Source organism: Marmota flaviventris, chromosome 5, assembly GCF_047511675.1.
Source record: "Marmota flaviventris isolate mMarFla1 chromosome 5, mMarFla1.hap1, whole genome shotgun sequence".
NCBI classification, from domain to species: Eukaryota; Metazoa; Chordata; class Mammalia; order Rodentia; family Sciuridae; genus Marmota; species Marmota flaviventris.
In genome coordinates this window covers 49767864-49839952 of record NC_092502.1, presented here as the reverse complement: position 1 = coordinate 49839952, position 72089 = coordinate 49767864, and the positions used below count along the sequence as shown (strand labels likewise).

The 72089-nt window shown below is 36.0% G+C and overlaps 1 long non-coding RNA gene and 1 pseudogene across 1 annotated transcript; both read right to left on the bottom strand.

Moving 5' to 3' along the window:
- Positions 1-29413: 29413 nt before the first annotated feature.
- LOC139705759 (uncharacterized) lies at positions 29414-37389 on the bottom strand. The gene is made up of 3 exons (XR_011707568.1): positions 37336-37389; positions 31372-31507; positions 29414-30014 (listed from the first exon to the last, which is right to left on the bottom strand). It is a non-coding gene; the product is annotated as an uncharacterized lncRNA (long non-coding RNA).
- A 21629-nt stretch (positions 37390-59018) lies between these two features.
- LOC114097187 (dnaJ homolog subfamily B member 6-like) lies at positions 59019-59784 on the bottom strand (annotated as a pseudogene).
- Between the last annotated feature and the right edge of the window lie 12305 nt (positions 59785-72089).

The window sequence follows — 72089 nt, the reverse complement described above, 5'->3', positions numbered from 1 at the left end:
TAGTGGTAAGAAATAGTGTTTTATATAAGGAAGTATATGCCATGACTATCTGATTCTTCTTTTAAAAGATTAGTTGTAGGTGATATGAAAATGGATTGTGGTAGTGGCAAAAGTGGAGGCAGGAGACTTGCCAGGAATTTCCTGTAGGAGGTGGTATTTCTTCTGATGGTCTAAGTGATGAATGAGATAGAGAATTGGGTCCACAGAGGGCATGTTTAAGAGAAGTATTACCCTAGTCACTGAAATACAGAGATAAAACATACAGTCATGGCCCTAAAAATTTTTCAAGCTGGTTGGGGTGGGGGTGGTGAATGACAGGGCTAAGGAAAATAGATGAAACTAGAGCAGCTGGAAGATAGAGGGAATAATGAAGGAGAACAGATTCAGTAGTCTTACCTAAGACACCTCCAGACTCTAACATTACCATGTTATTGAAATGGTTCTGGTAAATGCCACTAATAATATTTTAATCTGAAATCCAATTAAGAATTCTGAATCTTTCCTCTCTGGACCCCTAGACAGTTTTAGCACATGAAATCATTCCCTTTTTGTTTTATATCTCTAACATTTCTCTCAACTTCCTGTAGATGCTGCATATCCCTTAAATGTTGGGATTCTCTTCCTCAGACTCTTGTCTTTTTATTCTTTCCTTCAAACTTAAATATATTTTGGGTAAGTGCTTTCTGACTCATCTACTATTCTCACGTGGATGAGGACACCTTATTGGGGAGATCTGGTGTGTTGGGTGTGCATTCATACCAGTGATGGCCTCCAGCTTAAAAGAATAATGGGTCAGTTGCTATTTGTTCCTTGAATTTTGCTCAAATGAATCTTCTTCATTTTACTGACTTGCTTCCTTTCTTGTCTTCTAACCAGCTTATACATTTTTTAGAGCCATGATTGTATCTTTTATCTCTGTACTTTTAGCGACTAGTACAACATCTCAATCTTTATAAATGAAATTGTGTTGTAAATGAATGAAAAGGAGAATTCTTAGAAGATAAAACTAAGCCCCAGAAGTTTTAGTCAATTTTATCACTGTTAGTCATCAAATAAGTGAAGGGAAGGAAAGGTATGATTCCTTGGATGATCCTTGCCTAGTTTTCTAACTAGTACTTTATAATTTTACCATGTTGATTACTCAGTAAACATTTCTAAAAATGGCACTCCCAATGAGGGAAAAGAAAAACTCAAAATAAGTATTACTAGCTGGGCACAGTGGCACTTGCCTATAATCCTAGCAGCTTGGAAAGCTGAAACAGAAGGATGGAGAGTTCAAACCCAGCCTCAGCAACTTATTGAGACCCTAAGCAACTTAGCAAGACCCTGTCTCTAATAAAATATTTTTTTTTTAAAAAAAGGGGATGTGGCTCAGTGGTTAAGCACTCCTAGGTTCAATCCCCAGTACCAAAAAAAAAAAAAAAAGACAAAAAAATTACTAGAAATAATTACAAGTTTTTTTTATAAAGGTTTTTTTTTTTTTTCAAATCATAGGCTAGAGCAAAATATTTATGTTGAACACAAACAGACATTATCTTGAAGGTCCATATCTATTGGACTTTGTGCAGATGATTTTAGAACTTGTAAAAACAAGTAATGATTAAACAAGTTATAATAATGTCATTATAATACACATAATTGCATCTATATTACCTTTGCATATTGAATATAATCAATCGATCAAACCCAATTAACTTCAAACATCCATCTCTACCCCATCGCTCCTTGAGTCATCTTTCCTCGTGTAAGTTTTTATGGACCTACTCTACTTATTTTAAACAACTGAGTGGAACTTATTCCTTTCTGCATGCCTGAGTCTTCAGTATTTTTAATATAACTTCAATATATCATCACTGTCCAAATAATGTCCTTAGAGCCTCTTATTCCATCTTGTAATTATGCATGTGTGTGTGAGAGAGAGAGAGACAGAGAGACAGACAGAGAGACAGACAAAGAAAATGTCTTCAGGTGTTTATGTGATGAATCTGTGGACCCTAATATTTTTAAATTCCTTTAAAGTAGAAATTGTGCATTCCTTTTTGTAACTCTCTGGTGTTTCTACATCAGGTTTCATACACATGGATTTTTCTCAGCCATTAACTGAGATCCCTAGAAGTGTTAAACATTGAAAATGTGGTAAAGTGCTGAGAGCCATTGCCAAGTAGGAATGACACATGGCAATTTCTTTGTCAGCCTACCCAGTGTTGCTTAGAGGAAGGACTCTCCATATTGACCCAGGTCATTTGCAGTGACATTGCATGTAAGGTGACCTTGCTCAAGGACCAGGGCGGATCGGGTTTAGGGTGGATCTGGGTTTAGGGCTCTCCTTGGGTTTAGGGCAGTTCCAGGTTTAAGGTGTACCCTGCTGGGAATAGGGCGTATCCTGCTGCCTCAGGCTCGCCCGCTCCTTGAGTTCCCGTTAAGTTCTCATGTGATTCAGAGAGTATTTGGGATCCAGAACGTGGATTTGGCCCAGAATGTGGATTTCCCCAGAACGTGTGTAGAGTGCTGGTGTGAGTTCCGGAATAAAGAACTACTGTTTGAATCTACAAGGCTGTGAGTGGCTCATGATTTTGGGCCCAGCCAGACTGCGGCAGTAAAGTTTTCATTTTATATTTTATATTGGCTCATTATGCATTAACCGAAGTCTTGACCAATAAAAATCAAATGAATTTATTGGTGAAAAGATGGAACTAGAGTTTAGACTCTTATGTCATAGTGTGGTTCTGGTACTCCTACAGCACACAGTCTCCTCTATTAATTAGCTGAAGAAATAGCTGCTGTAGTCTCTGAAGTAGCCTAGAATTATAAAATCATATTAGTTTGAAATTGTAGGCATTTCTCTTAAAGTTATTCCAAGACCTCTTTAGAAATGATTAAATAACAATGATTCATGAGGTCATATTCTGAAAAAGAACATATTAGTACGTCTGGTTGGAACTTCAGTTATCTTTGAATTTTTGTAATATGGTTTGCTTCTATAAAAGAAGTAATGAGAAAATAGTGTATATTTGACTAGGTATTGAGTTATAACAATGAATTAAGGCATAATCCCAGATTTTAAGAATTTGGTGGTATAGCAGAAGAGTCAGTACAGAATAAGGAATAATAATGTGATGAGACATTATTTCAGGATTAAGGGATCAAATAAAAGTTCATGGAAAAGGCAGCTTTGGAATTGGACCCTGAAAGTCTAAGGTTGATATGGAGATGGCATGATGTTGGGGTGCCAATATCATGGAATTTGTTCCTCTTGAACTTAACTTCCTTTGATATTTTCCCAAGTAAATCAACCAATATATGTTCTATTTAATTATTACCAAAGGTCTCATGTTTTAACTTTTTCTTATAAAAAAAGTTGTCATTTCTTCTTCTAAGAGAATGTTTTGGATATTGATCACGTTTTTGGTTTGTTTATTGTTATTACTATTTTTTTAGATAGAAAACTGTCCTTGGGGGAAATATTGATATAAAATTGAATAAAACTTTATCCTTTTCTTTTTGAAGACTTGCTAAGTCAACATAAAATAGGGTTGTACTATTCCATGTTTACCTCTTTACCTAAGTATAGTCATCTGGAGAAGAATACCCAAGGATCAGTGATATTTCTGTCTCTGTTCTTACCTATTTTATTCTGGCACTCTATTTACCGTTCCCCTAGAATATATCAGACTCCTTTGAAGATATTTTGTTATCCATTCCCCTGATCCTATACTCACTACTATTGATTGTTCCCTTTCAAAATACTCAGTATCAACATAACTCCAGGCCCAAAGATTGCAATAGTTATTCAGTTTAGGCTGAGTTGACTGTGGCTTTGGTGTGCATGTCTGTCTGTGAGAGAGATGTTTGTTCATCTCTTTGGTTTGGCTGTTTGGGTTGCTTCTAAAGTCTTACATATAAGTGTTCTAATATTTGGATATAAAATATATAAATGCTAAAGACTATGCACAGTTGTGATTGAGGTATTTTTTATATACATTCTTTAGTTGTTTTTATATTATGCTAGTCAAATAGAAAAGAAATTCTTTTAGGTCACAGTTTTGCAGGCTAACAGTTGAAATAGAATGGCATAGGCTCTGTCCAGTGCCCTCACTTGCTGTGTCACTATATGGAGGATGACCTTCCTGCTGGCAGGGTCCTGAGAAGGCACATGATATTACATGGCAAGAGAAGGGTAGCATGTGTGTCTATATCTGTGTCTGGTCTATCTTTTATTATGAAGCCACCAGGATTCACTCAAATTTCCACTCTAATGACCTTCTCTAAACATAATCTCTTTTCAAAGACCCCCATCTCTAAACACCATAGTCAAAGAAGCTTCCCACCCTCTTCATACCATTATAAATGACTATATTCCTGCGTAAGTTTGGGGGAAGAAACAGTATTCAAATCATAGTAGCTTCATATCAAATATCTAGAAGAAACTGAATAGTCTGTTTGCTATTTTTCTCAAAAGGATAATAACATGGTAAAAACTTTGGCATTTCAGCTGCAAAATTTCATTTAGAAAATGGGATTCCTAACCAGGCTAATCTAATCTTGACATTATCTGAAGAATGAATGTTTTAGACTGGGCTGCTTAAGGAAAATGTTTCCACTGGGTCTATTTATTGTACTTCATTGACTTTCTGCCTTACCAAGTCATTTGAAATCTAAATATCCAGAAGATCATTCTCTTCCCTAGAGGAAATATATATCATATCATAGTCCCTCTTTCATAATAACTTATTTGCTTACAGTTGTCAAGGCTGAGCTATCTGGGCACTGAAACTACAATATTAACAAGTTTGTTACCTACCAAATATGAAAAGACAACAAAATTTAAACTATTCTTTTAAGTGTGGGATTTCCACATTCTTTAAAACAATATATGTTCTGAAATTTGGCTTTGAGAAACAAATCAAATTATATGAATCAGAGTGATTTTGCTCTGTGGTCTTAAGTAACTAGAAATCATTATTTCTATTTAGTCACTTCAAAAGCTCATTTATAAGAAAGTTTTGTAATGGAAACTTGCAGCCTACTTATGATGCAAAATACTTTAGCATCATATAAACTTGGGCTTGAAACCTAGCTCTGCCATTTATTGTCTCTTCAATCTTTTGGGGGGAAGGGAGCAGTACCAGGGATTGAATTCAGGGGCATGTGACCACAGAGCCATATCCCCAGCCCTATTTTTTTTGTATTTTATTTAGAGACAAGGTCTCACTGAGTTGCTTAGTGCCTTGCTGTTGCAAAGGCTCGCTTTGAACTTGTGATCCCCCTGTCTTCGGCTCCTGAGCCGCTGGGATTAGAGGTGTGCACCACCACACTCTGCTCTGCAATCTTATTCAAGGTATTTAAACCATTTGAATTTTGGTTTCTTTGATCATAAAAAAATAACTATTCCTAATTCACAAGGCTTTCATCTATGGAAGAAAGTCCATGCCTTCAATGTTGGAGTCTTGTGATAATTACTTTCCATATTCTGTTTTTTAACTATAGTTGAGAAGGATATTTCTCTGTATTCTCTGGGGAAAACTCACATTGAGATTTTAGAGCCATGTTTCAGAAGGAAAATATAAGGTGAGCTTACTTTTTTTTTTAGAGAGAGAGAATTTTTTAATATTTATTTTTTAGTTTTCGGTGGACACAACATCTTTATTTTTATTTTTATGTGATGCTGAGGATCAAACCCGGTGCCCTGCGCATGCCAGGTGAGCGTGCTACCGCTTAAGCCACATACCCAGCCCGAACTTACATTTTTTAATGAACTCTTTTCAACTACATCTTCTTGAGCTTTTGTACTCTGTGTCCTACTCCATCCCCAGATGCTGTGGTCACTTGATGCTAACTATTCACAATCTGTCCCCTCCCTGACAAACCACAGTCAAGTATTAACTGATATGGGGTTATAAAAGTTCAGGCCCGTGCCCTAGGGTGGAACCAACTCTGGAAGGCTTCATACTCCAGTAGTGTCCATGGAATTAGGCTGCAGCTAGAGCCCGGCTAAGAATACATCCTTATGTAGCTCCTTCTCTTGTCCCATCCTGCCTCCATCAATATTTTTCTCTGGAGAACCCCCTCAGTAAATTCACTCACTGAAATCACTGTCTTGGGTTCTACTTAGGCATCCTTTTTTAAAAAATATGAAAATATTATATGTGAGCAGTGTGCTTCATTAGAAAATACAGACAGATCTGGCTTTGAATTCTAGTTTTATAACTTGGTGAATATATAATCTTGGGTAGATATATTAATCTCTCTGAGTTCCAGTTTACTTAGCTTAAAAGAGGTAAAATATAGTCTACTGGATTGTATGGAAATGAATGAAATTATACATGTATATAATATATGTTTATGTATGTAAAATAATGCATGAATGTATGGATCTGTGTGTATGCTATATATGCTCATATATATTATGTATGCATGTATTTTATACACACGCGTGTGCACACACACACACACACACACACATAGCATTCACCACTGATTTGGGCAGTATAAGACCCCACAAATATAAATTACTTTTCTTTGTATCTAATGCTTTCTATCTTCACTGCCTTGATCTCTGCCCTGATCCAGTTTTCATTGTTCTTTACTTTGTTTTCTTTAGCTTCTTATCAGAGTCTTTTTCTAGATACCTTTTTTTTCTGCTTCATGAGCCAAGAAGCCTGTCATAAGAGCAGATTATGTAAACATATTATTTCTCTATAATAAGAGACTACACAATGTAGAATGTTAAAAGTTGAGGACAATGAAGAAATAGCTATTACTGACTCATGAAATATAAACACCATATATGTCAAACATAAAGTCATGAAATTGAGATTAAGAAAGTTTTGGGTCATGCAGGCAACTGGGAAACTTTTGAAGCACAGACCAAAAAAGAATGCTTCTCTCTACTGGAGCCTACCTGCTCTGGGAGCCTTCTCAGTAGAACCTGGACTCTCTTCAATGGCTCAGATACAATAGGGACACAAAGTTCTCTGATAGTGAAAAATGGAAAAAACAATTGCTTGTGGACCAACTTTTTCTGACATTAAGAAAGATAAAAATGACCCAACAAGAATTTCATTTAGAATGTGAATACAAAAAGGATGATATTAACAGCAAATAGAGTTCCAGGCCTTGATATCAAAAACAGCAAAGATATGGCATGCCCTGAAAAATTCAGGAATTAAATTCTTACAGGAAACCAGAAACGCATGTTTTCTCAAGTAATTATTTTTTGATTTGTAAGCATTTTCAACTAATTTTCCAGTGTTCCTGAGTGTCATTCTTGAAGAGCAGCAGAACTCTCAGCATCCTATACCATGTCATGTCAGTTCCTGGAGAAGCTTACTGGAGTCAGATTTCATCTTATCATGAGTAATTTCTCTAAGGAAACACAAAAGAATGCAGCATTAATTGAAAATGTCAGCAATTTTTAAATTATAGAATTTTATTTTTGTTTTATATGAATTTGAAAAACCACATTCATCTCCTCCAGTGGGTACGATTGTAATTTGTAACATTTTTCTCTAAAAATCATAGAATATAACATTAAGGAAACTTGGGACTGAACTCTCTGCCTCTATATTCTCAGAAGATGATGTATAATCAATCAACAAATATATTAAAAAATGTTCATCATCACTAGCAATTAGAGAAATACAAATCAAAACCACGCTAAGATTTCATCTCACTCCAGTCAGAATGACAACTATTATGCATACAAACAACAATAAGTGTTGGCAAGGATATGGGGGGGAAAGGTACACTCATACACTACTGCTGGGACTGCAAATTGGTGCAGCCAATATGGAAAGCAGTATGGAGATTTCTTGGAAAATTGCGAATGGAACCACCATTTGACCCAGCTATCTCCTTGGTCTATACCCAAAGGACTTAAAAACAGCATACTAGAGGGATACATTGTGAAAACTGCCTATTTCACCTTGTGAGAGGCTAAAAGGGCACAAATGCAAACTCTAAAAATTTTTCTTATAAAACCCAACTACTATGCTAATACATGTATGTTCAATATATAACAAAATCTTGCATTAGACTGGATTTAACTCTAGTGTTAGATAAAGAAACTGTGTTTCACAGAGTTTTTAGTAATCTTCCCATTATTATATGAAATTATCAGGTGACAACATTTCAAACCTAAATCAGTCTAATTCCAGATCTCAGGGTAGTGATGCACCAGGTGGTAGTTTAAGGATTCTTATAACAACCTCACAATATTCACTTCCCTCCACAAAGTCAGGTGAATTGAGATTTTTCTCAACCATATCTATATAAAATAAAAACAAAGCAATATTCCAAACTTTGTTATTTTTATGACTTTGTAGCATATAATGTCTATAAAAATATTAACTCAGTCTGAAAATGTCTCAAGACCTGTCCACTAGCTTCCTCTCTGAGAACCTGGGTTATGGACCCCTCAGCTCTCCGCATTCAAAACCTTGGAAGACACCCTTCAATTATGCTTTTTATCCAAGTAAATTTGGGGTGAACAAAGAGAACTTCTGCACATAGTGAAAAACATGAAAATTTGTGATTAATATGTTTCACTGACTCACTTTCATTATTTATGGTTGATATTTCTTTATTTTTTTTTTAAGAATTATGTCTGCTCTGGATATTACAGTTATATCTTCTGGGCTTACCGTTGGATTTTTCCTATTTTACACAAGAGTGTCAGTTCCAGTGTTCCTGAGTGTCATTCTTGGTCTTTAAAAAAGGACTATTGAATTTCCAAACTAGGTCGACTTTAGAACCAGTTTGAAATAACAGGTAAAAAAATATAAATTTACAAAACAAATTATAATAAAGTTTTTAATTTCTTCCATTCTATTCCTAGGAACTGACACCACAACTCATAAATATTTAAAGTCAGGGGTCCACAAAATCAACTGTCCACAGAAGCCATCAGATAAAAATGTATACAGAGGGGAAAAAAAAACTGGAAAATCCTAAGATTATGTAAGGGAGAAAGATATTGCATGCTCTGAAAAATTCAGGACTTAAATTCTTATATGAAACCAGAAATTCTTGTTTTCTCAAGTAATTTTTTTGATTTGTAAGCATTTTAAACTAATTTTATAAAATTTAAAACACAGCCTTTGCCAACACATCATTGAGCCAATTTTGCCTATATTCTACCAATTTTTGACTTCTCTTTATTAATCCAGTATAATATTCAGTGATGGGCCTCAAAATTATTTGTGCTGATGACCTGAAGTGCAGCTCTCAGCTAAGTCTAATGTGTGACTATCATTTATGTACAGGGTCAAGAAGGTCTTCCTACCAAACCTCACTAACTCAGCTTCTTTCCTACAACATCAAGAAGCATACAAGAATCCTAATGAACTACTATCTATTAGGTTTTCGAAGAGGGAATGACATAATGTGGCCTGCAGAACAGGCCCAGCGGACCGTGGGCGTGGTAGGAGGGGCAGAGCAGAGCCACCGCCCGTGCCTGCAAGGTAGGCAGACCTGCGACCAACCAGCGGATCAGGCCCAGCGCCCTGCCGGCATGATACACACGTCACACCAATTGGAGTAGGGGCAGAGCAGAGCCGCCACCTGCGCCTGGAACAGGCCCAGCGGCCCACTGGCGTGGTAGTCACATCACCCCAATTGGAGTAGGGGCAGAGCAGAGCCGCCACCCACGCCCGCAAGGTGGGCAGACCTGCGACCGACCGGGAAAACCGGCCCAGAGGTCCGCGGGTGTGGTAGACACGTCACACCAATTGGAGGAAGGGCAGAGCAGAGCCACCGTCCACACCCAGAACAGACCCAGTGACCTGCCGGCGTGGTAGTTACAACACCCCAATTGGAGTAGGGGCAGTGCAGAGCTGCCACCCACGCCCGCAAGGTAGGCAGACCTGCGACCAACCGGAGGAACAGGCCCAGCGGCCTGCCGGCATGGTAGTCACGTCACCCCAATTGGAGTAGGGGCAGAGCAGAGCCGCCTCCCATGCCCGGAATAAGCCCAGCGACCCGCCGACGTGTTAGACACATCACCCCAATTGGAGTAAGGGCAGAGCAGGGCCGCCGCCTGTGCCTGCAAGGTAGGCAGACCTGCGACCGACCAGCACAACAGGCCCAGGGGTCCGCGGGCATGGTAGACACGTCACAACAATTGGAGGAGGGGCAGAGCAGAGCCGCCGCCCGCGCCTGCAAGGTAGGCAGACCTGCGACTGACCGGCATGACAGGCCCAGCGGCCCGTCAGCGTGGTAGACAGATTACCCCAATTGGAGGAGGAGCACAGCCGCCGCCCGACCCTGCAAGGGAGACATTTCAACTATACAAGAGCAATATAAATAAATATAGGGGGAAAATTTCAAAAACACAACAGTTTCACCAAGCAGAAAGAAATGCGAGCAGTATGAAAAGACAAGGAAAGAAAGGACCACAAGCAATGCAGGTCAACTCAACTTTAGAAGAGGTAACAGCTGCAGCAGATGGAATGTCAGATAAAGAATTCAGGATATACAAGCTTCAGATGATCTCGAGTCTCAAGGAAGACATTAGACAGCAAAATCAGACAATGAAAGATCACAGTGACAATGAATTACATAAACAAATCCAGGAAGCAAAAGATCAACTATACAGGGAGATAGAGGTTATAAAAAACAAACAAACAGAAATCCTAGAAATGCAGGAAGCAATAAACCAACTTAAAAACTTAATGGAGAATACTACCAGCAGAGTAGAACACTTAGAAGATAGAACATCAGACAATGAAGACAAAGTATTTCAACTTGAAAAGAACATAGACAGCTCAGCAAAACTGTTAAGAAACCATGAGCAGAACATCCAAGAAATATGGGTTAACATAAAGAGACCAAACTTAAGAGTCATTGGGATACAGGAAGGTATAGAGGTCCAAACCAAAGGAATGAGCAATCTATTCAATGAAATAATATGAGAAAACTTCCTAGACTTGAACAATGAGACAGAATCCCAAATCCTAGAAGCCTACAGGATGCCGAATGTGCAAAATCATAAGAGACCACACCTAGACACATTATAATGAAGATGCACAACATACAGAATAAGGAGAGAATTTTAAAAGCTACAAGAGAAAGGAAGCAGATTCCATTTAGGGGTAAACCAATCAGGATAACAGTTGATCTTTCAAAACAGACTGAAAGCTAGAAGATCCTGGAATAACATATTTCAAACACTGAAAGAAAATGGGTTCCAACCAAGAATTGTGTTTCCAGCGAAATTAAGCTTCAGGATGGAAGATGAAATTAAAACCTTCCACGATAAACAAAAGTTAAAAGAATTTGCAGCTAGAAAACCATCTCTTCAAAACATCCTCGGCAAAACATTACAGGAAGAGGAAATGGAAAATAACAATGAAAACCACAGTGGGAGGTAGGACACTAAAGGGGGGAAAAATAATCAAAGAGGAAAACAAACCATGTTTAGTAACAGAAATAAACAAATATGGCTGGAAGAACAACCCACATCTCAATAATAACCCTAAATGTTCATGGCTTAAACTCACCAATTAAGAGACACAGGCTAGTAGAATGGATCACAAAACAAGACCCAACAATATGCTGCCTACAGGAGACGCATTTGATAGGAAAAGACATACATAGGCTGAAGGTGAAAGGTTGGGAAAAATCATATCACTCATATGGACTTCAGAAACAAGCAGGAGTGTCCATACTCATATCAAATAAAATAGATTTCAAGCCAAAGTTAATCAAAAGGGATAAAGAGGGACACTACATACTGCTCAAGGGAACCATACACCAACAAGACATAACAATCATAAATATATATGCCGCAAACAATGGTGCAGCTATGTTCATCAAACAAACTCTTCTCAAGTTCAAAAGTCTAATAGACCACCATACAATAATCATGGGATACTTCAACACACCTCTCTCACCAATGGACAGATCTTCCAAACAAAAGTTGAATAAGGAAACCATAGAACTCAATAACACAATTAATAACCTAGACTTAATTAACATATATAGAATATACCACCCAACATCAAGTAGTTACATTTTTTTCTCAGCAGCACATGGATCCTTCTCAAAAATAGATCATATATTATGTCACAGGGCAACTCTTAGACAATATAAAGGAGTAGAGATAATACCATGCATCTTATCTGATCATAATGGAATGAAACTGAAAATCAACGATAAAAGAAGGAAGGAAAAAGCATACATCACTTGGAGAATGAACAATAGGTTACTGAATGATCAATGGGTTATAGAAGACATCAAGGAGGAAATTAAAAAATTCTTAGAGATAAATGAAAACACAGACACAACATATCGGAATCTATGGGACACATTGAAAGCAGTTCTAAGAGGAAAATTCATTGCTTGGATTTCATTCCTTAAAAAAAGAAAAAAAACAAATAAATGATCTCAAACTTCATCTCAAAATCCTAGAAAAAGAAGAGCAAAACAACAGCAAAAGAAGTAGAAGGCAAGAAATAATTAAAATCAGAGCTGAAATTAATGAAATCGAAACAAAAGAAACAATTGAAAAAATTGACAAAACTAAAAGTTGGTTCTTTGAAAAAATAAATAAAATCAACAGACCCTTAGCCATGCTAACGAAGAGAAGAAGAAAGAGAACTCAAATAACTACCATACGGGATGAAAAAGGCAATATCACAACAGACACTTCAGAAATACAGAAGATAATCAGTAATTATTTTGAATCCTTATACTCCAATAAAATAGAAGATAGTGAAGGCATCGATAAATTTCTTAAGTCATATGATCTGCCCAGATTGAGTCAGGAGGATATAGACAACCTAAACAGACCAATATCAATTGAGGAAATAGAAGAAACCATCAAAAGATTACCAACTAAGAAAAGCCCAGGACCGGATGGGTATACAGCAGAGTTTTACAAAACCTTTAAAGAGGAGCTAATACCAATACATTTCAAGCTATTTCAGGAAATAGAAAAAGAGGGAGAACTTCCAAATTCATTCTATGAGGCCAACATCACCCTGATACCTAAACCAGACAAAGACACTTCAAAGAAAGAAAACTACAGACCAATATCTCTAATGAACCTAGATGCAAAAATCCTCAATAAAATTCTGGCGAATCGGATACAAAAACATATCAAAAAAATTGTGCACCATGATCAAGTAGGATTCATCCCTGGGATGCAAGGCTGGTTCAATATACGGAAATCAGTAAATGTTATTCACCACATCAATAGACTTAAAAATAAGAACCATATGATCATCTCGATAGATGCAGAAAAAGCATTCGACAAAGTACGGCATCCCTTTATGTTCAAAACTCTAGAAAAACTAGGGATAACAGGAACATACCTCAATATTGTAAAAGCAATCTATGCTAAGCCTCAGGCTAGCATCATTCTGAATGGAGAAAAATTGAAGGCATTCCCTCTAAAATCTGGAACAAGACAGGGATGCCCTCTCTCACCACTTCTGTTCAACACAGTTCTGGAAACACTGGCCAGAGCAATTAGACAGATGAAAGAAATTAAAGGCATAAAAATAGGAAAGAAGAACTTAAATTATCACTATTTGCAGGTGACATGATTCTATACCTAGCAGACCCAAAAGGGTCTACAAAGAAACTATTAGAGCTAATAAATGAATTCAGCAAAGTGGCAGGATATAAAATCAACACGCATAAATCAAAGGCATTCCTGTATATCAGCAACAAATCCTCTGAAATGGAAATGAGGACAACCACTCCATTCACAATATCCTCAAAAAAAATAAAATACTTGGGAATCAACCTAACAAAAGAGGTGAAAGACTTATACAATGAAAACTACAGAACCCTAAAGAGAGAAATAGAAGAAGATCTTAGAAGATGGAAAAATATACCCTGTTCATGGATAGGCAGAACTAACATCATCAAAATGGCAATATTACCAAAAGTTCTCTATAGGTTTAATGCAATGCCAATCAAAATCCCAACGGCATTTCTTGTAGAAATAGAGAAAGCAATCATGAAATTCATATGGAAAAATAAACGACCCAGAATAGCAAAAACAATGCTAAGCAGGAAGTGTGAATCAGGCAGTATAGCGATACCAGACTTCAAACTATACTACAGAGCAATAGTAACAAAAACAGCATGGTACTGGTACCAAAACAGGCGGGTGGACCAATGGTACAGAATAGAGGACACAGAAACCAATCCACAAAACTACAACTATCTTATATTTGATAAAGGGGCTAAAAGCATGCAATGGAGGAAGGATAGCATCTTCAACAAATGGTGCTGGGAAAACTGGAAATCCATATGCAACAAAATGAAACTGAATCCCTTTCTCTCGCCATGCACAAAAGTTAACTCAAAATGGATCAAGGAGCTTGATATCAAATCAGAGACACGGCGTCTGATAGAAGAAAAAGTTGGCTATGATCTACATACTGTGGGGTCGGGCTCCAAATTCCTCAATAGGACACCCATAGCACAAGAGTTAATAACTAGAATCAACAAATGGGACTTACTCAAACTCAAAAGTTTTTTCTCAGCAAAAGAAACAATAAGAGAGGTAAATAGGGAGCCTATATCCTGGGAACAAATCTTTACTCCTCACACTTCAGATAGAGCCCTAATATCTAGAGTATACAAAGAACTCAAAAAATTAGACAATAAGATAACAAATAACCCAATCAACAAATGGGCCAAGGACCTGAACAGACACTTCTCAGAGGAGGACATACAATCATTCAACAAGTACATGAAAAAATGCTCACCATCTCTAGCTGTCAGAGAAATGCAAATCAAAACCACCCTAAGATACCATCTCACTCCAGTAAGATTGGCAGCCACTATGAAGTCAAACAACAACAAGTGCTGGCGAGGATGTGGGGAAAAGGGTACACTTGTACATTGCTGGTGGGACTGCAAATTGGTGCAGCCAATTTGGAAAGCAGTATGGAGATTTCTTGGAAAGCTGGGAATGGAACCACCATTTGACCCAGCTATTCCCCTTCTTGGTCTATTCCCTAAAGACCTAAAAAAGCATGCTACAGGGACACTGCTACATCGATGTTCATAGCAGCACAATTCACAATAGCAAGACTGTGGAACCAACCTAGATGCCCTTCAATAGACGAATGGATAAAAAAAATGTGGCATTTATACACAATGGAGTATTACTCTGCATTAAAAAATGACAAAATCATAGAATTTGCAGGGAAATGGATGGCATTAGAGCAGATTATGCTAAGTGAAGCTAGCCAATCCCTAAAAAACAAATGCCAAATGTCTTCTTTGATATAAGGAGAGTAACTAAGAACAGAGTAGGGGCGAAGAGCATGAGAAGAAGATTAACATTAAACAGGGATGTGAGGTGGGAGGGAAAGGGAGAGAGAAGGGAAATTGCATGGAAATGGAAGGAGACCCTCAGGGTCATACAAAATTACATACAAGAGGAAGTGAGGGTAAAGGGAAAAATAATACAAGGGGGAGAAATGAATGACAGTAGAGGGGGTAGAGAGAGAAGAGGGAAGGGGAGGGGAGGGGAGGGGGGATAGTAAAGGATAGGAAAGGCAGCAGAATACAACTTATTTTGGTTAGCTTCCACATATCAGAGAAAATATTCAACCTGTGGTTTTCAAATTTTATTTTTAAAATGGATCTCCCCTTCATTATAGCATTCTGAAGATTTAAAAAACTTGACAAAGGGATAATTAGTGTGTGTATATGTGGATATATTTTCCCTTCTGAAAGTTTTGATTGACACATAATAACTGTATTTTATAGGGCACAGTGTGCTGTTTTACTATATCAATATACTGTGTAATGAGCAAATTGAGGTCACAAGCACATCCACAACAGGATAACTAGAATTAAAAATAATGTAGATGTGTTATTTAATTAATCTATCCTAAATTATAATTGCGGTAGCTAGTGTCACTCTGCTTTGAACCTTGTCTTTTCTGCAGACTTAACTTCTATATTTAAATTCCCAAGCAAGTTTAAAATTCTTTTGAGTGGAGATTGTTTTGGTTTAGTTTGGGCTTTGGGCTTTGGCTTTAAAAGAGCCTGAACTTGATATATGCATGTCAGATGCCTATCAAGTATCTTTTCTCTTTTGCAATTTTTATACTTGTTTTTGATTAAACCCTGTCTATTCCTGCTTATTATTACCATTTTGGATATAATTCATAACATAGGAAACAAAGGACTATAAGATCAATTCTTTATTTTGCAACGTTTATCTTTTTCTTCTACCTACTAGACTATGCAGTTTTTACAAAAGCATGCAATTTAGAATAATTAGTTTAATGGTTAATTACAAGTCTGACTTGGGCAGTCTGCTCTATTTCTGATGTTTTTTGACCCTGGAAAAGTTCAGATCACTACTGAATGCCAACAGAGATTCAGCCTCTAAGTGGCATTGGTAACAATAATAAAAGAGTTGTCAAAAACTTCTAAAAAGGATTATTTGAGTGAAGTTGTCTTCTTTATAAAATAATTAAATTCTTTAATGAATTAATGTCTCCTTTGAGAATCTATTTGAGCTCACCAGAAAACTCTCCCTTATCTATTTTTTATAAAATAACTTAATTTTCCAGTGCTATCATTTTTTTCTCAGAACATTCTTTTTTTATTCTTTAATTTCTAAATATGTGATTTTATAATATCATTTTATTTTTCTAAATGACCCTGTAGGGGTTTGTTTTGCTTTCTTTTCTTTCTTTCTTTCTTTCTTTTTTTGTTGCAGTTGAGTTGAAAATGATTGCTTCCTTTCTTTCTTCTTTCTTCACATTAACTTTCTTATTAATCCTAAAAGGATTCACTGCCACCACCTACCCAAATCAATGGCCAGGCAAGTGGTTTCTGTTTCATAAGCCAAGTGCTATCCTTTTTAACTCTATCTTCTATATTATGATTGGCTTTCCTACTTTTCCTTTTAGTTTTTGCCTAGTGACTTTATTAAGTTCATGATTCTATGGTTGAGCTACTTAATTTGTCAGCTTAAGTTATGCATAGGTGCCATGATAGTCTTCCCAAGTACTAAGAAAAGCAGAAATTCGGGTACATAAGAGCCTGAAGAAAAAGAAAATTGACAGACTGACAACAGTTAAATTGGTTCTGGCAATACTTGAGATAGTATTTTTTATTACTATCATCTTTACGTATTTCCATTCTTAGAGAATAATTTTGGAGATAATTATAATTTTATACAGTTAGCATCATATGTTGTCACTTTCTAAAAAATCACATATATCTAAGTAAACTAAAACAAAGCTTTATTTAATTAATTGGTAAATGAATTTTAAAGAGAAAATTATTTTATTGCTGTCTACTTCTGCCATATTGCCATGTTTCAAATGCATCCTTATATTCTCTCACACGTATATGAGTGTGCACACACATATCGTATTTCATGTCATATGTGCATATGTATATATAATCCATCCTTATTTACTTATGTATTTTATTTTTGTAAATAAGACCACTTGTTCAAATTCTGTGACCCTCAATACTTGTAATCATTTTGTGGTCATTCATGAATAAATATGCACAGAGGGAGGAAATTTTTTAATTGGCCCATGCAAGATTCCCACATTTGAAATCATCAATGTGCTTTAACTCTCCTATTTTCAGTGTGTTAGTGGTACGTTTTTCTCATTGTTGCATTTTTTTGTTGTTGGTTCTTTCTCTGTTTCGATGTCCTCCAAACATAGTGCTAAAATGCTGTCTAGAATTCCGAGGTACAAGAAAGTTGGGCTGTGCCTTATAAAGAAAATAATTATGTTAGATACACTTCATTCAGATATGAGTTATAGTGATATTTATTGTGAATTTAATGATAATGAATTAACAATATGTTAGTTGAGGTATCAATAATCAGAAACACATAAAATCAAGTTATGCCTGATCTTTTGACAAAAATATGGCCATAGGCTTGCTGGAAACTGACCCTGTTTTTCCCCTAAGAGCAATAATTCATTATTCATTAATTCATTGTTTATGGTGGCTTTATAAAACATCACAAATAAGGAAAGTAGACTATATATACCTTATTGAGTTTTGAATATTTACTCTTCATTTTTTAATTACATATATACTTGCCTCCCCCCCACACACACACATTTACCATTATTTAGTTCTTCATGTATTCTACCAAAGTTAGAGGAAAACAGCTTATTGGGATATACAGTTTAAAAAAATAAAACTTCACAGTTTTGATTCAATCAGCTAACAAAGGTTGCCAGGCATCATTTGTGAAAGAGCAATTCTAGCAATGGAATCAATCTTTTATTTCAGTAATAAATCCTTTTCTGGGAATTAAACAGACTCCAACACTTTTCATCATATACCAGGGGCCTCTTGTTCCTATTATTGTAGTCATCTTTTCTGGAAACTCACTTCTCATCAGTTTGCCTCTAATGGATTTCAGTTGCTGCTCACACTGCATCTTAAACTGGGGATTGATGACAGTATCAGGGAAAATGAAGGGTACCTGTGCCTCTGCATGCCACCTCTTGAGCCCAGGCTTCTTGAGGAAGAGCCAGCAGTGTAGTTTACCATGCCCAGAGCCTGCTCTCCTCTCATGACTTAGAAACACAGTGCATCATTCTATCTGTATCTCACTCTAGGACCATCTTTTAGTCACCATGTTTAAGAGGCTGCTCTCTCGCTCTCTCTTGTATTTTTAATTCTATTATTTTTTAATTAAAATATATTAGAATACATACGTAGATATTCATTCAGTTATTTATTCATTTAATAGTCATTAACTTCCAACTGTGTTTCAGGCATATGTAAGACAATGGTAAATGAGACAAGTCTCCTGCTCTGAAGGGGCATTTAGATTCAAATATGAGACAGAGACATTAAACAGGTAACACTAGTTTTTATTTTTTTAATTTTCATGGGCATTCTTAAGAGAGGACCTGACATGATCAGAGCTGTACTTACAGATATTTCTGCATTGGTTCTAAAAGGACTGCTGGAGGGGGTGGGAGACTGGAAGAAGATGTCCTAGTAGCTATTACAGGAGTTCTGGAGAGAGCTGAACATCTCAGCAGAAATAAGAATGGAAGGAAGGGGTGGGAAGCAGTATTTAGACTGAGTGGCTTTGTCAATTTGGTGCACACAAAGCCTGGGAGGATTAGGTTTAGAAGCCATGATTTCACCTTAAAATGAACACTAGGTCTTTGGTGGGTCTTAAAGCCAGGTAGTAGACATGATAAAATAATTCTAGCCATAATGTGGTGAGTTATACAAAAATTAGAAGGAATGCACATAATTTAGTTGTATATATAAGACACAGAGATTGAGAAAAGTAGATACACAGATCCACTTTAAGAATATTTAGGAGGTATAATTAACAGGACATTATATTGTATTAAATATGGAGTCAAAGAATAGAGCAACACTGGAGAAGTTTTCTGCTAGTATTTCTGCTAGAAAAAAAAGACTTCAGTGAAATATGTAGCTTCCAGTGCAGATTTCATCAAAAGATGAAAAAAACTAATATATAATTGTACCAAAAGATCTAATATAACATTTAGAGAGATCCAAAGCATACCATTATTGTTTGAAATCTCAAAGAATGGCATGTTGATCTACAAGTTTTAATCCAAGAATAGAGAAAATGTTTAGGAAGCACAAAAACAGACTTCAGTCTGATTTTTTGCTTTTTTCTATTGCTTTATTCTTATCTCTACAACATACAAATAATTAACCTGGCAAAAGGAAAGTACAGATGAGATATAGTGAAGTAGGTTTATTATATACAGGGGATGGGAGTGACTCAACTGATGCATCTATTAGTAAAAGTACTTTTTCTCCTTTAATATCTTCAATTTGTAAAATCTAACTGTGTAACTACTATGCTATTATCAACTATTTCTCTTAATTACAGGAAATTTTTCTATTTTTCCCCTCCTAACATATATGTGATATCCTGAAAAAAAAGTAATTATGATTTATCCAGATCTATCCAGTGTCAAACTCAGCCTTTGATTTCCATTTATTTATTATGTAAAAAATAGAAGAAAAAAGAATAACTGAATTTCTGTTTTCATGTGTAAAATATTTTGAATTCATCAAAATACCACCACTACTACCATCTACAATAACAATAAAAATTGAACAATATGAGAATCAACTGAATATCAACAAACTTACTGAGATACATCACAAAATTGAGATAATAAGAAAACCACTGCCCCGACCACTAAGAGGCAGGTAAATGGATATAATCAGAGCTTACCAAGGTGTAGAAGACTCTGGAGCCAGTAATGGTGGAAATACTTAAAACAGCAATGAAAAATTATTCAGAGGTTGAGTGGATTTGCTTGAGAGTTAAAATTGCTGGGGGCCCAGTTTGGAGAAGAAGACACACTTTGAGTAATTTCACTTATAAGAGACTCACTAGGTTGTTATGGTGAAAATCAAAGGAATAACCTAGCACAAAAAACATGGACACAAAATAGGGGTCATTACAATAGGATTTTTGAAAAACTTACTAGAATTCAAAAAAATTCAGAGAGCTATCCCCTCTTACTGCAAACTGGAAGTGGCTGGGTAATAATCATTCTGCAATACAGACATGGAATTCTGTTTCCCATACAAAGGCCTGGCCTCAAAAGAAACTATTTTACCAGAGCCTAACAAACCTAGAGAAGGAAAGCATTAAACTCCAACCCCTTCTAGCCTTCCTATCACACCAAAGGAGGAAATAAATTTAAAAAAAAAAAAAAAAAGCATTTATGAAGGTCATAGTCCTGGGGTACTGGCCAGCCATCTGACTTAAACCTAATCATGAAATTATAGAACTCTCCTTCCCCCTACAATTTGCCACCATATCAACAATGCTTTTGTATAATATAATATATTATACCATATATTATAATAGGTGACTATAAGACTGGAATTCTTTTTAAGAAGCAGATTCTTGAGAAATACAAAGACAACTATATGAGACAAAAACAAGGACAATAGAGAAAAATTGAAGCTTCTTATCTACATAGTAAATACAGCCTTCCTCCTAGTCAGGGAGAGACATAAAACCTCACACAAAAGACCTAATTGTTTTGGTTCCTAAGATACTGCTTATCAGTCCCAGATTTCCACAAAAGAATTACAAGTCATTCTAGAAGGCAAGAAAAAAAAATGGTGTGAAAAGATGATACAAATAATAGAATGTGACTCAGATATAGCAGCAATTCTAGATTATCAGTCTGAAAATTTAAAAAAAACTATGATTAATATGCTAAGTGTTTAAATAAAATAGGAAAGATAATATGCAGGAACAGGTAGGTAATCTAAGGAGAGAGATAAAACCTGAGAATACAGAAGAAAATCTAAAAACAAAAAATAAGGTTACAAATGAAACATACCTTTGATGAGCTCATCAGTAGTTTGGAAAAAATCAGTGAGCTTCAAAATTAGCCGACAGAAACTTTCTCAACTGAAATGCAAAGAAAGAATGAAGAAAGGAAAACAGAATAATAAAATACTGGGGGACATTTACAAATACATATAAAAGAAAGAGTAGGAAGACAAAAAAAAGACATATTTTACATGTAATGAATGAAAAAAATAATTTCAAACATCAAACTATGTATCCAGGAAGCTGAGAGAAAACCAAGCAGGTTATATAATTGTTATAAAAAATAAATTATTAATCTAGTATTTCACATTCAAATTGCATGCACAAAAGCAAAGAAAAAGTTGTAAAATGGGGTTGGGAAGGAGAAGAACCTCCCTTAACTTTACATGAAAAGGGAAAGAATTCCCTTGGGTCTCGCAGAAACCATGTAAGAAGAAAGAGCATAGGGTGAAATATATCAAGTATTCAAAGGAAAACCAAAACAATATACACCTACCAACTTTAGCTGAATCCCAGATTCTGTGAAATTATCCTTCAGAAGTGAGGCAGAAACAAACTTTCTCTGACAAAAACTGAGGGAATTTGATGTCATTACACATCCCTTGTAAGACACATTTTTAAAAAATTCTTCAGAGAAAATATTATTGTTTAAAAACAGGTTTATTTAAAAAAAAAAAAGCACCAGAGAAGGAATAACAGGAATAACTAAAGATAAAATATTATCTCTTCCTTTTTTCCCTACTTTATCTAAGCGACAACTATTCAATAGAATAATATCAAAAATGCATTGTATGTTTATAGAATAAAGAAAAACAAAGTGAATTACAGCAATGTTATTTAAAGAGATCAGAAGGAATCAGAAATACTCTTACAAGTTGCCTGCAAACTAATGATACAATATGATGTTTGAAGGTAGACTCAATTTAGTAGTAAATGTATGTTGTATACACATATTATAGAAATAATTATTTTTTTATTTTAATTTTTTAAGAATTAAAATATAAGAAAGTATAGAAAACAATATAAAATGTTCAATTAAAATAAAACATGGACTTCAGATAGAGCCCTAATATCTAGAGTATACAAAGAACTCAAAAAATTAAACAATAAGAAAACAAATAACCCAATCAACAAATGGGCCAAGGACCTGAACAGACACTTCTCAGAGGAGGACATACAATCAATCAACAAGTACATGAAAAAATGCTCACCATCTCTAGCAGTCAGAGAAATGCAAATCAAAACCACGCTAAGATACCATCTCACTCCAGTAAGATTGGCAGCCATTATGAAGTCAAACAACAACAAGTGCTGCCGAGGATGTGGGAAAAAGGGTACACTTGTACATTGCTGGTGGGACTACAAATTGGTGCAGCCAATTTGGAAAGCAATATGGAGATTCCTTGGAAAGCTGGGAATGGAACCACCATTTGACTCAGCTATTCCCCTTCTCGGACTAATCCCTAAAGACCTTAAAAGAGCGTACTATAGGGATACTGCTACATCGATGTTCATAGCAGCACAATTCACAATAGCAAGACTGTGGAACCAACCTAGATGCCCTTCAATAGATGAATGGTTAAAAAAAAATGTGGCATTTATACACAATGGAGTATTACTCTGCATTAAAAAATGACAAAATCATGGAATTTGCAGGGAAATGGATGGCATTAGAGCAGATTATGCTAAGTGAAGCTAGCCAATCCCTAAAAAACAAATGTCAAATGTCTTCTTTGATATAAGGAGAGCAACTAAGAACAGAGCAGGGAGGAAGAGCATGAGGAGAAGATTAACATTAAACAGGGACGAGAGGTGGGAGGGAAAGGGAGAGAGAAGGGAAATTGCATGGAAATGGAAGGAGACCCTCATTGTTATACAAAATTACATATAAGAGGAAGTGAGGGGAAAGGGAAAAAAACAAGGGGGAGAAATGAATTACAGTAGATCGGTAGAGAGAGAAGATGGGAGGGGAGGGGAGGGGAGGGGAGGGGAGGGGGGATAGTAGAGGATAGGAAAGGCAGCAGAACACATCAGACACTAGTATGGCAATATGTAAAAAAGTGGATGTGTAACCGATGTGATTCTGCAATCTGTATATGGGATAAAAATGGGAGTTCATAACCCACTTGAATCAAATGTATGAAATATGATATGTCAAGAACTATGTATGTAATGTTTTGAACAACTAATAATAAAAATTTTTAAAAAATAATAATAATTTTGAAATAGCTGACATGTGAGGGTGGGGTTCTATATATCTTAAGGTGATTGATTTCTAACATATTAAATCATGCAGGAAACAGTCTGCATGACTTCAAATTTTAAAAAAATAATGAAAATGCTTTTTATATGATTGTATTGGTTACATACATGTCAAAACTGATCAAACTGGTGACAGGGCATTGGGGTAGAAATGATACTAGAATGAATTGAACTTTATTACCCTAGGTGCATATATGATTAGGTGACCTGTGTAACTCTACATCATGTACAACCAGATGAATGAGAAGTTACACTACATTTATGTATGATATGTCAATGCATTCTACTGTCATGTGTAACTAATTAGAACAAATAAAAAATATGGAAAAAACTGAAAAAAAATAAAATAAAATAAAACATAGTAAAAAGGAAGAAAAATAAAGAATAGTTGGTAATGCTAGATTCAAGTTAGTCTTTTTTCCTTCTATTTTCTGAAAGACATTGTAAAGAATTTATATAATTTGTCTTCTAAATATTTGATAGAATTTACAAAATCATAAAAATGATTTAGTATTCAAAAATCAGTTAATTCTTCCCCCTTGGTTACTACCCTTTTCCCCAACTCCTGATAACTACCATTCTATTCTCTATGTCCATGAAATCAACATTTTAAAATTTCACAGTAAGTGAAATAATTCACTATTTGTCTCCCTATGCTTGATTTATTAAACTTACTGGTATCTTCTAAGTTCATTCATGTTGTCATGAAGGACTATATTTCCTTTTTTGGGGTGGGAACAGTAAGCCATTCCATTAATAAGCAAAAGAAGGAAAACCTTATGATCACATCAATAAAGAAAGCTCTTGACAAAAACCAGCATACGTTTATTATGAAAACTCTCAGCAACTAGAAATAGAGGGGAATTTCTTCAATTTAATTAAGAATATTAAAAAACTCCCCTTCTCCCCAAAACATCATATTTAACATCACATTTAGCATATTTAACATCATATTTAATTGAGAGAAGATTGGTACTCTCCTCCTAAGAGGAGACGAAGGTGTCTCTTCTTACCACTCCTCTTCACCATCATACTGGGAATTTTAAATAACACAATAGTTGTAAAAAGGAAATAAAAGTTATATAGATTGATTTAGGAGGGAAAAAAACATACACCAATAAAAGATTGCCTATGTAGAAAATCCAAACAATTGACAAAAATAGAATCCATAAGCAACTTTAGTGTAGTTTCAAGATACAACAAAAGCCAATTTCTTCCTACCTACTAGTAATGCACAATTAGAATTTGAAATTTAAAACAGTACTATTTACAAAAGCACTAAAAAATTAAACGTTTAGGCATTAATCTAACAAATGTGTACAAGATATATTTTAGGAAAACTATAAAATTCTGAAGGAAGAATCAAAGAAGATCTAAATAAATGGAGAGATATTCCACATTCATAGATAAGAGCCAATATTGTTAGCATGTCATTTCTTTCCAAACTGATATATTGACTCAGTGCAGCCTCAACCAAAATCCTAGCAATTGATTTTATAGATATTAACTAGGTGACTCTAAAGTTTACATGGAAAGGCAAATACCCAGTACAGCCAATACAATAATGAAGAAGAAGGAAAAATAAGTAGAAAAACTGCACTGCCTAGCTTCAAGACTGACTAAAAAGCTACTGTAATCACAACAATGTATATTAGTGAATATACATGTATATTATATAAAAGCTACTGTAATCACAACAATGTATATTAGTGAAAAGGCTCATAGATCAATGGGATGGAACAGAAAGTCACTTAAGGATAAACACACCAAATATAGTCAGCTGATATTTGACAAAAGGACAATTCAAGGATAGTCTTTAAACAAATAATCAACTAGACGCCCACAAGCAAAAAAAAAAAAAAATCTATACAGAGATCTCACATCTTTTACCAAATGACTCAAATATATCAAATATTTAAACTTAAATATAAAACTATAAATTACCAGGAAAATAACATAGGATAAAATCAGGCTGAGTTTGAATTTGGCAATGAGATTTTTAGATATGACATGATAAGCATGATTCTTGGAAAAAATTAATATTGACATTCATTAAAATTAACATTTTTGTTATGTGAAAGACACTGTTAAGAGAAAAAAAGAGCAAGACTCAGACTGGGAGAAAATATTTACAAAAACACATGTCTGATATGGAACTTGTATTTAAAATATACCAAGATGGGCTGGGGTTGTAGCTCAGTGGTAGAATGCTCACCTAGCATGTGTGAGGCACTAGGTTAGATTCTCAACACTGCATATAAATAAATAAAATAAAAGTCCATTGACAACTAAAAAATATATATTTTAAAAAAACAAAATACACAAAGAACACTTACAATTCTTAATATTCAACATAAGAAAAGAATCCATTTTTTTAAAAATGGGGAAAGATCTAAGCAGACACTTTCCCAGAAAAAAAAAAATGTACAAAAACAAAGTTGCCTATTAAGGAATTGTAAAGCAAAACAATAATATACCACTATACGTCTATTAAAATGGCTACAATTATAAATTTAAAGAAAAAAACACTATCAATACCAAACACTGAAGTTCACTCCTTGGTGGCAGTGCAAAATGGTGTGGCCACTTTAGAAAAGAGTTTGACAATATTTGTACAAGTTAAACATAGTCTTACTAACAGAATTCAATAAATAGTACCCCAGATATTTACACAAATAAATGTGTCCAGAAATTTTATCCATATGAAAACCTGAATACAAATTGTTTATAACAACTTTCATCACAGTTATCCAAAACTGGAAGCATGTCCTTCCCTAAGTAATGAGTGAACAAAATGTGCACACATACAATGGAACTCCATCCAGTTATAAAAACACTTAAATGCATATCACTAAATAAGAAGTCAGTTTGAAAAGGGTACATTATGTATGATTCTAAATACATGACATTCAGGAAAAGGCACAACTATAGAGACAGTAGAAAGATCAGCAGGTGCCAGTCGTCTGGGGAAATGGAGTAGGGATGGATGAAAGATGGATAAAGTAGGCATGGAGCATAGGGGATTTGAGATTAGTAAATGTACTCTATGTGATATTTTCATGAGGGCTACATGGTACTATAGATTTGTCAAAACCCATGAAACACAAATAGAAAATTCTAAAGTAAACTATATACTTTCATTAATAATGTATCAATATTGGTTTATTAATTGAAGCAAATGTATCATACTAAAGCAAGATGTTAATGATAGGAAAAATGAGCACTGAAGAGATGGTATATGGAACTCTTTGTACTATCTGCTCAATTTACTGTAACATAAAACTGCTATAATAATGTTCCATTAATTTTTAAAAGTTGATATTAGATGCTTAATAAAATTGATAATTTTTCCATCTGTTACCTTTCAATGTCAGATAATAAAAACTAGTGTTAAAAATGGCCATTACCAGTAACTATACAAATATTAAGACTCTGAATTTGTATATAAGTTGTATTTAATTGGAACAAGGGTTGACTGCAGGGGCCCTTGAGTAGCTAGAATGTATTTTAAGTAGTGGAGAAAAAGACAAAAGGTTTTCTTCTCTTTTCCCAAGGAAAATAGTTTGTGTTAACTCATGAAGATGGCTATTCACCAAGTCGTAGAAATATGGGACTGGCAGCAGCATATGACAGAGGAAAAATTTTAGAAAAGCAAGTTGGTCAAGATCATAGATGACTTTTGATGTCAGGGAAGGTGTTCACTCATGTCTCTAAGCACAGAACTTGCATTAATAAAGTTGTGTCTTAAGGACTAAGTAATATTTGTGGGAAAGTACCTAATCCAGTGTCTAACATATTGTAAGGACTCTAAATGTTAAATTTTCCTTTTTTAATCTCACAGTTAAAATTAACTCTAAAGCAATCTTAAGTTAGTGACGAATAATTCCCAAGCATTGGGATCCAAAATATATTTACTACCCTTAAGTAAAATCATTTATTTATTTATTCATTTTATTACATACATGACAATAGTGGAATGCATTACACTCATTATTACCCATTTACAGCACAAGTTTTTGTAACTCTGTATATAAAGTATGTTCATGCCAAATTATGACATTATACATGTACTTTTTTGCATTACAATTCTTAATACACATATATACCACAATTTTTCATACCACTGTTTGTATGTAAGGTATGTTGACACCAACTTCAAATCTTATACATATATTTTGTATAGTGATGACCATCACATTCTCCCATCCTTGCTATTCCCCTTCTCCTTCAGTTATTTTCCTAATTGACCAATATATGTGCTATATTTTCATTTAGATTCCAAGCTTCTGGAACCAGACTATTTTTGTTTTATCATTTTAAATAAATATGTTTCTATATTTAGGGCTTTTTAATTAAATATTGCTTAAGTATTAAACAAGTCATTTGGGATGCAACTGAGAGATGTGATTAGAACTCAGAGTGATGACCTAAAATGCTCTGTGACTTGAATGACCCATGTTACTCTTTACTTTTCAGCAACATAATAACTAAATTCTTCTTTCTCCAAGAGGATGTGGGTATCGTGATTCTTTAGAAGTACCCATTAATTGAAAAAAAGTTATTTGGCAGGCTCATTTTGAGGATTTTCTTGTACAAATTAAAATTTGCTCAGTTGGTCCTTTATTTAATGCAATTTAATTTCCATAGATCCTTGTGACTTTATTTGAGCACTTAATGAATATTAACAGTGATTCACCAAAATACTAATCCAAGTGATTTGCAGTGACTCAGAGCCCCAGAGAGGAGGAAATGAGGAACCCTCATCTAATGAGGCAAGGGCCTATAATTGTGGAACCGTCTCATGATCAGGGAAATGTAATTAGAAAGAACAAAGCTTGTGTGGCTATCTGATTGCTAATTAATCTATTCTCAGTTAAATCAAGAAGAAATGAAACTTTGGGGGGAAAAAAAGGACTTTCTATGTTTAAGCAGACTTTTAAAGCTCCCATTTCTAGTTTTCATTTCTGTAAGATTTCAAAGCTTACCTTGAAATCTGAAGTGACTATATTCAGTGTATAAAATCCAATATCAAAATCTTGAACTTCTGAACTTCTTCAAAATTGTTTCAAGTTAATTTCATCATGACTTTTTTCCCAGCATAGTAAATGCTTTTTGGCTTTAAAAAAAAAAAAAAAAATATATATATATATATATATATATATATATATATATATATATATATATATATATATATTACCGCTGTTGACCGGGGGTTGGGAGTGTTGCATGGCCCATGGCCCATACGGAGGCAAATGTGATTGGGGCTTTCCCTCAGTGCCATTCATCTACCGATCACCCTAGATACCCCTGAGGGCTGTCGGGAGGGGGCTCAAGAGAAAGGAACCTTAAGAATACGTCTGAGTGTAGCCCAGACCGGAATTCCGCAGTTGTTCCAAACTCTTTCCTCCACCTCCACGCATCCGAGGCAGATCGGGATTCGGGACACTGTGTACTCACGCCAATTGCTCTCCGGGCCCAGACAGAAAAGTTGGAAGCGGCTTTGGCAGAACCCAACATGCCTGCTCTGTATAGAACAGGTGATTGAGAGCTGTCTAGGCCGGGAAACCTCTCACCCGAGTCTTGAAGAGTGGCGGCTGCACTAATTGCGTTTAAGTAGCCGTCGGGTGCCCACCTTACCCTCCAGAAAGAAAGAGAGAGAAAGATGCACCTCAAACAGACATGGGGTGCATAGAGAGGCGCTTACCTCGGTGTAGAAAAATCTCGGTCTGGGACCTCCAATATGTTACCGCTGTTGACCGGTGACGAGTTCTTGCTTCCCCAGTGTTGAAGAATAACACCAAAGAAGCACGCCGAGGCAAGGTCAGAGTAGAAATTAGAAGTTTATTAAAGGACAGCAGAAAAGACTTCTCCCGGAGGAAGAAGGGGACCCAAGAGGTGGAATCCGTGGAAGGGATGTTGTCTCCCCTTTTTATAGGTTTGGGGATGGAATGTGGGTTGGAAGGCCCGAGGGGTGGGACACAGGTGGGCCAAAAAGTAATCTGGTCAGGAAGGACTTCTGAGTCAGCACCTTTTGATGGGGGCTGTTCATTAACATTTCTTTGAGGTGGACTTTGGCCTAGGGCCTTTTGGGACTTCATTAACATTCCATGAGTTGTCCTGTGTTTTCCCGAGTCATTCTCCGCACGGCCTCCATTTTAGATTTCACTCGATATTAGACCCGATTTACCTAACTACACTGACTACCTAATTTTAAATCTGGCTTCATTCCCCCCTCTAATTTGGGGAACTCCTTACTGCTGTAAGGAATGGGGGCGAAGACCGTTCTGGCTTCTTCAGGCTGACAAAAGGGACGATGTTGGGCAAGCAGTTTGGAGTCCCCCTTTAAAAATCGGGTCTATCGAGTGGTCCATGATAGAAGTCCGATTGAGAAGTAATAGGCTGGAGGGCCATTTGAGCGATGGGCGGTCTATAAGAGAGACAAGAATTCATTAATATTGGAACCATATTGATGCAGCAATAAATACCACAGCACAGGAATATGCCAATAAGTATGATACCAAAGACAGAGACTAACAATGTTTTCCACCAGGAAGTACCAGAGAACCAGGAGCTAAGATATTGTCCCCATGACAAAGTTGGTGAGGACATGGCTTCTATCTGAGTATGTAAATCTTTAAGGATATTTGTCACATTGCCAGAATTGTCAGGGATGTAAACACAACATTCAGTTTTAATAACAGCACAAGTACCACCTTGGGCTGCAGTGAGGACATCTAAAGCCATTCGATTTTGTAAGATGGCCTTCCTCATAAGTGTTATTTCAGTATTAAGGAGAGAGATACTTTTCTCAACATCATGGAGGGCAGTTTGAGTATAATTGTTTAAAGTCTCCACATGCCACATTACATCTTCTAAACCAATTTGTGGGATAAACAAAGAAGCTAGATGATCATACCAACGGAACACAGATCGTCCCCATCTGTGTTTGAGATTGGGGAGGTTTGCTGGCTGTGTTATATTTGGGGTCAATCTCCCCTGCATCCAGGGGTACCCAATAGTACATCTTCCTATCCAGCCCGGGGGAAGCCAGGGCCATAGGTTAGTTCCACATATCCATTGAGTCCCATTGGGTGCTGGCCAAATAGTTTTAGGTCTAGAAAGCCAATCTGTTCCAAACCAATCATTGGCTTGTAAAACTATAATTTTTTGACATTGTGACTCTGGGGTCCATCCTAATTCTCGAGTAGCATTAGGCCACCTGTCATAGGTATGGTTTCGCTGTTCCCAACAGAGTGGGGCCTTTTGGTTTAAGTGCCCAATAGTGGGAGTGAGCCATAAATCTCCGTCCCAAATCTGATAATAACCATCTTTATACCTGTGACATATTGATGGTGCAGGTAGTGGAAGGAGAGAATTAGATGGGCCTATATGGGATTTAATAGTAGAGGACGTCTGAAGGTTAGTCTGGTTTAAAGTGAAAATCTTTCCATGACCAGGTTGTGATAAAGTTTCATTTATAGGCCATAAATTAACAACTGCACGAGAGGCATTTTGTAAATAGGGTCTTTCTTTCTTTTGTTGTAACATTAAGGATTGTAAGTTTATCCAGTCCTTTCCTTGTAATGGGGATACCCACCAAGGTAGTCCAGAAGTGCTGGAAAGAGGTAATAGTCCACATATCCAGCAATTATCTTTCTGTAACCTAATGGCATATTGTTGAGCCCACATTAGAAAAGAGTTAGCTTCAGTTGGTCTGTTTATGGTAACAAAGAGAAAGAGAAGGAAAAGTTTACATATCACCATTTTCTCTGCGGAAGAGATACTTTAGGTCCTCTACTGGAGTGCAGGAGTATCGTTCCTCAGTTTCTTGGGAAGAAGAAGTCTCTTTGGGTATCGGCTCAGGATGGCAGGCCTTAATCCGAGAGTGGTGGATCCAATTCTCCTGTCCCAGCACCTTTACTGCAGAAGGGGTGGATAAGATTACAGAAAAAGGTCCTTTCCAAACAGGGTCTAAGTTTGGAGAGTTTGAAGGAATGGTCTTAATCATAACTAGATCTCCAGGCTCATATAGAGGTGGAGAAGTAACTGGCTCAGATATAGGATACTTGCGAATTTCAGCCTGAAATTTGGCCAACTTTGTGATATGAGTTACTAGATCTGCAGTTTCTTGGTCTTTAAGAATATCATTTCTTAGGAATGGTCTCCCATATAGGAGCTCAAATGGGCTGAGCCCTAATGTCTTTGGGGTGTTCCTGATTCTGAGCAGTGCTAAAGGAAGCACCTTAGGCCATGGGTAGTGGGTTTCTTGAGTGAGCTTTCTTAGATGTCTTTTTAAAATATCATTAGTTTTCTCTACCTTTCCTGAGGATTGAGGTCTCCAAGCACAATGGAGATGATATTTAATGCCTAAGGCTTTTGATATCCCCTGAGTGACAGCTGCCTTAAAGGCTGCTCCATTGTCGCTCTGTAGACTTCGAGGCAACCCAAATCGTGGGATTATTTCCTGTAATAATGCCTTGACTACCTCTCCTGCTTGTTCAGTTCGGGAGGGGTAGGCTTCAGTCCATCCAGTAAAAGTATCTATCATAACTAATAAATATTGAAATCCATTACTCTTAGGCATATGGGTAAAATCAAGTTGCCAGTCTTCCCCAGGGAATTGTCCCGTTCTTTGTAATCCTGGGGGCTTTTGGGTAGAATTATGTGGATTATTTCTTTGGCATGTGCCACAGGCTTTGACTATTTGGTGAATAGTCTTTGAAAGATCCTTTCCTTCAAATATCTCTCGGGTTAGTTTGAGAGTATTTTCTTCTCCTAGGTGGAAAGATTGATGTAAGGTATGTAAAATCTTCCACTGGGAATTAGCAGGTAAATAAAGTTTGTCATCTTCCATTTGAATCCACCTAGAGGGTAAAAGAATACCTCCCTTAGATAGTGCCTTGTTAGTTTCCTCCTGGGTGTATTGAGGTCTTATCTCTGGGGGAGGGCCTGTCCATATCAAAGGGGCTAAGGTAGTTATCTGTGAATTACCCTTAGCAGCCTCCTTGGCTTGTTGGTCTGCTAGTCTGTTCCCTTCTGCTATCTCATCTATTCCTTTCTGATGCCCTTGGCAATGAATTACTGCTACCTCTTTGGGTAAATGGACAGCCTCTAGCAGTCTTAAGATTTGCTCATAGTTCTTTATAGAAGTTCCCCCAGTAGTTTGAAATCCTCTTTCCTTCCAAATTGCTGCATGTGCATGCAGGATTAGGTAGGCGTATTTGGAGTCAGTATAAATATTAATTCTCTGTTGTTTTCCTATTTCTAATGCTCTTGTTAGGGCTATCAATTCAGCTAGTTGAGAGCTTGTGCCTGGGGGCAAAGACTGTGCTTCTATGGTGTCATGCAAGGTCACCACAGCATATCCAGCTTTGCGTTCTCCTTGTTCCATAAAGGAACTCCCATCTGTGAACATGGTAAGGTCAGGATTGGATAGGGGAAGGTTTTGAAGGTCCTTTCTAGCTGAGTAATTTATAGACAGGACTTGTTGGCAGTCATGTTCAGGATTTCCCTCTAATTTCTCTGGGAGGAAGGTAGCTGGGTTTAAATTAGAACAAGTCCTTATTTGAGTTACAGGTCCTTCTAAAAGTAGGGTTTGATATTTTAGAAGGCGATTGTCTGAGAGCCATAGTTCACCTTTTGTATTTAAAATTCCTGAGAGATCATGGGAGGTGTAGACAATAAGGTCTCTTCCCAGGGTGATTTTAATTGCCTCAGGAACTAGCAAGGCCACAGCTGCTACTACCCTCAAACAATGAGGCCATCCTCGAGACACAAGATCAAGCTCCTTACTGAGATAAGCTACTGGCTGTTGAGCTGGTCCCTTCTTTTGTGTGACCACTCCTAGGGCTATCCCTCCTCTCTCAGTAACAAATAGGTTGAATTCTTGTTCAGTGGGTAAGCTGAGGGCAGGGGCTTGGAGTAAGGCCCCCTTTAATGCCTTGAAGGCTTTAATCTGTTCTGGTTCCCATATGAGGGAAGTCGTTCCTTGGCGTAGTGTTTCTTTGAGGAGGCTATAGAGAGGTTTAGCTATTTCCCCATATCCAGGGATCCAAAGCCTACAGTATCCAGTTATCCCTAGGAAGCCTCTAAGTTGTCTTATGGTCTGAGGTAGAGGATATTGTCCTATGGGGGTTATTCTTTCTGGTCCTAGCTTGCGAGTTCCTTGAGACAGCTGTAATCCTAAATATTGAACTTGTTTTTGACACAGTTGAGCTTTTTTCTTTGAGACTTTGTAACCTTTATCAGCTAAGAAGTTTAAAAGCTCCTTAGTAGCCTCTTGACATTCCCTTTTAGTGGAGGCACACAAAAGTATATCATCTACATATTGCAGGACAGTCAGAGATGTCTTATCTCTGAACTCTGTTAAATCCTTAGCTAGGGTTTGGCCAAACAAATGGGGACTGTCTCTAAACCCTTGGGGTAATACAGTCCAAGTTAGTTGAGATCCACTATCTGGCTCTTCAAAGGCAAACAGATACTGAGATTGGGAGTCTAAGGGTATACAAAAAAAAGCATCTTTTAAATCTAACACCGTGAACCAGGCAGCAGCTGCTGGAATCTCAGATAACAGAGTGTATGGATTAGGAACCATAGGGTGGAGAGGAACAACTGCCTCATTAATTATTCTCAGGTCCTGAACTAATCTCCATTCCCCATTGGGTTTCTGAATTCCTAAAATGGGTGTGTTACATGGGCTATTGCAGGGCACTAAAAGTTCCTGTCTTTTGAGGTTCTGAATGATCTTCAATAAACCCTTTTTTGCCTCTGGGCGTAGGGGATATTGTCTCTGATGTGGAAAGACAGAAGGGTCCTTTAAGACTATTTTGATTGGAACTGCACTTTTCGCCCTTCCAATTTTGCCTTCAGTAGCCCACACTTCAGGGTTTATATCACATTCTAATAAAGGCAGACATAATGGTCCTCTTGGTCTTAAATTCATTGTAACTGACGCTTGAAGTTTTGAAAGTATGTCTCTTCCCAATAAAGGGGTAGGACATTCTGGGACTATCAGAAATGCATGAGAAAACATCACCCCGTCCCACTCACAACTCAGTGGGGGAGTAAGCCTTCTGGTAATAGACCGTCCAGACACCCCTTGTATGGTTACAGTATTAGAGGAAAGAGATCCAGGATAAGAGGTGAGCACAGAATAACTGGCACCAGTATCTAAAAGGAAGTTGACCTTTTGGCTCCCTACGAAGAAGCATACCCGGGGCTCACATGCGGTGATAGGAGTCACTGGAGCCAAGGTTGAGCCCGGGCCCCGTCAGGCTTGTGTGGAGAGGTCTGACTTCAAGGACTTACGCCCCTGAGGACAGTCACTCTTCCAGTGATTGCCTTGACATTTAGGGCAGGGCCGTGGAGGTGGTCGCTTGGCCTTTGGGCAATCCCGTTTGAAATGTCCTTCCTCTCCACATTGGAAACACGTCCCTTTTGTGGATTGAGGAGCATTTCGTCTTCCTCCTGCACCCTGGGAGCTTACTCCTCTAAGAGCAAATACCAGCGTTTCAGTTCTTTTTCTGTCTCTAAGCTCTTTCTCCTTTTTTTCCTCTATATCTCTATTATAGAAGACCGAAGTAGCAATTCGGAGGATGTTATCTAAAGATTGATCAGGGCCATATGCCAATTTTTGTAACTTCCTCCGGATGTCTGGGGCTGACTGAGTGATAAATTTGTCCTTTAAAAGTAGTTGGCCCTCTGTGGATTCAGGATCCACGGTGGTGTGTTTTCTCATTGCCTCTCTGAGTTTCTCCATGAAAACAACAGGGCTTTCCTGGGGGCCCTGAATAATTTCTGAAATCTTAGAGTAGTTAATGGGCTTTTGCTTAATTCTCCTAAGGGCCTCAAGGATCAATACTTGAAAATGGCTAATTTTCCAAGCATCTTGCTCATCATTTGGGTCCCACTCAGGATCATTTCTGGGAATTGCCTGTGCTCCAGATGGGTAATTAGGTTTGCTCCTAGTCTGTTCTGCTGGGGAAGGAGCAAGGTATGGTTCATCCCCAAATTCCTCAGCTGCTCTTAGAGTTGCTTCTTTCTCATTGAAAGTCAAGGTCTGGTTGAGTAGTAGCATAATATCTTTCCAGGCAAGGTCAAATACCTGGCATAAGTTTCGAAATACCTCAATATATCTATCTGGGTCCTCTGAAAAACTCCCCAATTCAGTTTTTATCTGCCTTAAGTCTTGAAGGGAGAAGGGGGTATGTACTTTGATTGGCCCAAATTCTCCTCCTGGCATCTCCTGGAGAGGTAATACATTTGGTTTGCTTGTTGGGGCAGACACAGGGGGGCCAGGATATGGAGGACAGGAAGGCTGTTGTTGCGCACCAACAGCCGATGGGGATTTTGTGGGTTCTCCTGATTCTTTTTCCTCAGTAGTTGAGTCCCCAAGACTTTCTCTCTTCATGGCAGATATCATGGCTAAGTCTACTTTACACTGTTGGCATAATTTGCATAATTCAGGATTTTCCCTTAGAGCAAAGAAAACCTGAACATATGGCACCTCACACCATTTCCCTTCCTTTTTGCAAAATTTATCAAGTTGTAAAATAGTATTAAAATTGATACTTCCCTCTGGTGGCCAGGTTTCTCCGTCAGGGAGTTTGTATTGAGGCCAGGCCTGGCGGCAGAAGAAAATGAGGCGCTTTTTCTTGAGCGTCTGAGGGTCAAATTTATCCCAATTTTTCAATACGCAGGTAAGTGGCGTACCTGACGTATTAGAGAGTGAGGCTCCCATCTGAGTAAGGAGAGAAAAAAACAGAACTCAGGCGCCCGCGCCGGAGAAAACTGTTGATCTCCCTAAGTTTGAGCCTCCTAAACGGTCCAGAAAACCCGTCTCTCACCTTGCTTTTGCCAAGGGGTTTCTGGTCCCCTTTAGCAAACTGCTGGGGTCTCAGTTTGCCCTGTGCCAGAGACCCTGGGAGGATTCAGACTTAAGGGCCTTACTGCTTATCCTCCCGGCCACTAAAACCCACAGAAAAAGAAAATCATGCACTTTTGTCGCCTTTGCTCTGTAGACTAGCATATTACCGGAGGAGTTGACTCTAAAAATGCCTCTATTAGCAGCTTAAGGAACGCAGCACATTTTAAACACTGGGTGGTAAAACAGGCTAGTGAAAGTTACCTATGCACCTTAGGGAACCTGGGCAGATCTTACTAATTATCCCATGCCTTTCTCTCAGTCCTACAACCTGAATTGCTAAAGTTTCTGACCAACGAAGGAAGGGGAGCATCCAGGAGGGATTGGATGCGGGGTTGGGAGTGTTGCATGGCCCATGGCCCATACGGAGGCAAATGTGATTGGGGCTTTCCCTCAGTGCCATTCATCTACCGATCACCCTAGATACCCCTGAGGGCTGTCGGGAGGGGGCTCAAGAGAAAGGAACCTTAAGAATACGTCTGAGTGTAGCCCAGACCGGAATTCCGCAGTTGTTCCAAACTCTTTCCTCCACCTCCACGCATCCGAGGCAGATCGGGATTCGGGACACTGTGTACTCACGCCAATTGCTCTCCGGGCCCAGACAGAAAAGTTGGAAGCGGCTTTGGCAGAACCCAACATGCCTGCTCTGTATAGAACAGGTGATTGAGAGCTGTCTAGGCCGGGAAACCTCTCACCCGAGTCTTGAAGAGTGGCGGCTGCACTAATTGCGTTTAAGTAGCCGTCGGGTGCCCACCTTACCCTCCAGAAAGAAAGAGAGAGAAAGATGCACCTCAAACAGACATGGGGTGCATAGAGAGGCGCTTACCTCGGTGTAGAAAAATCTCGGTCTGGGACCTCCAATATGTTACCGCTGTTGACCGGTGACGAGTTCTTGCTTCCCCAGTGTTGAAGAATAACACCAAAGAAGCACGCTGAGGCAAGGTCAGAGTAGAAATTAGAAGTTTATTAAAGGACAGCAGAAAAGACTTCTCCCGGAGGAAGAAGGGGACCCAAGAGGTGGAATCCGTGGAAGGGATGTTGTCTCCCCTTTTTATAGGTTTGGGGATGGAATGTGGGTTGGAAGGCCCGAGGGGTGGGACACAGGTGGGCCAAAAAGTAATCTGGTCAGGAAGGACTTCTGAGTCAGCACCTTTTGATGGGGGCTGTTCATTAACATTTCTTTGAGGTGGACTTTGGCCTAGGGCCTTTTGGGACTTCATTAACATTCCATGAGTTGTCCTGTGTTTTCCCGAGTCATTCTCCGCACGGCCTCCATTTTAGATTTCACTCGATATTAGACCCGATTTACCTAACTACACTGACTACCTAATTTTAAATCTGGCTTCATATATATATATATATATATCAGAAGTTAGTACTCATCATTCATCCATACTCCTTACTGTTATCATGAAATTTATTTAGAGATTCATTAGAGATTCAATATTTAGTTCTAAAACCCAATGAAAGTATATCATTAAAGTGGTCATAGTTACCAGCTATTAAATCTATATGCTTATATAGGTTACAAATAGTATATTAAGAAAGTAGCTAATAATTTTATGCTTTCAGTAAGCCCTTGACCATGTGCTCAAAGTAATCTGTTTCAATTCTCTCTGTCTTCAGTGTTGTCAGTGTAGTAGTGGAGGCCAAATCACCATATCCATGACTCAGCCTAAGTTATGCAGCACAAAAAAGAAAAGGACTTCAAATAATCTGCATGAAATGAAGTAGTTTTGGTTTCATCCCACAGATCCAGACTCTAGAATAGTTGGGAAAAGCAAAAATACCTAACAGTTATAATTTTCCTCCCTAACATTACAAACTAAAGAACTTTTCATTATTTCTTATCAGCCTAAAGGGCTGGCCTCACATTTGCCCTAGAAGATTTGAAAGGAGTTTTATATTCACCTAAGAAAATATTATTATAAATATGTGAAATCTCTATTAAGTAATAGGAAGAATAATTCCAATAAATTATTACTAGATTCAATCATTATATTTCATTAACACAGTGTTGACTTTCATTATATAGGTAACTGATAGAAGTTGAGAACAGGTTCTAAAATATTATTCTAGTTGAAATTACTTAAAGAAAGTTTCTGTAACATTTCTTCAAAAGTTACCACTGAGTATTTGATTAATTTTTTTATCCCCCTTACCCCTCTCACCCAAACAAATTTGAAGGAGTTATTTATTAAACATTTTAAAAATAGTGAGCCTATCCTTAAGGTCTTGATTACACAATTAAGACAGAAAATAGAATGAATGAGTCCATTTTCTAGATGTTTGCAGTTGAGTAGCAAGGTTAGTATTCACTTCTTCAAGCCATCAACTCATAGGGACTCAGAGCTGGCATGAAGTATTTATTTTTCAGTATGACTTGAACAAATCTAGAGACTTCTCAAGGAAGTTGTTCAAGACGTTTTTGTATTACGAGAATGTACTGTAGCCCAGGGTCTGCTGTAGAGCAGTTCTCAAACTTAAACATGAGAATCACTTCAAGAACTTGTGAAAACATAGATTTCTAGGCCTTACTATCAGGGATTTTGATTTGCTGAGTCTAGAATGGAGCCTAAGAATTTGCACTTCTCAGATAATGTTGATGTTTCTAATCTGGGGAATGCACCTGAGGAGCACAACTGCTCTGGAGCAAGCTTTTATCATGTCCGGTTTTCCCCTTGTGTTGTTAAATCTTTAAAATAGTTCACAAATGTTCAGTAATTCATTTCAGTGTTGTTGGTGCCAACAAAAATGAAATGCTATCATAAATTATAATCTTAAAAAGTAAAAAATAAAGGTCATACTAAGTTTCAGGTATTGGCATTTGCATACTTGAATTAATGATGTTTGCCAATTGTATGTGAAATGTAGTCCAAAGGAAACTCTCATCTCTATATTTGTGCCTGTTTCATATTCACAGTTTATTTTGGATCATAAAAATTGGACTAAGTTCTGGTTTTCTACAAAAACCTGATGAAATAGAGAAAAAAAAATAAATAAACCTGATGATTAGTAGCCAAAACTATCTAGATCACTGTATACTGTCTTCAAATGCATGAGCTGAAATTATTATTTAACTTAACATAATCAAAGGTGTGATATATACAAATTGAAATGTTCTTAAATACATTTTCTATTTGAATACTATCCTCTTCCATTTTCTAACTATATTTACCAAGTATACACCACACACGTTTTTACCCTTTAAATGTCCTTCTCTTTTTTCATTATCCTCTTTCTAGTCATTCAACTATGCAAAACAATGACAAAACATAGATTCAATTATGTTTTTAAAGAATATATGCATATGTATGTATTACAGAATACATATATATATAATGTACTTTTTAAAATATATTTTTAGAGGCAAAAATATGTGATGGAAAAGATATTATCTTTCAATGCAACATGTACCACATGACTCCCAGAACACTTTGAACATTTAATAGCCTTTGCATCAGCATCATTGATATGATTATCATCAATCTTGGAAGCTATTCTCAGCTTCAATTCAATTAGACATAGATAAAATGAGACTTTCCTTTTGTCTCTGATGTCATTCAGCCCTGACAGCTTCCTTTTTAAAAAATACAACTGTTATCTCTCAAGTAAGTTTTGTTTGCCTTTCGTATCTGTAATAGTAGCTCCTCCAGATCAGTGACAGAAAAGTTTATTGAAATGAGCCAGCACTTACCAATGAAGGCATTGGGTTCAGAAGAAAGAGCCAACCTGGTTCTACATGGTTAATCAGTATTGCACAAGGGTAAGTAAACCATCATTGAAAGACAGTTATTCCCTTAATCATCTAAGGACTCTATTACTTAAATGTAGACAAATGCACACAGGGCACACTGCTGTCTTCTATCAGGTCATTCAACAAACATTAGAGTGGAGAAAATAAGGGTTACACCGTCCTCAATACAATAAACTTACCTGCTTATATATACCCTGTAATTATGGAGCAGATAGATAAAATACAAAATGTATTTGATATATATATAGCTTTACAGTCTGGAAACATCATTTATCCCTCTGAAAAGCTAAAATGTTTTAGAACCCAAAAGATGTGTTGAACTAATTTTCATCTATGGAGTGCTTTGTTGCAGGGAATTTTATATGGTGACACTTCATGTGAACACATAAAATAAATGAAGCCAGTCTGGGGTAGTGGGTTTTTTGAACTGCCTTTTTATTCCATCAGTTTCAAAGTGGCTTCCATACAAGCCCAGGAATCTCAAAACAGCATAAAAATTGCTGCACTTGAAAGTTAATCAATCATCTGTTTTTGTTTTCTGCAAAGCATTTGGCCATTTGTCAGAATATAACACAAAACATACAGTAGTTCACTTTCTTACTTAATTAGATTAAGATCTACATTCTAACAAGGGATAGACTTTTTGTTTTCAACATAGTAGGTCTCAACAAATATATTTTAAATGAATGAATGCATTAATGAATATGTTTGCTAATTAATAGAATGAAAGAACAAAGATAGATCCCAGAAAAACAGCATGAGACAAAGTCACTGATCCAAAAGAGCACACAGAGTAATTAGAGCAGAATAAATGTCCACACTAATAATACAAAGCCAATACATAATCAGTTTCTTTCCAGTGGTAAAGGGACTGTATGCTAATGCAATGAGGAAGACAGGAACCTGGGTCAAGTTGATAAGGGGAACTTTAATGAGAGAAATGAAGACAGGAAGTAGTCAACCAGATGTGTAGCCTTAAATAACCTGTTTAAACATCTGAATCTCAATTTGCTCACATTAAATCATGTTTTATAGCCACGTGACCACATATCTATAAATTTTAAGCAAAAATAATAATAATCCTTAAAAGGATGGTGAGTATCTGAATTACACTGGAAATAATCTCTCTGCAAATTTGCCTTGGAACTTAAGCCAAGATTAAGCAATGGGCTCTAAACCTCATTACACTTGCATGGCTACAGTTTGAATTTTCTTGAGAGAACTGAACTGAATTTGAAGAAAATTTAATAAAAGAATTAATTTTAAAACTATTTTTTTTTTCTGACTCAGTATGCACAGGAGTTCAGAAGTGACATGCTGGACTAGTACCTCAGATGAAATAGTATAGCTTTGTAAGGTACAATGTTACAGCATAGGTAAGTCTTAGATACAGTAATCAAATATGAGTTACCCTCTGCTTTCTTTAAACACACATTTTTATGTGCATAAAATATGCATAAAAGTTTATACATCAAAATTTTCAGTTATGTGTAATTTTACCTACCCCAAAGGCAGCAACTATTTGAACTTCCAGTACAATAGATTAGTTTTGGCTGTTTTTGAACTTCCTATGTGTGGAATCATACATAATGTCCTATTTTTTTTTAGTATTTATGAGATTTATAACACATAACTATCAGTAATTAATTACTGATATATTTGAATTTAAAATCTTACTATTTTCTATCAATTCTTTGTTCATGTCTCTCATTTTTTGCCTTCTTTTTGAGTGGTAAAATATTTTAAACATCATTTTGTTATTCCTTTCTATTACTTTTAGTTATTTTTTTATATTCATTTAGTGGAATTATTCTAAATATTAGTTTAAAATGTGCCCCAGGATTTCCTTCCTTTCTTCCCAACTATTGGGAATCCATGATAACATGGAATATATAGAGAGAGATTTATAGACATAGATATATAGATATAAATTTATATTTAGCATAAGATCAAAACTGAAAAAGTTTAAAAGCAAAGAATACACAATCACCCATTTTAGCATTAATTATCAGAGTGATAATATATTACATCATGTTACCTCTGGAAAACCCCACTATATATTTGTGAGAAAATGAGAGAAAAAGCAAATATCTTACTTTTGTAATGAAAATAATTATCACTCAGACTTCCTGAAAGTTTCTCTTTTGAGAACCTGCTACACTAACAATACAAAATGAATAATTAATCAAACTCAAGAGTAGCTTAGTGATTGTTGTGTAATGTTAGTCTCTTAATTGTGAGCTAGATGTAATTACTCCTAAGAAACAGAATGAAGCAAAGGGGATGTTATAACTGTTCTGATGTTAAGTTTTTGAAAGACTACAGTATGTACTTTCAGTATCTCTTAAATCACATGCTATGGAGGAGCCAGCTGCCATTTTGAAAAGCAGCTTTGTGGAAAAGACCACAGAAGACTAAAGGCACACATTCCCCTGATCAAGCTTTGAGAGGAATGTAACTCTAGCTCAACCTTGATTGCAGGATGAGAAAACTTTGGTCCCAGCCATCCAGCCAAGGCCTCTCAGATTCCTAACTCAAAGATTTTATGAAGCAATAACTGTTTCCTTTTACAAGATGTTAAATTGTGGGGTAGGGGGTTATATTTTAAATAATAGATAATTAATATGCCATATATATGATTTTCAGGCTTTGCTTTCTAATGTCTGTGTCCTTATACTTAAATCTTATATTTTATCATGCAGAAGATCTTAAAATTTGACTTGTACATATTATTTAGTTCATTTACATATTATTAGAACATATAAATTCATATCTACTGTCTGCTATTAACTTTCAGTTTAATACACTTGTGTTATGATTTTATTTTCCTTTTTTCAACTTACTTTAGATTACTCATTTTTTTAACCATATTTTCTTTCTCCCACTAATGTGTTATTTATGGATTTTTTTCAGTAATATCTTATATTCTGAAGGTTACCACACACATACTTCATTTTTTTCACCAAAAATTATAAAACCATGGAACATATTAACTCTGTTTATTTTCTTCTTCATCTTGTTTTACCTATCTTAGTTCTAGATGTGTTTAAAATGTCATAAAACACTATAATCATTATTCTTATAACTGGTTTTCAATATAATGTTTACCCTTATGTTTATCCTTTTCTGTGTCCTTAATTCCATCTGGTATTTCCATGTTTCCACACTGGATCATTTTCATTCTGCTTAGATTTATCTTCATTATTTATTTCAATATCATGTAATAAATAGTTAATTTTTGTTGTCTGAAAATGCCTTAATTTTATCTTCATATTTGAAGAATATTTTTACTGGGAATATAAATTTTGCTTGACATTTATTCTATTTTAGCATATTACACCTGCCATGCTAGTCGATAGTAGGATGTCTTCCGCTTTCTATCACTTCCCTTCTGTGCTTAATTCAGTGTAATTACGTTTCCTCTCTTTCCAGGTTCTTAGCCTCACAAGTTTGGGGTTGGTTATTTCCTTAATGCTTTCCAATAGAAGGAGTTTTTTCATAATTCACTTTTTTTTCATGGTCTACTTTGAGAAAAGATTAAGTTTCCAATTAGGCTGGACATTTTATTCGATAAAAATAAATAGGAGAAGATGGGAACCCTGCCTTTTAAGAACAGAAACATTTTTATTGTAGTTGTTTCATAATTTGAGCATATTTCCATTGTGGTTGAATAATAAAATTGACATTGACATTTCATTTATTACACTTTGGTAGGAAGAACATAAAAGTCAAAGATGGTATGAACTAACAGATCCGTCATGCCTTGTAGTTGCCATATAGAATATATGTTTGGGGGAAGAATGAGAAATAGAATTGAGGCTAGAAAAAATTAAGTTGATTTAAACCTACAGGGGATATTGACTGCCCTTCCAACAGCAGGTTTTCGTTTTGCAAAAAATGTGGAGCTATGTGAGTCACATCAATTAAGATTATAACCATGATTATATCATGGCTCAGAAAAGACAGTTTTTACAAAATGCAAAGGAAAGGGTGATGATATTAAAACTGAAGAGATTATTGAAGAAGCTGTTGAAACTGTCAAAGAAAGTGAAAGGTGATAGAGAAACTAAGCAGGCACAGTGGTATTAGGAACAAAAAAAAAAAGTGGAATGGAGTTAGATGATACTTCAGGAGAATAGGCTTTTGGATATGATTCATTGGATATGCAGAGGAAAGATATGCAATTAGGATACTAAACCTTAATGTTCAAATTCACATATATAAGAAGGTTGCAATCAAAACTATATTCTTAAGGTCTCTTAGCATATATGGCAGTAGAATAAGTCTGGATTCATTATATCACATTAGAGGAGAAGGAGGGTTTCTCTTGTAGAAGAAATATTTTTTTAAAAAAATGTGTTTTTATACTGGATCATGGATAATGCAGTAGAGCCTGAAGGGAAATGCTGTGAGCACAGAGGGGACCTAATGTACTTTGTAAATGAGCTCTGATGAAAGTTATTCATCACTTTGCTTTGTTTAATGACTCAGCCTTTGATAGAAAGCCAGCTAGTACTAGGGACTCATCAGCTAGTAACTATGACAAAGAACAAGACAGATAGAAAGTAAGAAAAAAGAACTGATGAAACCTATGCACTTTCAGCCTCATTCACTCTGATGTCAATTTAATGTGCTAATTCTGATAATGCAGCTCACATATCAAACCAGATGTGGGGAAAGGAGTGACTGTTATGAACTGGCATAGTAATTGCTAAGGAGTTGTAAAACTTAGTTTATGGGGCACTATCTAAATAATAATTTTGCTGATATTAAAAGTAATGAAAGTGAATCTCACTATCATGTATAACCACAAGACACTAATTAAAAAAAAAAACTATAAGTAAATAGCAGAAAGATCAGTACAGTAATAGAGGGAAGGGAAGGGAACCGGGTGGGAAAGGGGAAGTCTTCGGGAATGAATTAGAACAGATTATGTTACTATAGAAATTTTGAGAATGAACATGGAAAAAGAAAATCATGATTTACCACACTAAAATAATAACTGGCAATATTTTGAAAATAAATACTCATCTTTTTTTCTAAATTTCTCTAAAATTGGCTCAAATTTATTTAGGATTATAAATATGATTTCTGGCCTGCTGTGGTAGCACAAGCCTGTAATCCCAGTGGCTAGGGAGGCTGGGGCAGCAGGACCATGAGTCCAAAGCCAGCCTCAGCAATTTAGTGAGAACCTGTCTTAAAATAAAAATATAAAAAGATATAAAAAGGCTAAGGAATAATGCACAATAAAATAATGCACAATAAAAATGCTGTTATATGGGATGGCTTCCTGCTGAAAGATTCCTGCACAAAACTAAGTGTGTGAAGAATGGGAGAAGATCTTTGCCAACTACTTTTATGATATATTAATATTCAGAATACATAATGAATTCAGAAAACATACCCCCCCACCCTCAAAAAAATGGGAAAATTAGCTAAATAGGATTTTTTTTTTCCAAAAGAAAAAATTAAAATGGCCTACAGATATATGGAAAAAAAATGTCCAACATTTTTATAATCAAGGAAATGCAAATCAAGACTGGACCAAGATTTCATCTCACTCCAGTTAGAATAGTGATTATCAAGAAAAGGAGTAACAATAAATGATGGCGAGGATGGAGGAGGAAAGTACCCTCATGAATTTTTGTTGGGACTGAAAATTAGTACAATCACTTTGAAAAACAGTATGGAGATTCCTCAAAAGACTAGGAGTGGACCCACCATTTGATCCAGCTATTTCACTCTGGTATTTATCCAAAAGTACTAACGTAAGCCTATCTTATAGTGATGCATGCATACCAATGTTTGTAACAGCACAATTCACAAAGCCAAGGGATGGAACCAGCCTGTCAGCAAATGAATAAGAAAATGTATTTTATAATCACAATGGAGTTTTACTCAGCCATAAAGAAGAATGAAATTATGACATTTGCTGATAAATGAATGAAACTGGAGAACACCAGGCTAAGTGAAAAAAGCCAGACTTCAAAAGTCAAGAGTCCAATATTTTCTTTCATATGCAGAAGCTAAAGAGAAATAGTTAATTCATTTTTTAAAAGTTGGGCAGATACCATGAAAATAGAAAGGAGAATTAAGTAGAAGGAAAAGAACCAAGGGGGGGAAAGGAGGGAGGGGAAAGGGGACAAACTGCAGAATGAAATGGGCCAAATTGTGTTATGTGCATGTATGAATATATCACATTGAATTCACTTTTATGTATAACTACAATGCACTAATTTAAAAAATCAGTTAATATAAAACAAGTTAACAGAAGAAAGACCTTTACTCTAGATCAGGGAGGTGAAAGAGAAGAGAGAAAGGGATAGTACCTGGGACTGACATGGATTAAATTATATATTATGCATTCATGAATATGTCAAAATGAATCTCATTATTATGAAAAAATTATAATGCATTAATAAAAAAACTAAAGTTAAATAAAGAAATATATAGATCACATGATTAGGGTAGCATGTGCAAATATTTATTCGAGAATTATTTATAAAAATGATAAATTACATTCAATTTTATATTATTAGGAAAAGGAATAACATGAACAAATCTCCAAACTTAAAAGAAAAAGTAAATGTTGCAAGATTATGCATTTCTACCATTTACATCAAAAAGAGTTAACACAAAATTGTGTATATGTATGTGTATAAAATATTTTGAACAAGGTCTAGAAACATGCTGCTCACTAAACTACTAATTACAGTTACCTCTTACAAATAAATTGTAGTTACCTCTTACAAATAAAGTGATACAAAGAGAGGAACATAGAGTTTTTTCATTCTTAGAATGCTCAACATTTTACAATTTTACTGTGTACATGTTGTACCTTTTTTTTAGAAGAAAAACATGTTGTTTATTTTTCACATTAATTATTATACATTTCCTCTTCAAAAATAGTTATATGATGATGTTACTGAAATATTTTAGACAAACAAAGAAAACAGAGGTAAAAAGTAAAAGCAAGGTCAAAGATTAGAGTGAAGAATAAGGAAGTCAGCATGAGAGTTCAGAGCTGTTCTACAGGCAGAGCAAGCTTAGGAACCCAAAGTACAACTCGCTCAGCCTCTTTTCCTCTCATTTCCGACCTCCCCCAATACCAGGATGCTACTTGGAACTGAGCTCAGTAATCCAGAAAGGGCCATTTTACGCTTGAGGAAAGTCATTAAAGTCTAAAAATGTGGTGTCTACTTCCTCAGCATATCCTAGATTATCTACAATTGTCTGGGTCAAATCTGGCTATTGGTGAGCAGAGAGAAGCTAAGCTAATCAGAGCAAAAGGAAATTGGCCTTACAGAGAGCACTGAATTCCAGGGAAGGTGGAGGAGGTTTCTTATGATATTTAAATCTTCTTCAACAAAATCATATGATGTTAAAAATTCTGACATTTGCTTTAAAGTAATCCAGAAGGAGGAAGAAAGAGAAATGGCTATCAGTAAACAGTTTCTACTTGACCTTCCCCCTCCCAGGAGCTCACCATGTCACTGTCGAATTTTCTCAGATGAAAGATGTTTAGAAATATATACATGCAGTGCCATTTTCCCTTCCACAGATGGTGGTGCTGATTCATAGTCAAAAACTACCTGGAAAAAACAATTACTCCCACTGTTGGCACTGATTTTAATAGATCCTTGTAGCTTAAGTGACTTGAAACACTGCTCTAGAGGCAAATATTAACTAAGAATTTAAAAATTAGCTTACTTTTACTTTCATGTTAAAAACCAATAATTATATAAAGTTTAAGTTTTTTAAAAACTTAAACTACTTCTATTATCACATCACCCATAAAAGGTATGGGTTTTATTTCTATTTTATAAATGAGAAAAATGTGAAGACTTGTGTAATTAAATAAATGGTTGATGAGCATACAACAATTCAGTTTATCTGGTTCAGTTCTTGACCCTACCCATTGCTCCACATGGCTTTCCATGCTGGTCACTGCATACTCTTGGTTCCTTTATAGACCTCAAAGCTTCCAACTTGACTAGAGTGAAGGCAGATTCTGAAACACGTGGTAATGGGTTGTGCCTCTCACACCAGCAGGTGAGCATAACATTATGCTTGTCTTTCCTTGTCTTCATCCAATGTTGTCCAGCAAAAGGAAATTGGCCTTACAAAGAGCACTGAATTCCAGGGAAGGTGGAGGAGGTTTCTTATGACATTTAAATCTTCTTCAACAAAATCATATGATGTTAAAAATTCTGACATTTGCATGAAGGCTTTTCTACAGGATTGTAGACGATTCCGACAACATGGTAGCTGGGTTACTCCAGAGTGAATTGTCACACAGTCCTCTCCACAGGGAAGCTGACAACACAGTAGTTTACTTTTCAGTGACAGAAATTGGTAGTCTCTTCAGAGGGAAACTGACAGATTCAGGAGCAGGTCTTTCCTTCATTGTAACACCTTCAAGCGACTTCAATAGTATTCCAGTGCTCTGAGTTCTATAAACCCACTGACTTCTTTCTGTTGCAGGTACTCAGGATAAATCCAGTTCATCTAACAGACCGCTTTTCTTTTCCACCACCACCCTCTCACTTTGCTCAGCGCCTCCGGAACGCTTGTAGCCCCTGCTAGTCCTCAGCTCCAGACCTGGCCCTTGGAAGTTCGGCCCTATCGGGCGTGGAGCCAAGGCGCAGCTCTCTCTCCTTGAGAAGCGAGCGGAGCGCTCAAGAAATGTCCCTCTCTTCTCGGAAATCTCTCCATGTTGTGCTTTCTAATTACAAATAAAATTAAAATCCATCACATAATATTAACATTCAAAACCATTTCTAATTGAGTGACTGCATTCTACTACAACCAGAACGCTTTTTTAAAAATGAATTAGAAAGATTAATAACTAAGAAAGGCCAAAGTACAATGTTCTTGAAATTGAATCTAATTTTTCTAGGAATTATGGAATTAAATTAAGTCTGCTGCTCTATTTGTTTTGGAAAATTTAACATGACAATTTCTTTAAAATAGCACCTAATCAGTAACAACAGAGAATGCAAGTGCATGTATCTACACAAGTAACAATCACTGTAAAATGTTTCTACCATCTACACTTCAATAATGAATTGAACCCATTTCTCTAATTTTTCTTCAGATTTAATGACATATAAATGATAAAATTTGTATAAAATGAAGTACAACTTGATGTTGATATGGATATATGTTGCAAAGTTAGTGTCACAAGCTAATTAATATATGTATCACCACACAGTTACCATTTTCTGTTTTTTTCTTTTCTTTGCCTTCCCTAATCTTTTTCTTCTTTCTCTCTCCTTCTCTCCCTCTTTTCTTCCTCTCTTTCATTCTTTCTTCTTTTATGGTGAAAACACTTAAGATCAACTCTCTTAGCAAATTTCAAGTATATGCTACAGTATGATCTCAGTCACCATGTTTATATTAGAACTTCAGAATTTATTCATCTTGCATAACTGAAGCTTTGTATCTTTTGAAAAAATATACCCATTTTCCCTCTCCCCAGGCCCTGGCAACCATCATTCTACTCTCACAAATTCTGTGAATTTGATTACTTGAGGTCTTACGTTTATGTGAGATCCTGCAATAAAATTTGACCTATTTGCCTGACTTATTTTACTAGGCATTAGTGTCTTGTAGGTTCACAAATGTTGGCACCAATGGCAAAATGTTCTTCTTTAAGACTGAATGATATTCCAATATAGATATATGGATGTTCTTCTCCATTGATTGATGCTTAAGTAGACTGAAAATTCTTGTTGTAAATAACACTGCATTGAATAGGGGAGTGCAGATATCATTTTGAGATTCTGATTTCATTTCCTTTGGATATATTCTTAGAAACAGAATTGCTGAATCATGACAGTAAGTCTAAGTACATTGTAAGGTACACACTATGTAAGGAATCCATTTTCTCCACATACTCATCAGTATTTGTTATCTTTTGTCTATTTAGTCACAGCAATTCTAAGGTTTGAGGAGAAATCTTCTTGTGGTTTAGATTTGCCTGGTAATTAATGATGACAAGCATTGTTTCATATACCTGGTGGCCATTTGTATGTGTTCTTTTTGAGAATTGTCTATTCAAGTATTTTTTTCCTCATTCAGATTCATACATACTTACCTTTTAAAATGTGGAGATGGACACCTCAACTACAGACACTAATAGCTTAACAAATTCAAAGAATGAGAAATTTTAGGGCTATGATATTTTTATAAGTAACATTTTCTTATTATCCAAAATTACCATTTTACTTCAAACACAGTTACTGCTCTAGGTATGCCACAATTCAATATATGTTACAAATTGTCATAAACTGTCTTAGTTTTTAGGAAACATTTATTTTTTAATTTTTGTTTTGCAAAATTAATCCATATTTGGGGGTATATAAGAAAGATCTCTTTCATAAATCTTTAATAAATGACTACATCTGATTTTATCTTATTTTAAGTAGTAAAGATGTCTGCCACTCTAGCTAGGTGGAGAGCCAAAGCAATGATCCGTGTAATTGAGGGAACAGTAGATTTAGTTTGATGACAGAGTCGAGGTTTTGTCGCTGGAATTCATTAGGTTTACTAAGTCCTCTGAATGTCTCTTATATTCTGGGTGATTGATTAAAGAGTTACAGGAGTAAGCACAAAGCCCCTATGATCCATCTCAAGGACATAGCGTCTGAGTGTGAGACACCATGAAAATGGATGTACACAGGATGAAAATCATTTGTCATCATTACGAGTTTTTGCACATATCTAGGATATTGTTGGATTATGATTTCTCTTCCAAACTCATCTATTACCACCTTGAAAGCCGAGAAGTTGCCTGTATTTGCACCCTGTTGTCTCTTGAATATTTGACAGAGGCTTGTCTTCAATAATTACTTGTTGAATTAATGAAATAAAGATACTAAAATTGTGTGATTACTTTATGATCATTAAAACAGAAAAAAATAATTCCTGCCAAACCCCAAGATACTATGTAACTCCTTCAGTTTCTTAGAATTTAACACTTATTATATATCATTGTATTTATTGTTTGGTTTCTCTGGTTATGCTTATGATTGTCAGGGACAATTAGGTAAAGACAAATATTATGAACCCAGAGACTGCCTTTCTGTTCTCTCCTCTAACCCAGCGAAAGCATTCTGATATGAAAGAAAATTATAAATGAATAATAGATGAGGAATTGAAGAAATGTCATCTACAAAAGGAAACAAATAAGTTTGGCCAATGTAATCATTCCTTTTGTAGCTTATTTGCTTATTTGTAGCTTATTTGCTTACAAACCAAAAATTAATGACTAGACTAAATTGAAAGAGATAATTATTCTAATATTGATTGGTTGGTTGATTGACTGACTCAAGCATAACTCAGCATAGGCCCTGAAAGTAAAATAGCAAACGTTTTGGATGTGGCTGCTCATCTTCTTGAAGTTCTATTAAATATTCAAGTTTAAGAATCAGTTCTTTATAAGTTGAGATCACTAAATAAACCACACTGTTCTAGCAACAAAAAACTTAATAATTTAACATTTTTCTCTCTGGAGCAACAAAACATTTTGACTATAGTGTTTACTTAAAACTAGCTTGCTACTACAGGGTAATATGATCAGAATCGGAATTAATGATATTTAGTTGCACTTCTATTTATGCAACATATAAAACTACAACTGATTCATGGTGATTAAAATAGTTCGTGGTTGGCTTTTGTTGTCATTGTGTTCCTGAGTGCTAATACACATAGCTGCCTAGTTTAGGAAACTGAGCCATCCTATAGGCTAAAATAAAACTGTTCTAAGCTATATCTCAAATATGTTTTTATTAATTCTATTTAGGCATCCACACATATAGCAAATATTTCAACAAGTGCAAAATCATTTAAGCAGAAGTTCATAAATATTTGAAAGTAGAATTTTAAAAAGATTTTTAAACTTTAAAATACAAACCAAAGTATAGAAATAAACACTTGGGAATCAGTGATTTGTGAAAGAAGTCTAGAAGTAAGAAAAACATCACATTAATTACAGTATTTTAGTGCAATGGCAAAAACAAAAAATGTCATTTGAGAATTGCCCATCACAATGTAAGATAATGTTGAAGAGAACTTTCCTTTGGACAAAATTGGTTGCTCATATCAAGGTATCAAGTATCACATTTCTAGAGAGAAATGAATGCAATTGGAGGTCCACTGGCCCCTCTGCCCACAATGTACCTGTGCTTCCTTGAGTCCTAGTCCATATTACAGAAGACCTAAGAAGTAAGGAAGAGAGGAATAGATAATCAGTCCTCAGAGTTGTGAGACTTGGACCTGGAAGAGGGAACCCTATGGCTGTTTGCTTTCTTCCCTCCTCCAGGGAGAATTGGTACCCCCTTACTGAAAGAAGGGTTTAGGGGTTTAGGCACTAGATTGGATTCCTTTTTAGCATTTATACACTTTCTTATGCCTGGAATTGTTAAGCAGCTCTCTATGCATACTGGAAAAGAGGAAAACAAGTCAGAGATGGCAAAGTGGAGAGAATCAGCGGAAAAGCCTACATTCCTACATTCAATGTGACAGGGCATAGGTTTCTTGTGGTTTGCACAGCCACCTCAGCAGGTAGGCATCCATAAACCAGTGGTCTATGCATAAACCAGGGGTGGGAGCTGTATATCACAGCAACAAACATTTCCCATGAAAAATAAAAACAGAGAAAAGAGGTATGATAGTCTGTGCAGTTTCAGCTGCTTTCACTATGATGTCCATTGGATGTAGTAATTCTAACAAAACAACTAACACATTAAATTTGCCCAGGGGAAGGGGTGACTCTTTTATTACTGCTTAATGGTCTATGAAAGAGCATATAATTACTAAAGACTTCTAAAAACTTACAGAGTCTGGCAAAACAAATGAGAAATTTCCTAGTTTTAAAAATAACATACTGTTGTTCCCTTTGATTCTCTAGCACACTAGGGGACTCCATCCCATGGTGGTCTCAGGACAGTGTTCCAAAAAAGCAAGAGGAATGCTGCAAAGCTACTTCAGGTGGTTAAGGAGGTGATGTAACATGACTTCATCTCATTTTGTTGAACAAATTACAGCCTGAATCGAAGAATGGGGACATAGATTCTATCTCTAACAAGAACAGCAAAACAGCAAAAGCTCACAACAGAAATTGCATACTGGGTTGGAAGGAATTTGTGGTCATATTTTGGAACCTACCATAGAAGATAAAATTTTGTTAAAATCAACTAATTGGCATACTCTTATTTTTATTTTATTATTTTTTATCTTTCCCTAATTTTTATTGGTGCATTACAGTTATACATAATGATAATAGTTATACATTATTTGTACATGCACACAATATAACAGTTTGGCCAATATCACTCCCTAGAACTTACCCCTCATTCCATTCCTCTCACACCCTAATCCCTTTTTTTAAAAAATCTCCCTTTGATCTTCATGAGATCCCTACCCCCCCACACACCTTTCTTTTCCTTTTTCCTCTTTAGCTTCTGCATATGAGAGAAAACATACAGCCCTTGACTTTCTGAGTTTGACTTTCACTTAACATAATGGTCCCTAGTTTCATTCATTTTCTTGAAAATGACATAATTTCATTTTTTTCTATGACTTAATAAAACTCCATTGTTTATATATACCACATTTTCTTTAGCCATCCAACCATTGATGAACACCTAGGCTGGTCCCACAGTTTGACTGTTGTGAATTGTGCTGCTATAAACTTGAGTATTCATGCATCACTATAGTATGCTAACTTTAATTTTTCCTGATAAATACGAAGAAGTGGTACAGCTAGGTCATATGGTGGTCCCATGCCTAGTACTTGAGGAACCTCTGTACTGATTTCCATAGTGGTTGTACTAATTCTCAAAAACAGTGTAAAAGTGTTCTTTTCTCCCCCTATCCTTTCCAGTATTTATTATAATTTGTATTATTGATGTCTGCCATTCAACTGGTGTGAAATGAGATCTCAGTGTAGTTTTGATTTTCATTTTCCTAATTGCTAATGATGTTGAATATTTTTTCATACATTTGTTGGTCATTTGAATTTATTCTTTTGAGAAATATCTGTTTAATTCATTTGCCCATTTATTAATTGGGTTATTTGACATTTTTGTAAAAAGTTTTTTGAGCTCTTTGTATATTCTAGACATTAATCCTTGTCAGAAAAGTAGCTAGAAAGATTTTTTTTTCCCATTCTGTAGGTATTCTCTTCACATACCTAATTGTTTCATTTTCTGTGCAGAAGCTTTGTAATTTGATGCCATCTGTTTATTAACTCTTGGCATTATTTCCTGAGCTTTGGGGGTCCTATTGAGAAAGTCCTTGGCTGTGCCTATATGCTGGAGTGTTGACCCTATGTTTTCTTCTAGGAGTTGCACAGTCTTTGGTCTAATTCCTAAGTCTTTGATCCATTTTGAATTGTTCTTTTTAAGAGTGAGAGGTAAGGATGTAGTTTCATTTTTCTACAAATAGCCAGTTTTCTAGCACCATTTATTAAAAAGGCTGTCTTTTCTTCATTGTATGTTTTTGGCATCTTTGTCAAGGACCAGATAACTAGAGATGTGTGGATTTGTCTCTGTGTCTTTATTCTGTATCATTGATATGTGTCTGTTTTATAACAGTACCATGCAGTTTTTGTTACTATACCTCTGTAGCATAATTTGAATTCAGGCATTGTGATTCTTTCAGCATTGCTTTATTGGCCTAGAAGTAATTTGGCTACTCTGAGTCTTTTATTCTTCCAAATAAATTTTAGGACTGTTTTTTCCTAACTCTGTGAAGAATGTCATTGGTATTTTGCTGGGGATTGCATTGAATCTGTACATTGCTTTTGGGAGTGTGGAACAGGCATACTTTAAATCAATACTCTGAAAGAGGAACAATGTACAGTACAGATATTGGTTTCTAAATGCTTCTCAATAAAGGTTTACTGAAATTTCTCGACCCAATATAACTAAAGAAAACATGTATCTCTTTTATTAATTGCAAAATAGGGATGATGATGATAAAATAGGAACTATTTAAATGGTTTTTTAATCTTTTCTCAGTGCCTACTGTAAAGTTAGCTCTTATTAAATCATAGCTACTAGCATCTTTTGGATATAGGAGATGCTTCAGTATATCTCTAGAGTTCACAGGGACTTATTCTCATGGAATATATGCTTATCTATTGGCAGGAGTACTCACATATGAGTCATATTATGTTGCATTTTGGGCAAACTACAGTGAGAAAGTGAAATCCATGCCCACCTGAACTTTGGGAAAATATTTTTCATTATTTCATATGAAAGAATTTAGGTAATCTGTAATTGGATGACTTAATGTTGAGTACTTTCTTACTTCAAAGTTCAGATATTAACCAACCACAAAATTCATATCATGTTTTAAGTTAAATGGACCATTCTAAAGCATCTAATTGAATTCATAACTAAAGTTGGTATTTTTATTGCTGGTTCCTTGAGTCATTGCAAGTAGTTGCTTTGTTTACCCAGTATGGGTCTAATATAACCTTCGGTCTCAATCTGAAAAAGAAATATGACCTGATATGTGCAATATTAAGATAGTCCAACTTAAAAAAACAAAAAGCCTGAGGTCTAATCTGTTCTGCTCAGAGATAAATGTTATAGCACTATATTATCATTATCATATTGTGAATCAAATACAGAGCTATCAATTCTACAGCATTTAGATATGCTGTTTAATGTCAAAGGCAAATTCACAACACTGGAAATTTCTCACTTTCTGCCTCTCTCTTTTCATTTTAAATAGATCAAAATCAAAAGCAAGAATCTGAGATAAATATGTTGTTTAATAGTAACAGAATCCTATAGAAGTAGAATTTAAACCTTACAAAGCAGACTTTAAAAAAACTAAGTGAAAATATACAACCTGATATAACAGTCCACAATAACTTTGAATTTGTCTTGGAGAACATATGCCCACTAAAATTCTGAATTGATTGGAAAGATTTCAAAAAGTTGAGATTAGGAGTAGATAATCCATTGTTTAGAATTGTCGAAAGTTTTTAAGAGAATTATAACTAAAACATTCACGGTTTTAGAAAGATTTAGTATTATCCTAGCTAATATACCTCCAGAGTACACTAGTAGCATTTACTGTGCATATTTATTACAAACAAAATAAGAGTGCCATGTTTCTCTGTGATCAAATAATAGAAAAAGTAATTTATCCATGTCATCAACACTTTGCCTACTAAACTGAGTAAGAAATATATAAATGAAATAATCTCTCACAATGTTCAAACTAGTTTCTAAAATTATATCTGGCTTTTACTTCTTCATTGAACAAACTTTATTGACAATCTACTTTGTGATAGAATACTACTACTGTTACAATTAGAGATGTTTAGTGAAAAAAAGACCAATAGTCAAAAATGATTTTGTAAAATCTCACCATCTCCAGATGTGATGGTACATTCCTATAATCCCAGTAACTCAGGAGACTAAAGCAGGAGGATCCCAAGTTCAAGCCCAGCCTCAGCAACTTAGCAAGACACTGTCTCAAAATAAAAAATAGAAAGAGGCTGGGGGATATGGCTCAGTGGTTAAGCACCCTTGGGTTCAATCCCCAATACCAAATAAATACATAATAAATAAATAAAATCCTACCATCTAAGGAACCTTTAGACAAATAACTTATTTGTTATCTAACTAGATTTTTTTCAAAAACAAAAATTTTTCCACAAACATGGAATTTATTTGTTCAAATTAGGTTCATACTGAAAATTTTATCTCAAATTTTTTTTAGCTATAAGAAATATTCTTAAATTTAGATTTTAAAATTCCTCTGGGTACTAATATAGTTCACTCGTATAGTATCTAAAATAATACTACATGAAGTGCAGAATGAATGCTTTTTGATGATGCACTGACATTTCTAAGCAATGCCTCTGCCTCAAATCAATCCACTCAAACAATCAAACGATTTGACATTCAAAGCTTTAGGAAACACTACATGAATATTATTCTCATTATACATAAAGATTGAATCATAGAACTGCCATAGGAAATTGAGATTATTACGTTTTAAAGTTAATATAATAGAGTCATTTATTTATTTTACTTGTAGAATAACTTTTTAAAATTTTTATTAGTGCTGTGTAGTTGTACATAACATTGGGATTCATTTTGACATATTTCTATAAGCATGGAATATAATTTGCTCCAATTCAGTCCCCAGTATTTCCCCTTTTTCCTCCCCCATTCCTTTTTCTCTGTTCTAGCAAACTTTCTTCTATTTATTTATAGTTTTTCTCTTTAATTAGTGCATTATAGATATGCTTAAAGGTAAATTCACTCTGGTATATTTGTATATATATATACATAGGATAATTTGGTCAGTTTCATTCCACCATTTATCCCTTTTCCCATCCCTTCCCCAGAAACCCTTTTCTTCATTCCACTGATCTCCCTTCTATTTTCATGGGATTTTCACACACACTTTTTCCCTTTATTTTGGTGTAGCTTCTGCATATGAGAGAAAACATTTGGCCCTTTACTTCTTGAGTCTGGTCTATTTCTTTTTTATTATTTATTTTTCAGTTTTCAGTGGACACAACATCTTTATTTTATTTTTATGTGGTGCTGAGGAGTGAACCTAGCACCCCGCACAGTGTGCATTATCGCTTGAGCCACATCCCCAGCCCTGGTGTATTTCACTTAGCATGTTTTTCTCCACTTCCATCCATTCAACAGCAGATGACATGATTTCATTGTTTTTTTGTGGCTGAGTAAAACTCTTTTGCGCATATATACCACATTCTCTTTACCTATTTCTCTATTGATGGTACTTGGGTTGATTCCATAATTTGGTTATTGTGAATTGTGCTATTATAAACATTGAAGTGGCTGTATCGCTATAATACGCTTATTTTCGATCTTTGGATATATACCAGGGAGTGGGATAATTGGGTCATATGGTGTTTGATTGCTAGTATTTTTAATTGGCTTATGCTGCATAAAATATGGTATATTTTCCTAAACTCTCAAAGAGATAGAGAAACTCCTTAAATAAATGCTCAATGATTTCCTCAAAAAAAGTACTTGGTAGCATGTCATGAGTAAATATAAAATATATATGTAATATATAAATATATAATTATATATATATTTCAGATGGTCAGAAAGTCTTCTATATTTGTGAATTTACACTTCCTATTAATTCACCAAACATATTCACATTTATTTTTTAAGCAAATGACAAAAACCCAGTTTACCAGCTTTTTTAAACCCAAGTTATTAAGTATTTAAACAATTGTCAAAACTTTACTAAGTTGCCAGCATTCATGCACAACTAGAAAACATCCTTAAATTTATATTAAACCAGAAATGTATTGCCATTAATACATTAATATCTTTCATTACTAAATACTGAAAAACAATTATTTCTATAGGAGACTCATCCTGGCAATGTTAGCTCACAGCAAGCTGACACTATTTGGCTCACATGTCAAACACAATGGAAAGCAGATCCATGCTGGAGTTAGAATACAATCTTGTCCAAGCACTACTCAAAGTCAAGGCTCACCTTGGATTACTTTTAATAAAAAAGCAAAGTTCATACAGAGATTACAACAATTTTAAAGACAAAAAAAAATGGTCCTATTGTGTGGTCCCAACAATAAACTCAACAGTCTATGACAAATAGGAGCTCCGATGTGCTGTTTATAAATACTTTAGATTAGATACAATTATACTGAAAGTCCAGTTCACCTGAAATCTTCAAAAAAATGTTTCTATTTCAAATGGTGCTTCTTAGAGTTTAACATTTCTGTTAAATGCATGCGTTGAATTACTTGTTACCAAGTGTAGCAGCTGCTCCTTACCATTTATCGTTAAGGATTTTAACTGGCTGTCTTCTTCAACTTCTTTTCTTTCTTGACCATTCTCCATAATTCTTTTTGCATTGATTTTTCTCCCATTTACTATTTTGGTAGAAGTTGATATAGATTTGAAGTTACCTATTCCACTGCCACCAAATGATGTAGAAGAGAATGAAGTAAGGCCACCATGACCTAGTGACCCAAATGAAGTAAATCCTGTATCAAATGAAGAAAATCCACCTCCAAATGATGGAAATCCACTGAAAGTGGAAAAAAAACGAGCCTGCACCTCAGTTTCTGCTTCCTGGGGGACCCCTTCGGTTCCCAAAAAAAAGTCTTCAAATGGGTCTTCAAAGAAGGTGAAGGAAAAATGGGTCCCTTCTACCAAAAAATTCCCTGAAGACATCTTCTGGTTTCTGGAATGTGAAGCCAAATCAAATGGACTGTCAAAATGACTTCCACCTTCACCTCCACCATTTAAGCCTTCTTTACCATACTTGTCATAGATGTCCCATTTTTTTAGCATCTTATAACACCTCATATGTCTCAGCTTCTTGTTTGAATTTTCTCTCTGCTGCTTCTTTATTCTCAGGATTTTTATCTGGATGTCACTTTAGTGCAAGTTTCCAATATGCCTTTTTGATATCCTCGGGTGAGGCATGTCTCTGCACGCCTAGAACTTCATGGTAACCCACCATGTTTTAACAGATTGTTGGAACAAGTCCGAGGACTTGGCAGACGGGATGGGGCGGTCGAACAGGTGTTTGCAGTGCAGCACTGCTGTGCTGGTGGTGACTTATGTTGAAATTTTTATACCTAGGTATGTTGATACTTGCCTGTTGGTTTTTATGTTTGCTTTTATTGATATTGTACACTAATCATACCATAATGCACTAAATGTTTAAGTATTTCATTATTCATTCCTACTGTCAATCATGAAATGAAAACTAAAAGTTAAGTATGTGTATGTAGTTAAGAAGTAGAAGTATTTTCAGTGCACGTATAGAGCAACATTTCAAGATCACCATACTAAAATGTCTTCTAGATTTACTTTCATGTGAACAATGAAAAACACCAGAAAGTGAATTAAAATACCTCTTTTTCTACAGAAGCTAAAGTTTAATTTCAATGTGATAAAATAATCAAAACATGCTCTTTATCTTGAAATACATATTCTTATACAATTGCAGCTACTTGGGAGACTGAAACAGAAAGATTGCAAGTTGGAGACCAGTTGGGGCAAATTAGAGAGACTCTGTGTCAAAATCAATTCAAGAGGGCTGAGAATGTAGTTAAGTGGTAGAGTACTTGTCTAGCATGGGCAAGATCCTTGGTTCAGTTATGCCGTATCAATTTAAAAAGAGAGAGAAATGTAGGCTATTCTTCGTTTAAAACTACTGTTTCTATTTAAATAAACTTGCACATTTGTGAATGCTGAAGTTATCTTGATATTACTAATTTTATTTAATGAGTGATGGTGAGAAATAAGTTCCTATGAAACACAGAGAAGCTTTAATTGGTAAGTAATGAAATGTCTTGAAACTGACACTTTAAAACAGATAAGTCCCTAATGATCCAGTCTATGCTTTTTTAATTGATTGGACCTTTGCCTTCCCCCCAAAGTTAAAAGTTATAACAAAATTAAATTCTATATTGTATGCATATCAATGTGAGGGATACAGGTTGCATGGAACTTAAAACTTACACAATTTGGAAGAGTACTCTTTAATAAAATTACGTAAATTCACTACTTCAAAATCAATAGAGTTACCATAGAGAAGGACTATTCCAATGATAGGCCTTGCAGCTGAAGTTTCAACAAGTTCATGATGAATATAACTTTACATAGTATAGTCAGACATCAGGAAACAAGTCTTCTGGAAGACTATTATAATAGAAGCCAGACAAGATTAATTGCCAGATCTGGGATTAATCTGTCTGAATTTCAATAGCCTCAGTAAAAACATAGGCAACTGAATAATGCATAAAATTATCTCTAAGATTCCTTCCAATTGAAAATTTTCTATTTTTTAACTGGAAAAGTCATTATCTCTGAAATGAGGAGAAATTTATGTTAATGTGGAAAAGCAAATGAAACTTGTGTGGGTTTATTTGGGTCCCCTAATTTACATGAATATTTCTTGACATCCATGTCCATAATTGTTTTCAGAGAGCAATATAGCTTTTGACTATTTTCTGTGGTCTCAAATTGCTAAGATCTATTTAGGGAACTAGCTCCAAATCATGAGTGGGGGTTGGAAATCTTATAGTACAGAAAAGAAAATAGGAAAAAAAAGATGCCACCCTCATCATCTGCCTTCTCTTCTGTAATTTGAAAATTGAAATTTTAACCTACTCCCTGAACCTGACTAATACCGTATCTTTGAAAGTTGAAATGATATGTAAGTTGTCTAGGTAAACAGGGTTTTATTTTTTTCAGTCAATGTAGAAGTTATGTGAATGTCACTCTTATGCTATGAACATCTTTTCAGAACGATTTTTTCACTCTCAGTAAAAATATAGAGCTTCCTTGCTTTTATCAATCTGTTTATATATGTAAATATGGAGAGAAAAATTATTCAGGAATGGGCCAAAATCTTTATCTCTGGTGTCAATTTGTAATAATTTTAAATAACTATTTTTAAAACAATAAGATAGAGCAAATTATATCATTATATTGTGTGCATGTGTGAATATATAACAATGAATCCCACTATTATGTATAATTATAACACACCAATAAAAATGAATAAACATGCTAATCTTCATAGGTTTAACATATTTAATAGAATCAGAAAATATTTCTTATTTCTTACTGTGCTCTTAAAACTGATACAAGTAGCTTGTATGAGTAACCATATTATCTATATATTGATTGAAATAATTTCAAATTTACAGAGCATTATCACTGTCCAGAATATATGTTGTCAGCAAAATAAGCCTCTGTATTCTTCTAGAATTAAAATAACAAACACCAAAATGGTTATAATAACATTAAACATGGCTTATATCTGAAAAAAAAGGCTATTCACAATTGTACTACCTATTTAAATCCTAATGATTAACGTCTGTGTTTCAGTTTGTCAAAAAAAAAACATTTATTCCCTATATTTCTGCCTTCGTATATCCATAATTTTATATATTACACATAAATGTAAACTTTACAAACTAAATTGAAATTTTAAAAACTGACATAAAATATCTTTAAACTGCAGGAGCTCTCCATTTTGTAAATAAGAGAGGAGTTAACATACAGGATTAGCAATAGCAAAACACATTAAACACTATCTCATATTGTTTCATAATGCAAGTGTAAAAATAAAAAAAACTAGTATTAAAGGAGAAAAACTCAAGCATCATACTGAAATAGCCTTCCAATTTCAGGATAATGCATTTTTGTGAGATAGATTAGACTATTGCACATAGATTAAGTTTGACAGGATACCATTCTGTTGCCATATTTTTACTTTTAATTCAGTATGCTTTTTGATAAATGTGGAGCAGAAAAATATATTTTTTTGGCTTTTTCTGATAGAGAAAACCAATTGAATCATATTTCAAAACTCTGCCCTGACTCCGCATCTAGCTTACATTATTTTATAGATAGCTTGAGGGTATTTTAGCCTTGACATTTCACTTGTCCTGAAAATAGTGATGATACATGGACCAGCACTACATAGAGCTCCCATTTTTCTTTCAGAAAGTGCAGCATGATTAGCCTTTTTATCCACCCAAGACTACTGCCTAGGGAGGTTCACATGTCAAGGCCAATGCAGCTTTGATGAAGCAGCAACTCAAGATATTATGGTTTGAATTCTGGGCAGCAGTTGGAGGTGGCTTACTTACTGGTGGTGTTTACTCAGATTTGTCCCCTCTCAGATAGGGATTGAGAAGGATCTTTGAACTGGGCTCTACATACTGTTTATGCCTTTTGGAGACAGAAAGAATCCAAAGAAGATAGATGTGCATACTGGAAGGCAGGGACAATGAAGGGAGCTGGGAAAGATGCAATGCCTCATTTCCACCTGGGCATCGTGGAAGCTCCAGGACACATATACCACTCTGTCAAGTAAAAAATATGATCTTGTCCTCTGATGAAAATGAGAAATGTTTTTAGAGTAAAACTTCAAATGTGCAAAACTCCAAAAGGACAGAGTCAACAAAATAGGTCTGAGAAGAAACAGAATGAGTGTCGGTTAAGACCAATTTTCCTGTGAACAATAGCTAAAGCACTCGGTAGAGCAGTCTAGGGATAACTGACTAACGGTGTTTACATTCTCATATTCCTATTGATTTATAACCTTCCCTGGGCCATCTTGAGTATTAAATCTACCTACATCTTTAAATCTTTGCCTAGAGAAACAGCTCACTCTGGCCTTTGGCATCATGGTGCACTCACCTTTGTAGCTCAGTCTCCCATACAAATGGGATAATGGAAGAGACTGCTATGCTTTAACAAATTACTCAAAGGTGTACTCTCCCCTTGAGCTTCTTCACATTGAAAAATAGAATCATGGCAATTCATCTGACAGGAATAGAATTCTTGGAACCTGAAGGCACCATAATAACCACAAATCAGTATGAAGTGAGCATAGAGTCCCCACTGGACTCAAACAGTAAAACATTAAAAGTCTCATTATGTTAATGATGGATTAATTTAACTTAACCTTTTTTCATTTGCATCACATCTGAGAAAAATTTAGTAATACACACCTTATTTTTAATTACTATACATCAGATCAAATGGAGAGCTGGCACTGAAGTATTCACCTATAATTTACCCAGCTACTAAGGAAGCTAATGCAAGAATATTAAAGCAAGTTCAAGAAGAAGACCCCATGTAAAAAAAAAAAAATCAGATCAAATGGCTCAATGGAGCTAAGATTGGCCTTTATAAAATGAGAGAGTAACAGTATAAACAGGCAGTTGACATGCTAAGGGACAGCTTGAATATCTTCATTTTCTATCATCTCCTTTATGTCCACACTGCCCACTACACCCCCAAACACCCCCTCCAAAAAAAAAAAAAAAACCCCAAAGTAAATTTACCATCTAGATTAAAGCAGTGCTTTTCCATAAAATGTCCAAAAACACATATTTTAGCCTTTCCTATTTCTAATATATTGCTACAAAAAGCCTCCCCAAGAAAAATGGAGATACCTGGAGACCTAGAGAAAGAGATTGGACCATACTTGCCTTCGTAATTACTACATGCAATCCTCCAGACTTCTTTTTTTGTTGTTTTTAAGTACATTTATGGACTAGGATATCCATGAGACATTCACTATAAAAACCCCAGGACTCTTTGTATTATCACAGAATCAACTTTGAGCTTTCCAAGGGCTGATCCAGCTTTCATATTAACCATGCTTATATATACTGATGCAATCTTTATGAAAGGATTCAAAGTGTTTGCTCAGAATAAACAATAATATTTACTCAGTAGGCAACATGTATTAGTTGAAGTTACACAACAATTACCCCACACCACCCTTCTTCATACATCGTTTGCATCCTCCCAGCCATGGCCAGCTGCAAGCAGCTGATTCTCAGCACCATGGAATATGGACTCTGGTGTGGAGTGACTTGACAGATGTGGCAAAATACAGAGCAGGAACAAGAGTTCCTCTACCCAGCTAGGGTGTGCCGTATATTTAATGGAAGAAATAGCCCACAACAGTAAGACGTCAAACATTAGATGAGATTCTCATGACAATTTAGATGAAGACAGGCTGTGCCTCATATTAATTATCATATTATTTTCTTTTCTCTTTATCCTGTTAATTGAAAGATTATTATTTGGGCATATAATTCTATTTACAGCAGTTTTGAGAAGGACTGTAGCACAGACAATTCATGTGGTGTTCATACAGGAAGGGATTTCAAAATTGTCAGTTGGTGTGTCACATTTCAGGGTGAAAAAAAAAGCAAATTGCTCCTTCAAAGAAGCAGCCTGACATTATTGAGGATGTTGTTCCCATGGCATCATTGACTGCCCCATAACAGCAGCTTAAAATTTCCATAGAAACTGAAGCTGACAACGTCTACTAAAAGTGAGGCCCCCTCAGCATTATCGGTTAAAATAAAAAGGAAGCAGAAACTGTCCTATCTCAGTCTCTTCCCACCGTCTGTCATCTTGCAATGATTACATTTCCTTGTCATAAACTATTTTATTACACATTGACTTGCAGCCAGAGGATTGGCTTCATAAATCTTCAGAGATACAATAGTAATACAGATAATTCATCTATAAAATTAAAGCATGTAGTACTGAACTTTATTTGTTAAGGTAAATACATGGAAGTCTTATAGCAGAAAAGTTTCAAAAATGTTTAGTTTCTTTTCCTCTTTCCTCTTTTTCATTTCTTCTTTTCTCTTCCCTCCTTGTATCTTTTCTTCATTCCACTTATTTCCTCCCTCCCTTCTGTTCCACCTCTTCCTTTCTTCTATCTCTCTCCTTCTCTTTCTTGTTTCCTTCCTTTTTCACATGCTTTTTTTCCCTTCTTCTTCCCTTAGACATCTAAATTTTCCCTTCCATATTGAAAGAGCATCCAGGATTTTATCCTTTATCCTCCTCTCTTGTTTCCTGACTTTGTCTAATTTATAACTATTCACCAACTAACCCCAATCCCTTCTAGGGTAACTGAGAACCCACTGTGGTACACCTTTAAAGATACAGCACTTTAATGTTGTCCCATTGATCAGAGAATTAAAAAAAAAAAAATGGCTCTCAGAATCTTTCTGGCAGACTATTCAACAGGAAAGCTAAGATTTTTCCCCTTCCTCTTTATATTTTAACAAACTGTTGGTTTGGCCTTTCCTCCAAGGATGAAGGACCGGAGAGAAAAATCTTGAAGCAGAACTGGATACAGGCTTGATCACAACTTGATAACAAATTTTTTAATTTAACAAAAATCCTGGCAACAATGAAACATTACTACTTTACATCCTCAGAAACAGTGTGTGTGTGGGGGGGGGGATTAGCTCTTCATTTATTTCCTGTCTGGGCTCATTTGTCCATTTATTTATTCATTAAATTACTTATTCATAAAACAGGTATTTATTAATCCTCTACCATTTTCTCACATAGTGCTTCTTATCTGTTCCCTTGCACCTTGCACTGTTCGTTGGTTCTGTTTGTTGGTGCTGGGTTTGAAGGCAGGGCCTAGTTCATGCTAAGCGTGCACTCTATTCCACTGAGCCATATTTCCAACCCCACTTGTGGTTTTGATGTTACACACTTGTATTTCTTCAATAGCCTCTTACTTAATTCTCTTTTTCCCCATGGTCAACCCTTTTCTCCAACCCACCCTACAAACCTGTAGCCACGTCAGGCTTGCTAAGGGGTTATTTGGATGCTGCTATCCTAATTTTCATGAACTTCCAGAAGCTTCTCAATTTCATGGACTGAAACTATTTAGACTTTACTTAGTGCCCTATAATCTGGGCCCAACAATTTCACTTTTCTAATATATTTAAGCCATGCTAAGTGATTGGTTCTTCCCTCTTCTTGTCCTCTTTTCTCTTTCCCCTTCCTACTGTGCTTTCCACCTGAACTGGTGTTTGAAAAGATATTACTTTCCTTTTTGGCATTCTACTTTTGCTCAAATGCTGGGCCTCTTTCAATTTTCCCTTTCCTGTTCTCCAGCTGGAAGTCATTTCTGGCTCCTCTAAAACACAAGAGCACTTTACCCCTCCTACAAATATTTGCATTTTCTGACTCAATAAGTATTCACATGCATGGCTTATTTACCATTTCAGAATAGAAACTCCTAGAGAGCAGAGTTCACTGCTGAGTCCTTACGCCTGTGGCAATAGGGTGCCTTAAACCTAGACCACAGTTGACAAAATGGATGTACATATTGCCACACCTCTGGACCAGGTCTAAGAAGACACATTGAATAACTAACCTATTTTTAATTTCAGCTATGATAGGTGATATTATGGTCTTGTAAGTGTCTTCAGGTTGAGGCTTTGCAATCTTCTTCATCTGTAAACAGTGGCAAGCCCATCAAAACCTGGGCAATCATCACCTTCCTTTGGTACAAATTATTGTGCATCTTCATTTTTAGGATAATTAATATTCAAACTGAGGAATGTTCTCCTCATCCAACACAAGAAAATATTTTCCATTCTATTTCCTAACAGTCTTCTTTAAATGTATTTTTACATAAAATGCACAAGTTTCAAACATTGAAGTATATTGTTAAACATTGCAAAAATCTCCCTTCTACCCTATTTCTTAGATATTACTGTTAAAATCTTGTGTTGTCTTTCCAGAATGGTTTGTTGTAGTTACTTGTTGTTTAGTCTTTTTGTGGGTTTGTTTTTTTTATTTTTATTTTTCATTTGTTTGTTTGTTTGTCTGTGAGATGGGGTCTCATTACATTGCCCACACTAGCCTTGAACTCCTAGTCTTAAATGATCCTCCCATTTCAGCCTCGTAGTAGTTGGGACTATAGCTTGCACACCACTCCCAGCTTTAGAAAGGTTTTTCAGAAATAAATTTTCTTTTATATATTTAAAGCATACAATATAATGTTATGGGATACATGTATAGATGTATTCCTTGTATGGTTCCTATAGTAAAGCCATGATCTCATGTCGATATACATGAGATCATTTTTTTTCAATGTGTGTGGCAAGAGCAAATAATGTTTGCTCAATTAATAAAATACAGTGTAGTATTGTATTATGACTATAGTCCTCATGTTGTACATTAGATCTCTAGATTTGTTTTCATTCCACCTAATTGCTACTTTGTATCCTCTAACCCATATCTCCCCATATCTTCCAGAGCCCCTGCTTGCTGGGAGCCATTAGCCAAGTAGGTATGACAATTTCCTTGCCAGCGTACCCCATGTTGCTGACATGTTGCAGCGACATTGAATGTAGGTGACCTTGCTCAAGGACCAAGGCAGATTAGGGTGTTCCCAGTTTTAAGATAATCGTGTTTAGGGCGTTCCCAGTTTAGGTTCCAGGTTTAAGGTTTAAGATTATTCCTCCTGGGAATAGGGCGTATCCTGCTGCCTGAGTTCCCCTTGAGTTCTCACGGGATTCAGACAGTATATTTTGGAGATAGAAGCCCAGTGGAGGGGGATTTGGGCAGAGAACGTGGATTTGGGCAGAGAATGTGGATTTCCCTAGAACGTGATTGTAGACGGCTGGTGTGAGTTCGGGAATAAAGAGTTGCTGTTTGAATCTACAAGCTGTGTGGTGGCTCGTGATTGTGTGCCCAGCCAGAGTGCGGCATCTGTGCCCAGCCAGACTGTGGCATTTGGCGGCTCGTACGGGGAACTTCTAAAGCTTGGAGGTAAGTGAAATTGCTCGCCCCTGAGGAAGAGCGAAAGAATGGGTGACCAATTCAAAAAACAATGTGTTATTGTTTTGATTTATCTTGTTTTTGTTTCAAGCTGCCTATCCCTAGAAATTTCTCAGGCAAACTGGAAAAAATGGTTGACTAAAGGTTTGAAGTTTGTCGGCCCTGAGGAAGAGAAAATTGATACAATGATTTTTTATTCCGTTTTTGTTTCATTCAGTTTCGGCTTTGTTTTGTGCTATCTTATTGGGTTGCGTTATCTTTATAGTAGATTAGAAATTAGTAAAAAACAAACCGAAAAGATGTTAAGTAAATTGTTAGAGGTTCAGACCATGGAGAAAGACATTTTAGATCAAGCAAAAGAGAAGGTCTCTCGAGCTAGTCAGACAGAGGAAGAAAATTTAAAGGAAAAGGGGTTGTTAGGAAAAAGGCCACAACAGGAGGCTGTTACTAACTCCGTTTTATCACAAGAGGGCATAATTCAACCAACAGCCCCACCGATGGAGACAGCTGAGTGGCCCTCAAACCCCGTAGTTGATAAATGGGATCCTGAGACAGGACCTCAAAGATTAGCATGCCCTGTACTTGAACAGGCAGGAGGGCAACTAATTCACCGTGCATTAGATTTTAAAACAGTGAAGCAGTTAAAGGAGGCTGTAACAACCTATGGTCCCCAAGCTCCCTTCACGGTAAGCATGGTTGAGTCCATTACTAACTTGGACATGACGCCAGCAGATTGGGCTAGCATGTGTAAATCTGTACTAAATGGAGGACAATATTTGTTATGGAAGGTTGCCAATGAGGAATTTTGCACGGAGACAGCTAGGCGAAATGCAGCAGCCGGTTACCCTCAAAGAAATCTAGATATGTTGTTAGGAAAAGGACCTTATGAGGGTCAATGGCAACAAATTGAATATGATCCTGCTATATATGCACAAATTGCTGCAGACGCAGTTAGGGCATGGAAGACTTTACAAGGACATGGAGATTTACAAGGTCAGCTATCTAAGGTAATACAGAGAGCTAATGAACCTTACGCTGACTTTGTAGATAGGCTAATTCAAACGGCTGCCAAAATTTTTGGGGATACAGAACAAGCAATGCCATTAATAAAACAACTGGCTTATGACCAAGCAAATCGTTGCTGCAGAGAGGTTATTAGACCATGGAGACATGAAGATTTAAACACATATATTAAATTATGTAGAGATATTAATGAACAAGGGCAAGTCTTGGCAGCTGCAGTACAACAGGCTTTAGATGCCAGGCCAAAAACATGCTATGATTGTGAACAAACAGGACATTTTAAAAGGAATTGCCCCATAGGAGGAGGGTTTAACAAAAGTAGGTATCAAAGGAATAGAATACCGGGTATTTGCCCACAATGCCGTAGAGGGAGACATTGGGCTAATGAATGCCGTTCTCAAACCACCATAGAAGGTACTCCCTTATCAAAAAACGGACAAAGACCAGGTATTTATCCAAGATATCGTGGAGAAAGGCATCAGGCTCCATTGCCAAAAAACGGACAGGGGGGCCCAATGCTCCGGGGCCCACAACCACAAATATACGGGGCAGTGGAGGATCCCAGCAACACCATCAGGGTAGTGCCCAGGACACATTGTCCATTAAATCCCTCATCAGACAAACCCGAGGGAGCGCAGGGTTGGACATCTGCGCCTCTGCCAGAGCAGTATTAACTCCAGAGATGGGAGTTCAAATCATTCCCACAGGAGTAAAAGGACCTCTTCCCCAAGGAACAGTAGGCTTATTATTGGGACGTAGTTCATCTACATTAAAAGGACTTATGATAAGTCCTGGGGTAATTGATCCCGATTATGTAGGTGAAATAAAAATTATAGCTAGTTCTCCAAGAGGTATATCAGTAATTTCACCTGGAGATAGAATAGCACAGTTGTTAATAATACCCAGCCTACATAATAAATTTCCTAGTCATAGTGTAGAAAGAGGTTCCAGGGGATTAGGCTCCACAGGTGTAGATTGGGCTATGTTGTCTTTAAATTTAGATTCTCGCCCAATGCTAAAACTAAATATTCAAGGTCATGAGTTTAATGGACTACTGGACACAGGAGCTGACCTTAGCATCATATCTCGTCAAGAATGGCCAAAACATTGGCCATTACAACAAGCCACTCAAATGCTTCGAGGCCTAGGAGTGGCGACTAATCCCCATAGAAGTTCTATGATATTAGATTGGAAGGATCCTGAAGGATGTGAAGGAACTATACAGCCATATGTATTGGATCATCTTCCTATAAATTTATGGGGACGAGATGTCCTAGATCAATTAGGTTTGACGTTAACAAATAACATCAATCCTAGTGCGCCCACTACTAGGGCTAGACAAGGCTTTAGGAAAGAAAAAAGATTAGGAAAACAAGGGCAAGGTATAGCAGCACCAGTACAAATAGATCAAGGAACAGACAGACATGGGTTGGATTTTCAGAAAGGGCCACTGAGACAATCAAAATTACTTGGAAATCAGAAAGACCAGTGTGGGTTCCTCAGTGGCCCCTGACTAAAAAAAAGACACAAGTAGCCCATGATCTGGTCAAACAACAATTAGCGGAAGGACATATACAACCTTCCATATCTCCCCATAATACTCCCATTTTTGTCATCAAAAAGAAGTCTGGTAAATGGAGATTATTGCAAGATTTAAGAGCCATTAATAATGAGATGGTTATTATGGGACCTGCTCAATCAGGGATTCCTCAATTGTCTGCTTTGCCAAAAACTTGGCATGTTTTAGCTATAGATATTAAAGATTGTTTTTTTTCAATTCCAATTCATCCCGAGGATAGTCCACGTTTTGCATTTACTATCCCTGCATTAAATCATGAAGGTCCTGATCAGAGATATGAATGGAAAGTACTCCTTCAAGGGATGGCTAACAGTCCAACTATGTGCCAAATATATGTTAACAAAGCAATCCAGCCACTTAGAAATCAAAATCCTGAACTACAAATATTTCACTATATGGATGATGTATTATTGGCACATAAAGATAAAAACATATTGCTGGAATGTTATGCCACACTTACAAACTTATTAAAAAATTATAATCTAGAGATAGCAATAGATAAAGTACAATTAAATTTTCCAATTAATTATTTAGGAGTTCTATTATCCTCAACCATGGTCCGTCCACCAAAAATTCAAATACGAGTAGATCAACTCAAATCACTTAACGACTTTCAAAAGTTATTGGGAGACATAAATTGGATAAGGCCTTATCTAGGTATACCAACAGGAGAGTTGGGACCTTTATTTGATATTCTAAAAGGTCCATCAGATCCAAATTCACCCCGCATGTTAACTCCTAAAGCAAGAAAGGCATTAAAAATTATTGAAACATATATGGAAAATATGCATTTGGATAGAATTGATATAAGTTTGCCTTTATTATTTATTTTACTACCAACAAAAAATATTCCTACAGGAGTATTTTGGCAAGAAGGTCCATTATTATGGATACATTTATCTTATTCTCCTAACACTATTCTTACTAGGTATCCTGAGGCTGTAGGACAATTAATACTCAAAGGAATAAAAGCAGCGAAGGGAGTGTTTGGAATTTCTCCCAATAAAATTATTACTCCATATACTATGGATCAAATTGATGAGTTAGCTAATGAGTTAAATACTTGGGCAATAATCATG